General features: G+C 37.7%; 2 protein-coding genes across 12 annotated transcripts; both read right to left on the reverse strand.

Annotated features, from left to right (window-relative positions):
- Window positions 1-23486: 23486 nt before the first annotated feature.
- LOC136208522 (exocyst complex component SEC6-like) lies at window positions 23487-33247 on the reverse strand. Of its 8 annotated transcripts, none has more exons than XM_065999452.1 (14): window positions 32839-33247; window positions 32612-32650; window positions 32451-32514; window positions 32243-32333; window positions 31824-31913; window positions 31645-31724; window positions 30864-30956; window positions 29163-29189; window positions 28037-28144; window positions 27732-27873; window positions 27592-27636; window positions 26059-26114; window positions 24926-25047; window positions 23914-24614 (listed from the first exon to the last, which is right to left on the reverse strand). In XM_065999452.1, exons 5-14 carry the CDS (start codon window positions 31899-31901, stop codon window positions 24610-24612), a joined length of 756 nt encoding a protein of 251 aa, XP_065855524.1. In that variant the 5' UTR covers window positions 31902-31913; window positions 32243-32333; window positions 32451-32514; window positions 32612-32650; window positions 32839-33247; the 3' UTR covers window positions 23914-24609. The 8 variants fall into 8 exon arrangements, 7 of the variants coding, with proteins under 7 accessions (XP_065855529.1, XP_065855525.1, XP_065855524.1 ...); XR_010677190.1 differs by lacking the exon at window positions 23914-24614 and adding an exon at window positions 25150-25968; XM_065999457.1 differs by lacking the exons at window positions 23914-24614; window positions 24926-25047 and adding an exon at window positions 23487-23686.
- A 154-nt stretch (window positions 33248-33401) lies between these two features.
- Window positions 33402-37969, reverse strand: LOC136208524 (uncharacterized). Of its 4 annotated transcripts, XM_065999459.1 has the most exons (8): window positions 37817-37891; window positions 36600-36753; window positions 35894-35997; window positions 35662-35756; window positions 35420-35568; window positions 35276-35324; window positions 34950-35092; window positions 33402-33682 (listed from the first exon to the last, which is right to left on the reverse strand). In XM_065999459.1, the coding sequence occupies exons 4-8, from the start codon at window positions 35708-35710 to the stop codon at window positions 33596-33598; spliced, it is 477 nt and encodes a 158-aa protein (XP_065855531.1). In that variant the 5' UTR covers window positions 35711-35756; window positions 35894-35997; window positions 36600-36753; window positions 37817-37891; the 3' UTR covers window positions 33402-33595. The 4 variants fall into 4 exon arrangements, with proteins under 4 accessions (XP_065855531.1, XP_065855532.1, XP_065855533.1 ...); XM_065999460.1 differs by lacking the exon at window positions 36600-36753 and having other exon boundaries at window positions 37817-37942; XM_065999461.1 differs by lacking the exon at window positions 35894-35997.
- Between the last annotated feature and the right edge of the window lie 34120 nt (window positions 37970-72089).

Below are 72089 nucleotides of genomic sequence, written 5' to 3' on the forward strand. Positions count from 1 at the left end.
ATCATGGATCGTACCATATCTAATAGGGTACGGTTCCTCCTCTCGGATACACCATTGTGTTGTGGTGTATAGGGAGGTGTCCATTGTGAGCATATCCCACATTCAGTTAGATAATTTAGAAAATCATCAGAAAGATAGTCGCCACCTCGATCGGATCGAAGCGTCTTTATTTTCTTTCCTAATTGATTTTCCACTTCATTCTTGAAGCATTTGAACTTGTCAAAAGCTTCTGATTTGTGTCTCATCAAGTAGATGTAACCATATCGAGTATAGTCATCTATGAAGCTTATGAAGTATCTGAATCCTCCTCTTGCTTGGACCGACATAGGACCGCATACATCTGAATGAATGAGTCCTAGAGTGTCTGATACACGCTCACCTTTATTGCTAAAGGGTGTCTTTGTCATTTTACCTTTTAAACATGATTCATATGTTTCCAATGATTCGGAATCGATTGGATCTATAAGCCCATCTGAATGTAGCTTTAGCATGCGTCTCTTGTTTATATGGCCTAAACGACAATGCCACAAGTAAGTTGAATTATCTAGCTTATGTCTTTTGGTATCAATTGCAAAAGCAGGAATTTTGTTATCTAACACATAAATCCCATTTTGTGAAATTCCTGAAAAATAAAAGATCGAATCTTTATAAAAATTGCAACTCTTGTCTTTTATTGAAATATGAAAACCGTCGTCAACAAGACGGCTAATAGAAATAATGTTACGAGACATTTCAGGAACGTATAAACAATTCCTTAATTCTATTACAAGCCCAGAGGGCAAAGGTAAAACATAATCTCCAATTGCGAGGGCGGCAACTCTTGCTCCATTTCCTACTCGCAAGTTTATGCTTCCTTTCTTTAGTTCCTCAGTCTGTTTTAGCTCCTGCATATTTGTACAAATATGAGATCCACATCTGGTATCAAGTACCCAAGATTCAGACTGTGAAACTGTATTTATTTCAATATAAAACATACCAGATATAGAAGCACCGCCTTTTCCCTTCTTGAGGGTGGCTAGATACTCCTTGCAGTTTCTCTTCCAATGCCCGTCTTTACCACAGAAGTGGCACTCTCCTTTGGGCTTCTTCACTTCCTTTCCCTTGGACACAACTTTCTTACCTTTCTTGGGATGTTTAGGATTGGGAAAATTCCCTTTCCTCTTCTTTGATCCCTCAATTACAAGAGCCGGTATGGTATTGTCTTTCTTCATATTGGGCTCAACTGAATTGAGCATATTTGCAAGCTCTTCAAGAGAGGTTTGCAAGTCATTCATCTGATAGTTCATAATGAACTGTGAATAACTTTCTGGGAGGGATTGAAGAATTAAGTCTACACTTAATTCGTTATCCATCGCAAATCCAATACTAGAAAGTTTGGTAATGTAGCCAATCATCTTGACACAATGTGTCATGACTGATGTGCCCTCTTGCATCCTGCAACGATATAGCAACTTGGATATCTCGTAGCATTCGCACCTGGTCTGTTTCCCAAACAGTTCCTTTAGGTGCACGATGATGGAATAGGCATCCATTTCCTCATGTTGCCTTTGTAATTCCGATGTCATCGATGCAAGTATGATGCATCTGGCATGATCTTCATCAGCCTTGTGCTTCTGATAAGCATCTATTTCCTCGATGGGAGCATCATCCTCAGGGACAGGGGGTATCGACCAAATTGGATGACTCGGTGACTCGGGTGACCGGTGAATCGACCGAATCGGTGGTGACTCGTCCGATTCATAAAGCTTCCAAGTCATACCATAGATACGACTCGAATTCTTCATGAATCGAATCGTACGAGTCGACTCGCGACTCGTACGATTCTAACAACTATGGATGCAATAGATTTGAATATATGTATATTTAATAAAATTTTGCGTAATAGCTTGACTTCAACTCTAAAATAGAACATAAAAATATAGATATCACAAAAGAACCTCCCACAGCCACTGAAGATAATCGTGGAACTTAATAATGTATATATATTTTTTTTGAACAAATAATGTATTAACAAACCCGGTTATTTATACAAGAGTGAGCCAAACCCTAACCCTAACCTTAGAGCGTGTAATTACAAATATAACCCTAATATATATAAACCTATCACCCTCCCTCAAGTTGAGCAGGGGTATTACAAATGCTCAACTTGGAACATAATAAACGAAATCTATCTTTAGACAACGGTTTAGTGAGCACATCAGCAAGTTGATCAAGAGTCGGAATGTATTGAACTTGTAATAACCGCTTGGACACACGATCTCGAACAAAAACAAGTCGACCTCTATATGTTTACTGCGGTGATGAAAAATCGGATTCACCGTAAGATAAGTAGCCCAAAAATTGTCACACAACAAGCGAGGAGGCCGAGAAATAGGAAATCCAAGTTCTTGGAGGATAATGTGAAGCCAGCCAATTTCAGATGTGCCAGTAGTGAGAACGACCCAAATACAAAGCATACCCAGTGGTGGATTTAAGATCATCAAAACTCTCAGCCCAATTCACATCAATGAAACCATGAAGAAATAACTGTGACTTGTGATGAAAAAAGATATCATGATTCTTGGAAAATTGTAAGTACTTGAGAATACGTTTTAACACCCTGCCAATGGATATTGGTAGGAGCATCCATGAACTAAGCAAGTTCATTAACTGCAAAGGAAATGTCAGGCCTAGTGAAGGATAAGTATTGGAGGCTACCCAATACACCCCTGTATAGAGTAGGATCTGAAAAAGGTTCGCCCAAACCAGCCTAAAATTTCTATTTGGTGCACATTGGAGTAGAAATTCCTTTACAGCCAGCCATCTAAGCCTTATATAAAAGTTAAGTGATATACTTAGCTTGATTCAACAATAAACCATTTGAGGACTACTGAGCTTCAACACCTAAAAATTACTTCAACTTGTCAAGGTCACGGAGTGCAAAATGTTGCTTTAACTGTTGAATAAGATTTTGCAGCGCTTTGTTATCGGAACCCATAAGAACAATGTCATCCACATAAATTAAACAAAAAATAGTAACGTTGGCAGATCGGTAAAAGAAGAAGTGTCTGATTTGAAGCCATGAAAACCAAGCGACCGTAATGCATCACTAAGACGTTTGTGCCACATACGCGGAGCCTGTTTGAGACCATATAATGATTTCTGGAGCTGGTAGACATAGTGAGGATATTTGGGATCAATGAAGCCAAGAGGTTGTTCCATGTAAACAGTTTTCTCCAAATTACTAACAAGAAATGCATTTGAAACAGCAAGTTGAACAATGGGCCAATTAATACCTGGTTGTTGATTGTAACCCTTTGTTACAAGACGAGCTTTGTAGCGTTCAATAGAACCATCCGGATTCTGCTTAATTCGGAACACCCAACAACACCCAATGATTGGAACCACAAGATCTGGGAACAAGAGTCCAAGTTTTATTATTAAGTAAAGGCAAGTACTCATCTGACATGGCATGGCACCATTCAGGACATTTGGATGTTGTAGGAGGCAAAGTATGGATCAGTGCACGAGGTTGTCTTGGACAAGAGCATCCAGTTTTGGACCAAGTGAGCATTTCATAAGAATTGTTTGTGGAAACAGACAAGGGACAACTGGTAGTGAGGTCAAGGGAGAATGGAGCAACTGTGGTGTCGGAAGGAGATGGACTGGGTACCGCGTCGGGCTGATCGGCAAGGGAAGTGGTTTGGTTTGCTGGACTGGGTGAAGGACAGGATGTCAGGTTAGGACAACAATCAGATATTGAAGAGGACGGTGGAGCTACTGGGACAACCGATGGTAATAAGACAGAAGCTGTGGAAGCTGGAGCTGCTGTATAGGGTGGGTTGGAGCCAAGTGGGGTTGTCGAAGTAGGAAGATGTTGATCTGAACGGGGCTGATATGTAGGTAATTGCGGAAATGACCTCTCAACTTGTGTATAGACTTCCGAACACACCTCACCAAATAACCTCGGACCCGAAAACACTTGCTCGAGATGAAGATTTTGGATGTTAATGGATCAAAACATTAATAACCCTTGTGTAGTTTGCTATAACCAAGAAAGAGGCATGACTTTAAGCGAGTATCAAATTTTGATTTTGCATAAGGACGCAACTAGGGAAAACAGAGTAATCAGGACTATCACCGAATAACAGTTGAAAAGGATTAGCAAATTGCAAATTGGCCATAGGTGTACAATTTATGAGGTAGGTAGCAGTGTCTAAAGCATATGTCCAGAATTTTGGTGGAAGATGAGCACGATTTAAAAGAGCTAGACCATGCTCAACTATGTGTCTGCGTTTGCGTTCAACTGTGCCATTTTTCTTGTGTATAAGGACAAGAAATTCTATGATTAATACCATTCAGACAAAGATAATCAGTTAATTTCATGAGTTCCCCACCCCATCTAATTGAAAACTTTTAATGGAACCGCCAAATTATTTCTCAACAATGGTTTACGAAAAGAACAAAGAGGCTAAAAGGGAAGTAAAGAAGGTCATACGGGATGCTAGAGCAAAGGTGAATCGGGATCTGTATACAAGATTGGATACGAAGGAAGGGGAAAGAGACATATATAGAATTTCTCGGATGAGAGATAGGAAGACGCGAGATCTCAGAAAAGTTAAATGTGTGAAGGATGTGGAATAAAAAGTCCTAGTTGGAGATAAGGATATCAAGGAACGGTGGAGGTCCTATTTTGATAACTTATTTAATGGAGATCGCGGACAAGATGTGGGAGATATAAGTATCCCTCACGATATGGTAAATCGTGAATGCATACGGAGAATTCAAAAGGGTGAAGTCAAAATGGTATTTGGGAGAGAGAGAAATTGAATGGTTCACGACGTTCTTCAACAAAATTTGGAGAAACAATAAGATGCCATCAGAATTGAGGAAAAGTATCCTAATCCCTTTATATAAGAACAAAAGCGATGTCCAGGATTGTGCCAACTATCGAGGAATAAAATTAATGAGTCACACTATGAAACTTTAGGAGCGAGTGATCGAACAAAGGCTAATGAGGACGGTGAAGATCTCGGAAAACCAGTTTGGCTTTATACCGGGAAGATCAACTATGGAAGTTATCCATCTAATGAGACAATTAATGGAGCACTATCGAAATAAGAAGAAAGACTTGCATATGGTTTTTATTGACTTGGAGAAAGCATATGATAAGGTACCAAGGGAAGTACTTTGGTGGGCCTTGATAAGGAAAGACATTTCGCGGAAATATATTGACATCATAAAGGACATGTGTGAGGGAGCATGCACGAGTGTACGTACCAGTGTTGGGAAGACTGAAGAGTTCCCTATTACGATTAGAGTGCATCAAGGTCCTGCATTAAGCCCATTTCTTTTTGCCGTCGTTATGGATGAACTAACGAGTTCACTTCAAGATGGTATACCATGGTGCATGTTGTTTGCAGATGATATTGTGTTGGTTGATGAGACGAAAGAAGGCATGGAGAGGAAGTTGGAACTATGGAGACAAACTTTAGAATCTAGAGGCTTTAAGTTGAGCCGAAGTAAGACGGAATATTTGGAGTGTAAATTTAGCGGCGAAAGGAGTAGGGAGGCAGAGACAATCACCCTAGATGGGAGAGTTGTTCAGGCATCAGATTGCTTCCGGTATTTAGGATCTATTATCCAAACGGATGGAGAAGTAGATGGAGATGTTGCTCATAGGATTAAATCTGGGTGGGCGAAGAGGAAGAGTGCTACGGGTTTCCTTTGTGACCCCGACATGCCTAATAGATTGAAGGGAAAATTCTACCACACGACAATCAGACCAGCATTGTTATATGGTACGGAGTGTTGGACAGTGAAACACTGTCACATTCATAAGATGTCGGTGGCGGAGATGCGTATGTTGAGATGGATGTGTGGTCATACGAGAAAGGATCGGGTGAGTAATGAAATAATTAGGACAAAAGTAGGGGTTACATCTATTGAGAATAAAATGAGGGGAAACCGACTAAGGTGGTTTGGCCATGTAAGACGAAGAGCGCTTGATGCGCCGGTTAGGAGGACTGAAGAGTGGCAAAGGGATGTAAGGGGTAGGGGAAGACCTAAGAAAACTTGGAGGAGGGTGATCGAGAGTGATATGAGTTTATTGGGGATTGAGGAAAATATGGTAGTGGATAGGACAGAGTGGAGGGAGAGAATTTGTGTCGATGACACGACTTGATTTTACGATTTTATATGATGGTTCATGTTAGCCGACCCCGAATCATTTCGGGACTAAGGCTTTGTTGTTGTTGTTGTTGTTGAATGGTTCTAAACTGGATAAAAATGTCGTGAACATCCGTCTTATTTTTTAGAAAATAAATCCAACTGTATTTGGTACAGTGATCAACAAAGACAACATAGTGGCGATATCCATCCATAGAAGTAACAGGTGCAGGACCCCCACACATCAGAACAAATTAAATCAAGTGGAGCAGTAGAAGAATGATCATATAAAGCAAATGGTAATTTGTGACTTTTACTGAGACAGCAAGCAGAACACAAAGAATGTGTATTATTTGAAACAACAATTTTATTTGAAGCAATTAAATGTTTAACAATGGAAAAAGACGCATGTCCTAAGCTATCATACCAAAGAGATAAACTAGCTAATCGAGCGGAACAATTATTTAAAGTCGATAAGCAGAGGGAATATAACTCGTTACTCTGGCCTCGAAGCTGAATCTTCCCTGTTCCCAAATCCTCGATATAAAAACAATCAGAGAAAAATTCAACAGAAACAAGGTTAGAATTGGTTAGAGCGTAAACAGATAATAAGTTATGAGCTAACTGAGGAACATGAAGGATATTACGTAATTGAAAACGAGAAGAATCAGAGGAAAAAACAGAATTACCAACACGAGCAATAGGGAATTTAGAACCATTATTAATTTGCATTTCATTAGGACCCATATATTCAGAATGAAAATTGAGGTTGCCGAGATCAGAGGTGAGGTGATGAGTCGCGCCGAAGTCTATTACCCAAGGTTGATTGCCGTAGGGCTTGTAGTAATATAAGATTGTGGAGAAAAGTTGGTATCACAATTAAACCGAGGAGAAGAGCAATTGCGAGCAATATGACCAAGCCATCTACAATTATGACGAGTTAGATGTTCCCTAGAATGATGTTGAGTTTGATGTCTAGTTGAGTGACCAGATGAATGAGATGCACCCCATTGGGAGCTACCAGTCGAGCATTGTTGTTGTCCAACCGAGAAGGGTTGTTGTCTAGTCGAGAAAAGAGTGTCAATGTCACACCCGACCCTAAACGACCTCAATCGGCATCGGGCGTGAAATAGAAAGATCACAATTAACACTTAAGAGTCTCCAAATTATCCAAATATCATACTTTTCAAGAATTCCTCTTAGATATATTATAAAATAAATCCATATTTCTACTACATTCAAGTCCTAAAATTATTATCCAATACAATCAAATCTCCAAATAAGAGGCAATGTCCTAACTAAAGACAAAACCGATGACTTGATACTTCAACCTTCTCTATCAACCAGTAACTTCTCTTATACCGTGCTCTTTTTCGTCTAAAAACATTAAAACATTTAAAAAAGTGAGACAGAAATCTCAGTAAGCAATTATCAACTACACAAAATACTTATACTCAAAATAACTATATATATTTTAATTTCCAAAATGTATCATATAAAATTCATGTTCTTAAAACTGAACATTTTATAGACTAAACCATAATAAAATACTCAAAATAGTACCTTTAACCAAATATGCAATTTAAAATATCAAGTTTGCTATCATTTCTCAAAATACCACACATAGTCCAAAACGTAAATCACTGTATTAAAACACTTAATATAAAACTCATGTCCAAAATAGCTATATATATTTAGTTGTTTAAAATCTCAACTATACAAAATAAATAGGTTTGAAATTAACCATTTACTCAAATCAACTGTAAATCAATAAATACTCCATAAACCGTATTTCGGTAAATACTTTATTAACTGTATCTCAATAAATATTTCATCAACTGTATATCAATAAATATTTCATAACTGTATATCAATAAATACTTCATAAATCATATCACGATAAATACTTCATAAATCGTATCTCAATAAATACTTCACAAACCGTATCCATCCGAGAGATAATCCCCGTATGTATCAATCCCCACAATATAATAGAATCGAGATATCTCATAATTTGCCTATCCCGCATGGTCTTACTCAATACTTCTTTGCCATACCTGATAGGTCTTTCAACTATGTACACATGCTGTATTTCTCACTAAATACGAACTTTAATTAAAGCCACCTATCCGGATTACTCTTGATGGATACTAAAAACATTATAATTTAATAATATAATTTAAAATCAGAAATATATATATGTAAACATATATATATATATATATATATATATATATATATAAAACTCATAAATCAACATCATAAAGTTTTCTCAATATCTTTACTCAATCAATTTCCAAGATATTAAATCATACTTTATTATTGAAATAAAATCACCAATAAATAATTTCAAAATATATTTATCAATAATAACTTCAATTTCTTAAAACTAAAGACATAAAATCATCATATATATATACTTTATTTCAATAAACCATAATTTCATCAAAGCTACTATTTTAACAATCTTTAATTAAAACTAAAGTTTACTTTGAGAAATAAATTGAAAATCACTTAATATATAGACATATACTTTTGTACATAAAGCAATTTCAATAAAGTTTCTCAAAACTCTTTTCTTTAAATTCTACTCTTCAAAATATCAAATCTTACACAAATATTAATCAAATATACCAAGTTCATCAAAAAAAAAAAAACCCAAATCATGTATACCTTAATATATATTATAGGTTAGAATTAACATGCAAATACATATATAATTACTTTGAACTTAACTTTAAGCTCATGTTAAAAACTAATCCATAGAAACTCCAATTAATCAAATGCATGTCAAAAATCACCACAAAAATTTAATTTTCTGGAAAATATAGAGTTATATATACATATATATACATAAAAACTCAAAAGGGTAGTTGATAATTACTTACTTTAGCACTAATTGAGAAAATTAGCACATTAAACCTCAAATTTGCCCCTCTAATCAGTGTAGGTCGAACCCATGATAGAAATCTCCAAATCAAAATACACCGACCACAATATGTATTGGAATGTCTAGAAGCTACTGTAAAAAAATCAGCTCGATCCGACGGTTCAAACTCTAGATATCAAGGTATGATCAAAGCTTGGTGATTTTGGATTAATGGAGAAGAAAAGAGAGATGAAGATGACCATATGAGCAATGTGAAGCTCGAAAATTACTGCTGAAAATCACTAATATACATGTCTTGTTTTGTGAGATTTGTGTTCCCAATAAGGGAAAATATCCCTTTTGGTCCCTCTAAACTTTAACTTCTTTTAAAACTTACTTTAAACTTTTAAATTTTACACTTAAAGCATGAAATTAACCTCCAAATTATATCCATAATATCCAATTAACTCTCCAATCAATAAATAACTATAATATAAGTTAATATTAGGGTATAATAACTAAAATTAGGGACACGGATGTGACAGTCAATAACCAGAATGAGAGCAGCCACCTCTGTTGGTTCGGCCACGATCGACCACCACGGGATAACTGATGTCCATATGAAGTGTCGAAAGAATGAAGTGTTGTGGGTTGAATAGAATTAGTGACGGTGTCGCTGGCAATCTGACATTCCTCAGACAGTAATAGACCATAAAGATCATTAAATATAATGGATTCCATTTTAGCTTCAATTGCACGAATGAAGGGATGATAAGAATTTCAAAGTCCCATTAGAATTGCATCAATAAGATCATCCTCAGGATGAAAGTGTTAATACGTTGCTAGCTGATCATAGATGGATTTAGCATGAAGCATGTAGGTGGAGATATCATAGGAACCCTCTAGAGACAGCTTGTAACTGAGCACGAAGGTTGCGGATGTGGGATCTGGAACCAGTGGAATAAGTTTTGTCCATGCTTCAAAAGCAGTTGTACATTTGCGATGTGCGGAAGGAGTGATTCAGAGACAAAACTTAGTATCACATTAAGAACTTGTTGATCTCGTTGGTCCCAACTCATAAAATGAGGATTTCACAGATAGCAAATAACGCATGAGCATTCCAAAGAATAGAGTTGGTAGCCGTCAATTTTACGTGGATATTTGGTGTGTGAATAGGTGAATGAGACTGTAACGGAAGAGTGGAAGGAGAATATTGTGTATATGGTAGGATGGACATGGTGGAGGTTGCCGAGAAAGGACTAACAAAGGTATAAGGTGCCATGATAGACGTCAAAGTAGGTAAAGAAGCAGATGCGGAAGCAGATGTTGGAGTGGAGGCGGTAGACATATCAGCAGACGGTAGACGGCAAACGGTAGAATCAAGTGCGGTCTGCAACAAAAACAGAAGCAGCTCGCGGCAGACTACATAATAGTCAGCGGCGAAACAAGTGTGGCAGGTGACAATTGGTAGTAGCGACAGAAACTGTATGGGGAGCGGCAGCTGATTTTAGCACATATGGGATTTAGGCAGGGGCGGAGACAGGGGGCCTGGGGGTGCCCGTGCACCCCCGGCCGCCGGAACCACCCTGAGTAGGGGTGGTTTCCGGCTCTCCTGTCTCCATTATTTAAGGTTGGGGGTGCTGAATTAGCACCCCCAGACTTGAGGCGCCCAGCTTTGGGCTACCTCAAGTCAGCTGTATTTGGCCCAGAATGGGCCTAAACTTAGGCCGAACCTGGGCCAAATTCTTTTGGCCTGTTAAGGACCAAAAAGACATCGTTTTGGTCCTTAACAGGCCAAAAAAATTAAGCGGTGGATAAAAGTAGGGGTTACATCTATTGAGAATAAAATGAGGGAAAACCGACTAAGGTGGTTTGACCATGTAACACGAAGAGTGTTTGATGCTTATTAGGAGGAGTGAAGAGTGGTAAAGGGATGTAATGGTGAGGGGTAGGGGAAGACCTAAGCAAACTTGGAAGAGGGTGATCGAGAGTGATATGAGTTTATTATGGATTGAGGAAAATATGGCAGTGGATAGGACGGAGTGGAGGGAGAGCATTTATGTCGCTGACACGACTTGATTTCACGATTTTATATGATGGTTCATGTTAGCCAACCCCGAACCATTTCGGGACTAAGGATTTGTTGTTGTTGTATTTTACTACAATGTAGTCAAAATTTATGCAGCATCGAACACAAGAATTCGAAGTAGCTGTTAGTTGAGTTACCATTGAGGTGAATAATCAACTATGTATGAATTAATTACTAAGGGAAAGGTTCTATCAGAGTGCTTTCTAATAAATGGAGAAATTTTAATGTGGAACCATAATATAATTGTTCAAGCAGATGTCGTTTGTAAGATGCTTCTCTTATGAACTAATTGATGCTCTTCCAGCAACCAATTACTAATTTTTGTTTGATAGCAAGGCAGCTGCATAGTTTTAGATTTGAATCATTTTGCCTCGTTACCCAAATGCAATTATTGCATGTATCTAAACAACTTCTCTCGATTAGATCCATGTGTTATGCAACTGATTGTGTTTTTCCTTATGTTTTAGAATGGTCTGAAGGACAGGTCACAGAGTACCTAGTTGCAACATGTGGTGACTACTTTACAGATGTCAAGATGTAAGTTAAAAATCATTCATTTTTGGGTCAACTTATCAGTAAGAGTGTGGACACAGACCTGTTAACTAGTTTGTGCACTCTAAACTGAACCCATCCTATTGGTTCAGACTAATTGCTAATCGAAACAAAATCAGTCGGTCCAACTGGGTTGGCGACTTTCATTCTTCAATTCTTTTTCTTTTTGTTTATAACTTCAGTTAATTCAAGTCACGATAATTACCTATTTCATCAAATGATATTTCTTTGTAACCAGAGGCGGAGATAGGGGGCCTGGGGGTGCCCGGGCACCCCCGGCCACCGAAACCACCCTGAGTACGGGTGGTTTTCGGCTCCCCTGTCTCCATTATTTAAGGTTGGGGGTGCTGAATTAGCACCCCCAGACTTGAGGCGCCCAGCTTTGGGCTGCCTCAAGTCATCTGTATTTGGCCCATAATGGGCCTAAACTTAGGCCCATCCTAGGCCAAATTTTTTTGGCCTGTTAAGGACCAAAACGACGTCGTTTTGGTCCTTAACAGGCCAAAAAAAAATTAAGCGATGGATACGATTTAAATGCCAAATTCCTACCCTAACCCTCCTTCACTTTCATTCACTTCGTGGTCCTCCTCTCCTCCTGCTCTCCGCTGCGCTGCGCACATCTTCTTCCTGTCTGCTCCTTTTCTTATTTTATTTTTTTAAACTCTTCAACTCATCTTCTTGAGGTTAGCATTTTCTGTCCCTTTCTCTTTTTCTTTCTTTGTATATTATTTGTTTGTCTCATTTAGTTATTTGTGCTAAATATTTGTTATTTGTTTTTTTTTACCTAGAATTTAAATTAAGTAAAGTATTGTTTTTATTTAGTTATATTTTAAGTGAATTGATTATTTGATTGTGTATTATTTGTAGTTTTTCTTGTTGATATTGATAGTTACAATTAATTGAAATTTTGGTAGTTAAATTTTGATTAGGTCAATTGATAAATTAGGGGTTTTATAAATTGGTCCTCAATTTTTCAATTTACTACATAATATACTTGTTATATACTTGATTTGATTAAATATAATCCTTTTACATATTAGGAGTCTTAAATATGAAGAAATATTTTTCTACGTTAGTACCGAATAAAAATCTGATTGGGTCATCCTCTTCCAATATTAATTTGAGACCAATTGAGCAAGAACGTGATAAAAGAGCGCGTATTGAAGTTAAGTTAGCAATGATGATATAATTGGTGATCCAGGATTGCGTAAACCAATTGATACTTATCATAGTGACATCAGAGATACATTGAGGGGACGGTATGTGGCTAAAGGCCCTTGTCAACCATTTGAGCATAATTTTCCATTTACTCTCATTGGTGGACATAATAGGAAATTTCAAAGTAAATGGTTTGAAAAACATCTGTGGCTAGAGTATAGTGTGTCTAAGGATGTTGCATATTGCTTATGTTGTTATTTGTTTGCCACTGGTAATAAATATGGGGACACTGCCTTTACACAGATGGGTTATACTAATTGGAGAAAAGCTTTAGAAAATTTTATTGACCATGAGGGAGGTCAGAACAGTGCACACAGTTATGCTAAACAAAAGTGGTTGCAATATCAAAATCAAAGGGAGAATATTGATTATGTGTTATCATCGAAATGTTCTACAATTGAGGTTGATTATCGTACTCAATTAACAGCAGTTGCACGTGCCATTCGACATCTGTTGCAAGAAGGTTTGCCTTTTCGGGGACATGATGAGTCTCCAAACTCAATACATCGGGGTCACTTTCTTGAACTTCTCAAGTATACTAGTGACCTTAGTGAAGAGGTAAGGAAGGTAGTGGATTTAAATGCTCCAGGAAATAATCAATTGACTTCTCCCACAATTCAAAGAGAAATTATAGAAGCTTGTGCAAGTGAGACGAGAAAAGTTATCCTCAATGAGATTAGGGATAAATTCTTTACTCTGTTGGTTGATGAGGCTCAAGATTGTTTAGTAAAGGAGAAAATGGATGTGGTTTTGAGATATGTGAATAATCTGGGAGAGGTGATTGAACGTTTTATTGGGGTAGTACATGTTAGTGAAACTACTGTAGAGTGCTTAAAACAAGCTATTGATGATTTCTTTGCGAAGAATGGATTATCAATATCGAGACTAAGAGGTCAAGGTTATGATGGGGCTTCTAATATGCCTGGCGAGCTTCATGGTTTAAAGACACTTATTTTAAATGAAAACAAGCATGCATTTTATATTCATTGTTTTGCTCACCAACTTCAATTAGTTGTTGTGGCTGCTGCAGCACAAAACGGAGCAGTGAGTACCTGTTTTGATTACATTCCTATGATTGTGAATATTATTGGAGCTTCCTGTAAAAGGAAGGATTCTCTTCTGAAACTACATCATGAGAATGTAGTAAACAAAATACAGAACCATGAAATTTCTACAGGAAAGAGCAAGAATCAAGAAATCAATTTAGCTCGACCAGGTGATACACGTCGGGGTTCCCATTATAAAACTTTAGTCCGTCTTTTTGACATGTGGGATTCAATAGAAGAAGTGCTTAAAACTATACATGTGGATGGCTATAATGAGAAAAGTCGAGGGAGTGCTGGGAATGTGCTTGCAAAAATGGTGACATTTGAATTTGTGTTTGTTACAAAACTGATGTTCAATATTTTGGGAATGACAAATGAACTGTCACAAATCCTACAAGTAAAGGGTCAAAATTTAGGAAATGTTATCTGTATGATTCAATTGGTGAAAAAGAACTTGGAAGCATATAGGGAAGACGGTGGGGATAATTTATTGAAAGAAGTCACTGATTTTTGTAATGCACGAGAAATAGACGTACCTAATATGGATGATGTCATTAAATGTCGTGTTAGACGTCTTATTGATGGAGTACAAAAGACGTATTACCACCATTTTCATGCGGACACTTTTTTGAAGGTATTTGATTTCTCTTCATTTATATAAATTATAATGAAATAATATGAATGACATATTTAATCATTTCATGAACTATTTTATTCTAGGTAATTGATGATATTTCTGGAGCATTAGATAAACGTTTCACCGAGGCAAGTTCAGAGCTACTTAGGTGCATAACATGTCTTAATCCTTCTGATTCTTTTGCTACTTTTGATCATGAAAGACTACTTTATTTTGCTGGGTTGTATTCGAAACATTTTTCCTCCTCTGAGTTGATTGAGCTTCACCATCAACTTAAAAACTACATTACTGATGTAAGATTGAATAAAGCATTCTATGGTCTTCGTGATATTGGTGAGCTTGCAAAGAAGTTGGTGAAACACAAATATCACACCACTTATCGTTTGGTGTATCGACCTATCGAGTTAGCATTGGTCTTACCTGTTGCAACAGCTACAGTTGAAAGATGTTTTTCTGCAATGAACATTATCAAGACGGATTTGCGCAACCGAATTGGAGATGATTTGCTTGGAGATTGTTTGATGTGTTATATTGAGAAACAAATTTTCATTAATATTGATCATGAGCTGATTTTGCAAAATTTTCATAATATGAAATCTCGAAGAATATTCTTGCCACCTATTGATAGTTCTGAAGTTGTTAGTAGATCGTTGCCTTCAGCTAATAGGAACTAATTAGCGGTGTATTTTTTAACTACCTTTTATTGGAATTATTAGTATAGCTACTACTTTTTATATCGTTGTTTTTTTTTTACGTTTTTGGTTGGTGTAAAATTGGGCGGCTCGGCTTGGTGTTAAATTGGCCCCCCCAGCCGAGCAGTTCTGTATTCGCCACTGGATTTAGGGTTTAGGTTTTCAGAGAGGCTCTATGAACCATGAAGATAACCGTGAAACTTAATAATGTATTAATAAACACATGTATTTATCTATGAAGCACGAACTCTCCCCCGGGGTCGCTATGGCCGTGTTAGACTTAGGTTCTCGCCGGGACTCGACGATGACATGGGACTCAGCAGTGATACGGATGGGACTCGGCTAATGCTGAAAATATGTAAAGGTTTAGGGGTTTTTTTAAAAACCTATGATTCAATTACAAAATTTGACAAAAAAAACTTAAACTACATCTAATTCTCACATGTGTATCACGATAATAAACGCTTAGCACTTCTTTCTCTTCCTTCTTCGATTTGTTTTGCGATTTACGATTCTTAGCGATTCTCCTGTGATTTCATCTTCTTTCTTGTCGTTATGTTGTCTGATTTCATCTGCACCAAAATCCTTGTGATTTCATCCTTGCTATTAGAGAATGACTTATTTGTGATTTAACAAGTTATATATATATATATATATATATATATATATATATATACATACATATTGTAATTATATAAAATTCATCGTGTCCCGCCGCACCCGTGTCTCATATTTTCTAAAAATGTCGTTTGCCGTGTCCGTACCCGAGTCGGTGCTTCATAGGTTTTATACAAGAGTGAGCCAAACCATAACCCTAAACCTAACCATAGAGTGTATAATTACAAATATAACCCTAATATATATAAACCTATCAGCCACCAGTAAAAAGATGAACTGTCGTGTGTATCTATTCATTGATCTTAATACGAGAGATTATATTTTTGACCACCAATGCTTAGGGATCCTAATCGACATCTACAGTACTGATTACATATATAAAATCTTTAGCCTATTCAACCAGATCATACACTAAGGTGTTGTTTGATAAAACTGAAAATTAAGTGCTGAAAAAATAAGTACTGAATTTTAAATGCTGAATATTATAAGTGCTAAAAGTATTGAATGATATAAATTTTATAAAAATATTAGTTGATAATGTTTAACTTAAAATATTAAGTTAAATATTTTAACTTATCAAAATAAGTGATTTTTAACTTAATTAACTAATTTAAGTGGTGGAGAAACAACTGTTATCAAACGCACTTAAATTAAATAAGTGCTTAATATTTTAATTTAAGCAATTAAATGCTTTATCAAACAAGGCCTTACTCTCAGTTTTTTTGAGTTTAATAAAGCCTACAGACAAATGTGTTATTTTACCTCCATCGGCCACAAAGCTAGAAAATTGAGAAATTTTGCCTTAGGGACCTAGAAGAAACATACAAAGGCAAAATTCATTAAAATTTCCAAGCAATTTCGTGACTTGTGCAGCAAACCTCTACTATTTGTTGTATCTTTAATATTTGAAACAACTTCTGCAAAAGTTGCAAATAGCTTGTTGCTTGCTGACTGCATATAAATTAAGTTAAACAAACCTTACAAGGAAAACATCAAGTTAAAATTTTTTAACTTATATTCTAGATATAATATGGCGATTTTACTGATTTGAATGGATGTATCATGGAAAGTTTAACTGTGTCTACGACATTTTAATAAGTGTTCGGTTGATCACAAAGGATGTGGCTGAAATCTGTCACTTTCTCACTTTTTCTTTTTCTTAAATTTTACATTCTGAGGATCAAGGAAAATGGTAATTCTAAATGAGTCAGGGATATGTTAGTTGCAAATCTGAAAATGGAACTGTACAGGCGGGTAAAAAGTTATTGTTTTTAATTGTTATTTTAATTCTGATAACAGGCTCAAAAAATTTAAGTGGTGGAGAAACAACCGTTATCAAACGCACTTAAATTAAATAAGTGCTTAATATTTTAATTTAAGCAATTAAATGCTTTATCAAACAAGGCCTTACTCTCAGTTTTTTTGAGTTTAATAAAGCCTACAGACAAATGTGTTATTTTACCTCCATCGGCCACAAAGCTAGAAAATTGAGAAATTTTGCCTTAGGGACCTAGAAGAAACATACAAAGGCAAAATTCATTAAAATTTCCAAGCAATTTCGTGACTTGTGCAGCAAACCTCTACTATTTGTTGTATCTTTAATATTTGAAACAACTTATGCAAAAGTTGCAAATAGCTTGTTGCTTGCTGACTGCATATAAATTAAGTTAAACAAACCTTACAAGGAAAACATCAAGTTAAAAAATTTTAACTTATATTCTAGATATAATATGGCGATTTTACTGATTTGAATGGATGTATCATGGAAAGTTTAACTGTGTCTACGACATTTTAATAAGTGTTCGGTTGATCACAAAGGATGTGGCTGAAATCTGTCACTTTCTCACCTTTTCTTTTTCTTAAATTTTACATTCTGAGGATCAAGGAAAATGGTAATTCTAAATGAGGCAGGGATATGTTAGTTGCTAATCTGAAAATGGAACTGTACAGGTGGGTAAAAAGTTATTGTTTTTTAATTGTTATTTTAATTCTGATAACAGGCTCAAAAAATTTAAGTGGTGGAGAAACAACCGTTATCAAACGCACTTAAATTAAATAAGTGCTTAATATTTTAATTTAAGCAATTAAATGCTTTATCAAACAAGGCCTTACTCTCAGTTTTTCTGAGTTTAATAAAGCCTATAGACAAATGTGTTATTTTACCTCCATCGGCCACAAAGCTAGAAAATTGAGAAATTTTGCCTTAGGGACCTAGAAGAAACATACAAAGGAAAAATTCATTAAAATTTCCAAGCAATTTCGTGACTTGTGCAGCAAACCTCTACTATTTGTTGTATCTTTAATATTTGAAACAACTTATGCAAAAGTTGCAAATAGCTTGTTGCTTGCTGACTGCATATAAATTAAGTTAAACAAACCTTACAAGGAAAACATCAAGTTAAAAAATTTTAACTTATATTCTAGATATAATATGGCGATTTTACTGATTTGAATGGATGTATCATGAAAAGTTTAACTGTGTCTACGACATTTTAATAAGTGTTCGGTTGATCACAAAGGATGTGGCTGAAATCTGTCACTTTCTCACCTTTTCTTTTTCTTAAATTTTACATTCTGAGGATCAAGGAAAATGGTAATTCTAAATGAGGCAGGGATATGTTAGTTGCAAATCTGAAAATGGAACTGTACAGGTGGGTAAAAAGTTATTGTTTTTTAATTGTTATTTTAATTCTGATAACAGGCTCAAAAAATTTAAGTGGTGGAGAAACAACTGTTATCAAACGCACTTAAATTAAATAAGTGCTTAATATTTTAATTTAAGCAATTAAATGCTTTATCAAACAAGGCCTTACTCTCAGTTTTTTTGAGTTTAATAAAGCCTACAGACAAATGTGTTATTTTACCTCCATCGGCCACAAAGCTAGAAAATTGAGAAATTTTGCCTTAGGGACCTAGAAGAAACATACAAAGGAAAAATTCATTAAAATTTCCAATCAATTTCGTGACTTGTGCAGCAAACCTCTACTATTTGTTGTATCTTTAATATTTGAAACAACTTATGCAAAAGTTGCAAATAGCTTGTTGCTTGCTGACTGCATATAAATTAAGTTAAACAAACCTTACAAGGAAAACATCAAGTTAAAAATTTTTATCTTATATTCTAGATATAATATGGCGATTTTACTGATTTGAATGGATGTATCATGGAAAGTTTAACTGTGTCTACGACATTTTAATAAGTGTTCGGTTGATCACAAAGGATGTGGCTGAAATCTGTCACTTTCTCACCTTTTCTTTTTCTTAAATTTTACATTCTGAGGATCAAGGAAAATGGTAATTCTAAATGAGGCAGGGATATGTTAGTTGCAAATCTGAAAATGGAACTGTACAGGCGGGTAAAAAGTTATTGTTTTTAATTGTTATTTTAATTCTGATAACAGGCTCAAAAAATTTAAGTGGTGGAGAAACAACCGTTATCAAACGCACTTAAATTAAATAAGTGCTTAATATTTTAATTTAAGCAATTAAATGTTTTATCAAACAAGGCCTTACTCTCAGTTTTTTTGAGTTTAATAAAGCCTACAGACAAATGTGTTATTTTACCTCCATCGGCCACAAAGCTAGAAAATTGAGAAATTTTGCCTTAGGGACCTAGAAGAAACATACAAAGGCAAAATTCATTAAAATTTCCAAGCAATTTCGTGACTTGTGCAGCAAACCTCTACTATTTGTTGTATCTTTAATATTTGAAACAACTTCTGCAAAAGTTGCAAATAGCTTGTTGCTTGCTGACTGCATATAAATTAAGTTAAACAAACCTTACAAGGAAAACATCAAGTTAAAAAAATTTATCTTATATTCTAGATATAATATGGCGATTTTACTGATTTGAATGGATGTATCATGGAAAGTTTAACTGTGTCTACGACATTTTAATAAGTGTTCGGTTGATCACAAAGGATGTGGCTGAAATCTGTCACTTTCTCACCTTTTCTTTTTCTTAAATTTTACATTATGAGGATCAAGGAAAATGGTAATTCTAAATGAGGCAGGGATATGTTAGTTGCAAATCTGAAAATGGAACTGTACAGGCGGGTAAAAAGTTATTGTTTTTTAATTGTTATTTTAATTCTGATAACAGGCTCAAAAAATTTAAGTGGTGGAGAAACAACCGTTATCAAACGCACTTAAATTAAATAAGTGCTTAATATTTTAAATTAAGCAATTAAATGCTTTATCAAACAAGGCCTTACTCTCAGTTTTTCTGAGTTTAATAAAGCCTACAGACAAATGTGTTATTTTACCTCCATCGGCCACAAAGCTAGAAAATTGAGAAATTTTGCCTTAGGGACCTAGAAGAAACATACAAAGGCAAAATTCATTAAAATTTCCAAGCAATTTCGTGACTTGTGCAGCAAACCTCTACTATTTGTTGTATCTTTAATATTTGAAACAACTTCTGCAAAAGTTGCAAATAGCTTGTTGCTTGCTGACTGCATATAAATTAAGTTAAACAAACCTTACAAGGAAAACATCAAGTTAAAATTTTTTATCTTATATTCTAGATATAATATGGCGATTTTACTGATTTGAATGGATGTATCATGGAAAGTTTAACTGTGTCTACGACATTTTAATAAGTGTTCGGTTGATCACAAAGGATGTGGCTGAAATTTGTCACTTTCTCACCTTTTCTTTTTCTTAAATTTTACATTCTGAGGATCAAGGAAAATGGTAATTCTAAATGATGCAGGGATATGTTAGTTGCAAATCTGAAAATGGAACTGTACAGGCGGGTAAAAAGTTATTGTTTTTTAATTGTTATTTTAATTCTGATAACAGGCTCAAAAAATTTAAGTGGTGGAGAAACAACTGTTATCAAACGCACTTAAATTAAATAAGTGCTTAATATTTTAATTTAAGCAATTAAATGCTTTATCAAACAAGGCCTTACTCTCAGTTTTTTTGAGTTTAATAAAGCCTACAGACAAATGTGTTATTTTACCTCCATCGGCCACAAAGCTAGAAAATTGAGAAATTTTGCCTTAGGGACCTAGAAGAAACATACAAAGGCAAAATTCATTAAAATTTCCAAGCAATTTCGTGACTTGTGCAGCAAACCTCTACTATTTGTTGTATCTTTAATATTTGAAACAACTTCTGCAAAAGTTGCAAATAGCTTGTTGCTTGCTAACTGCATATAAATTAAGTTAAACAAACCTTACAAGGAAAACATCAAGTTAAAAAATTTTATCTTATATTCTAGATATAATATGGCGATTTTACTGATTTGAATGGATGTATCATGGAAAGTTTAACTGTGTCTACGACATTTTAATAAGTGTTCGGTTGATCACAAAGGATGTGGCTGAAATCTGTCACTTTCTCACCTTTTCTTTTTCTTAAATTTTACATTCTGAGGATCAAGGAAAATGGTAATTCTAAATGAGGCAGGGATATGTTAGTTGCAAATCTGAAAATGGAACTGTACAGGCGGGTAAAAAGTTATTGTTTTTAATTGTTATTTTAATTCTGATAACAGGCTCAAAAAATTTAAGTGGTGGAGAAACAACCGTTATCAAACGCACTTAAATTAAATAAGTGCTTAATATTTTAATTTAAGCAATTAAATGTTTTATCAAACAAGGCCTTACTCTCAGTTTTTTTGAGTTTAATAAAGCCTACAGACAAATGTGTTATTTTACCTCCATCGGCCACAAAGCTAGAAAATTGAGAAATTTTGCCTTAGGGACCTAGAAGAAACATACAAAGGCAAAATTCATTAAAATTTCCAAGCAATTTCGTGACTTGTGCAGCAAACCTCTACTATTTGTTGTATCTTTAATATTTGAAACAACTTCTGCAAAAGTTGCAAATAGCTTGTTGCTTGCTGACTGCATATAAATTAAGTTAAACAAACCTTACAAGGAAAACATCAAGTTAAAAAAATTTATCTTATATTCTAGATATAATATGGCGATTTTACTGATTTGAATGGATGTATCATGGAAAGTTTAACTGTGTCTACGACATTTTAATAAGTGTTCGGTTGATCACAAAGGATGTGGCTGAAATCTGTCACTTTCTCACCTTTTCTTTTTCTTAAATTTTACATTATGAGGATCAAGGAAAATGGTAATTCTAAATGAGGCAGGGATATGTTAGTTGCAAATCTGAAAATGGAACTGTACAGGCGGGTAAAAAGTTATTGTTTTTTAATTGTTATTTTAATTCTGATAACAGGCTCAAAAAATTTAAGTGGTGGAGAAACAACCGTTATCAAACGCACTTAAATTAAATAAGTGCTTAATATTTTAAATTAAGCAATTAAATGCTTTATCAAACAAGGCCTTACTCTCAGTTTTTCTGAGTTTAATAAAGCCTACAGACAAATGTGTTATTTTACCTCCATCGGCCACAAAGCTAGAAAATTGAGAAATTTTGCCTTAGGGACCTAGAAGAAACATACAAAGGCAAAATTCATTAAAATTTCCAAGCAATTTCGTGACTTGTGCAGCAAACCTCTACTATTTGTTGTATCTTTAATATTTGAAACAACTTCTGCAAAAGTTGCAAATAGCTTGTTGCTTGCTGACTGCATATAAATTAAGTTAAACAAACCTTACAAGGAAAACATCAAGTTAAAATTTTTTATCTTATATTCTAGATATAATATGGCGATTTTACTGATTTGAATGGATGTATCATGGAAAGTTTAACTGTGTCTACGACATTTTAATAAGTGTTCGGTTGATCACAAAGGATGTGGCTGAAATTTGTCACTTTCTCACCTTTTCTTTTTCTTAAATTTTACATTCTGAGGATCAAGGAAAATGGTAATTCTAAATGATGCAGGGATATGTTAGTTGCAAATCTGAAAATGGAACTGTACAGGCGGGTAAAAAGTTATTGTTTTTTAATTGTTATTTTAATTCTGATAACAGGCTCAAAAAATTTAAGTGGTGGAGAAACAACTGTTATCAAACGCACTTAAATTAAATAAGTGCTTAATATTTTAATTTAAGCAATTAAATGCTTTATCAAACAAGGCCTTACTCTCAGTTTTTTTGAGTTTAATAAAGCCTACAGACAAATGTGTTATTTTACCTCCATCGGCCACAAAGCTAGAAAATTGAGAAATTTTGCCTTAGGGACCTAGAAGAAACATACAAAGGCAAAATTCATTAAAATTTCCAAGCAATTTCGTGACTTGTGCAGCAAACCTCTACTATTTGTTGTATCTTTAATATTTGAAACAACTTCTGCAAAAGTTGCAAATAGCTTGTTGCTTGCTGACTGCATATAAATTAAGTTAAACAAACCTTACAAGGAAAACATCAAGTTAAAAAATTTTATCTTATATTCTAGATATAATATGGCGATTTTACTGATTTGAATGGATGTATCATGGAAAGTTTAACTGTGTCTACGACATTTTAATAAGTGTTCGGTTGATCACAAAGGATGTGGCTGAAATCTGTCACTTTCTCACCTTTTCTTTTTCTTAAATTTTACATTCTGAGGATCAAGGAAAATGGTAATTCTAAATGAGGCAGTGATATGTTAGTTGCAAATCTGACAATGGAACTGTACAGGTTGGGTAAAAAGTTATTGTTTTTTAATTGTTATTTTAATTCTGATAACAGGCTCAAAAAATTTAAGTGGTGGAGAAACAACCGTTATCAAACGCACTTAAATTAAATAAGTGCTTAATATTTTAATTTAAGCAATTAAATGTTTTATCAAACAAGGCCTTACTCTCAGTTTTTCTGAGTTTAATAAAGCATACAGACAAATGTGTTATTTTACCTCCATCGGCCACAAAGCTAGAAAATTGAGAAATTTTGCCTTAGGGACCTAGAAGAAACATACAAAGGAAAAATTCATTAAAATTTCCAAGCAATTTCGTGACTTGTGCAGCAAACCTCTACTATTTGTTGTATCTTTAATATTTGAAACAACTTCTGCAAAAGTTGCAAATAGCTTGTTGCTTGCTGACTGCATATAAATTAAGTTAAACAAACCTTACAAGGAAAACATCAAGTTAAAAAATTTTATCTTATATTCTAGATATAATATGGCGATTTTACTGATTTGAATGGATGTATCATGAAAAGTTTAACTGTGTCTACGACATTTTAATAAGTGTTCGGTTGATCACAAAGGATGTGGCTGAAATCTGTCACTTTCTCACCTTTTCTTTTTCTTAAATTTTACATTCTGAGGATCAAGGAAAATAGTAATTCTAAATGAGGCAGGAATCTGTTAGTTGCAAATCTGAAAATGGAACTGTACATGTGGGTAAAAAGTTATTGTTTTTTAATTGTTATTTTAATTCTGATAACAGGCTCAAAAAATTTCAAAATAAAAAATTGTTTCTTGCTATTTCAACATATTTAGGGTAAATTACATACGTGGGGTACAACATTTATCCCAAATTAAACTTTGGTGTACAACCAAAATTTTGTCACACTAAACCGTACGAACTTCAGGTGACCTCCCACTAAAGTGTATAGCCGGTTTTTGTGACCGGTCAATGCTGGTCAACTATGCCACGTCAGCATTTTTCATTGTAGAATTAAAAAAAGTAGGACCCATTTTTTATGGAATGACTAATATAACCTTATTCTTTATAAATTTACTAAAATACCCCCATCTTCCTTCAACCCCTCTTTCCCATTTCTCTGTCACTCCTTTCTCTCTCTACCATTTCTCTCTCTTCATCTTCTCTCTCACTCCTCTCTACCGTTAACAAGTTGGTGAAGCTAGAATCAAAACTGTTATTCTGAAGAACACAAATCAAAATAAGCACAAATTAAACACCTATCCATATAGGTATTTGGGCATCAAAAGTTCGAGTTTCAACAGTGTTTTTTTTTTTTTGAAATTTTAAGATTACCAAATACTCCTTAACCATTCAGAATTTGTACACTTAATAACAGTTTCACAAGTATGAAATGAACCTAAATAAAGTACAATTTGACTTTCATTGATGCAGATCAGTTGTAATTCAATAGTCAACCCATCAATTTTGGTTCAATCCATACACCAATTCAAATTCAATTAGAAAGATAAAAAAGAAAACATTGTTAATACCTTCCAGGAGCCAACCGTAGCTGCGTGGAGAGACGTAGAGCATCGAATTCATCAATGTCGAAGCAGTAGCCATGTGATATGGCATCATTGATTCGACACAGAAGCTCGTTTCTACAGTTCGCCTTTCATCAGTGAAACAAAACGCAATCTTAGAAACTTAATTCCAATAACAAAATAATAATTGAAAAAGACGTTGATGTATATAAGGGGAAATGTAGTGCGACCTGAAAATTGGTTGAGAGAGAGGCTTGTTCGCGGGAGCGCGAAAGGGAGAAGCCGGTGAGGGTTTGGGTTTTGAGGCGAAGCGTGCGGCGGTTTTGGATTAAAGTTACAGAGAAGAGAAGAGGATTCTGGAATTTGAGAACAGACTCAGCTATATGCCTAATACTGTTCATGGAGATGCGTTTGCTCATCAGCCTCATGTTGAGACTCCGTCGGAGTGGATCCTAAGGCTCACTGATTGTTTTAGCCTTTTCACTTTCTCCTTGTTATAGCTTTTTCCTACTTTCTCCTTGTTAGTAGAGAGAGAGAGGAATGGCAGAGAGAGGAGTGAGAGAGAAAATGTAGAGAGAGAAATGGTAGAGAGAGAGGAGTGAGAGAGAAGATGTAGAGATAGAAATGGGAAAGAAGGGTTGAAGGAAGAAGATGAGGGTATTTTAGTAAATTTATAAAGAATAAGATTATATTAGTCATTCCATAAAAAATAGGTCCCACTTTTTTTAATTCTATAATGAAAATTGCTGATGTGGCATAGTTGACTAGCGTTGACCGGTCATAAAAACCGGCTGTACACTTTAGTGGGAGGTCACCTGAAGTTCGTACGGTTTAGTGTGACAAAATTTTGGTTGTACACCAAAGTATGATTTGAGGTAAAGGTTGTACACCACGTATGTAATTTACTCCATATTTTGCCTTAATTTATACACATTCACCATTAATTGGATATATTTGTACCAAAAATAAAGTTCTGACACATTGACAAACTAAATAAAATGGCAGCTCAACTGCAAATTTGAAATCTGGGGCTATTAAAAGTACTTGGCCTAATAAAAAAGAATAAACAATAAATCAAGATTGGCTGAAATCAATCACATAAATGCACAAAAGGAAGCAAATTAGGCATAGAGGCAAACCTTGGGGGAAAACATGGAGCCACATAATCATATATATCTCCAAGTTCTTCTCCAATCTATAAACCACAAGGAGAAAAACGCATTAATAGACCTCAGAAATTTGAAAGAATCCAGAGCACACTAACAGTAGATTATACGATTGGATCGGTTACATGTAAAGCAAATGCCATAAAGAACCACCATAAAATCGCATGAAAATGGTTAAACCATAGAATAGAGACCAAAACCTAAGAAGCAAGCAAGAAAACTAGATTTGATGCTACACATGCGATGTTGCATTCTCAGTTCCAATAAAATCAAGAAAGGACATGCATATTAGGAGAGAGATGAAGCAGCCAATGTTTATCAGAAGGAACCAGAAATGCATGCATGTACAGTAAAAAAAAATCTTATTTCAGCATTTTTCATAGAGAATAATGCACAAATTTCCAAAACATTAAGACAAATTCAACAGTGTAGTAGTGAAAAAATATCAAGGAAACTGCTTCATCTTGATAGTTGATGCAATGAGACAATGATCAAAGTTGTCAATCTTCTCGAGTGAAAATAATTGCTTAGGTTGATTGCAATAGTGGAAGATATTCATCCATGATTAGAGGTCAGTCTATTTAAGTTATAACATGTTGTATTCTATAAGAATGGATGTACCCTAAAAATCCAAAAACCTTTTACAATTGAAGCACATATTTTGAGTATGTCAACATGAACATTTCTTATTGCTTTCTTGGAGTTTTCGACACAAGTTAATAGCTCAGGATGGAAAAGAAAATGATAATGGAAAATTACTGGACTGCTGATATTGGCCCTAAAACCTGTTCTAGGGGGATTTGTGGCTGGAAGTGAATGTCGAGAATAAGGTAGTTGGTGCGCTGGCAATAGAAGCAGCAGTTAGTTATGGGAATATTGTTATAGGCTACTTACGAATAGGGAAGGTTATCTGAGTATGTTGATGGCAGCAGTGAGTCAGTCTTGAATTTTCTATAGTGTCAGGCTAAATGGCTCTTCATTTAGGTGGAGAGGCACCAAGTCTTGTGGGGATAAAATCATATTGATCTTGTTCTTTTCAGTAATTTCTTTATTTTCCAATGTATTGCAGTTTTCTTACCTCAATCTTTGTCTGTTACAGAAAGACCATTTGATTTAGGTGTTTTCTATCACTCGTCATTCATATTATGTTCAAATGGAGTGTACAAATTTATATTCACTCAAGCTTTATTTCAATTAGATAATATTTCATAAAATACCAAGTATATATTTGTTAGAATTCAAATCTGTAGTCTGCAACCGAGAAAACCAGTTGGCAATGCTAACTGTTGAAATTATATGAAACACCTGCCTTTCCAATTGGTTTTTCACACTGTAACAGTCTTCAATGACTTTAGAACAAAATAATAACCACAAATACAGGAAACCTCCTGGAATTTCATGAAAACTTTGTCAAAGTAAGAACATACAAATTGCACCAGAAACACCAAAACCAAGCCCATGGATCAATATTTAAGTTGCATAAATCTAGATATAAGTAATACTTACCGTGTGTGCTTCTTCTAAAGCAGCTTTGAGATCCTCAAATACAAACTGGTAGACAAATCACCATTAAAAAAGCAGTATTAAACAAATCTTAAATATTTCCATGTAAGAGATAAACTTAGAAACAAAACAAAATAAAACACCTCTGTCAATAGCCTATTAAACCGTTCTTCAACTGATTTCCTGATTTGCTCATAGCATTTATCCCTATACCCCTTTCCCTGCGCCTTCAATTTCTGTTGTGTAAGGTTTTTGGAAGAAGCCATTGAAGATGTAGACTTTTTGCTGCCAAAAGGAAACGGTTAAACAAGATATAAAGCTGCTTCCTTCAAAAGGAAAGTAGAAAACAGCTAGGAAATGGAAAAGAATAATGCAAATACAAAATCAGTGATAATGAAATGCACTGGAAATTATGTCAAGACAAATGAAATAGCTAAAACATAGTTACTTGGCAGATCTACGAGGGTTTGCTACTGTTGCCATTGCACCCCCGCCCTCAGCCTCGGCTGCCTCCTCGGCAAGTTGCTCATCAAGAATCTCTTGCATTTCAACCACCCTAAGGCAGAAAGGGAAAAAGAAATCAGATGAATAGTTTTTCTTTCTTTTTCTTGTGTAGAACTTAGGTGAATGTGCATGTAATAGATTATCAGACTTAATTTTCATTTTAGTTACTAAACTTTAACCAAGATCTCAGACTAATTATTTAGGCTTAATACCTTCACCCAGCCCCCTCACCTTGTCCTTTTTTTTTCACTTTTCCCCCTCAACTTAGGGGACAACCTATTAATCCCTTTTAACTCAACAAATGTAACACTTTTGCATCCCGATGTGAACCCTTACTTCATTGCTTTGAAACAGACATATAAACCTAAAGGGCACGAAGTGTCACATTTGGTGAGTTGAGGGAGCTAATAGGAAGCACAAGGTGAGTTGAGGGGGCTAATCAACTCCATGTAGGCACATCTAATATTTAAAAATTACATCTAATAGAAAAAAATAGAATTGTCTCAATAATGATGAGTACTATAAAAACTAAAATACAAAATTGTATCTCAAAAAGAATACAGTGCGGAAAAAATTTAATTATCAAAATACATTTGTTTCTTAAACAGTGATAGTAATTCTTGATATCCCTAATTCGCTAAAATTCCAGATCCCTTCTATGTCATCATACATGATAAAGTCTAACATTTAACAAGCACTATGTGGTCATCGGAATCTAGAAGATTACTACATGATACAGTTTTCAGTTTAGCACTTCAACACCAAAGAGACAAAGAAGTAGTTTTTCCGCTATTTCCATTGACCTAAGAATCATATTTAATTTCAATGGACAAATGTGCAAGTATAATCATATTTAGAATCAAAGAGGTATAATTTCAGTGGCACTAGGGGAAAAAAAGATAAAAATGAAAAATGACTCATGTATGTAAGTAAACAAAAGAAATTATCTTTTAATTGTCTAAGCACTGCAACATGAACATTTTTACTTTCCTCTTAAAAATGAGTTTCCTACAGTAGTTCGCTGCCTCTCATAAATAGAGCAGAGGCAAAATAGTTTGTCAGCCGCATACCTTATAGCACGAACCAGGGTTTGTGGGCTGCAACAGCAGAGCAGATAGAGATGTATTAGAGTTCAGCATAGTACTAATCCCAAGGCAAGTATGCATAAATCTTTATATCAATCCAAACTCCAGTATATATAGACTCATTTATGCATAATCTAATATTAGACCATGAAAGGATAGGAAAACTGCAAAATTTAACAATGGTTCACACAAGTTATTTTGCAGAAGGTAGACTTAACCAAACTGTACAAGTGTTCTCAAAAAATCAGAGCAAGGATTTTCAAGGCAAAGTAATTCTTGCATCATAAACAAGAATTAGTATCAAGAAATTTCATTTGTGTTACTCGGCAACAATAAAGTTGCTAATGAATAAAATATACATTAATAAGTATTACAACATTGTTAGAGAAAAAAGCAACAAGCAAACAACAATTTCCCTGCCGTGACCCTCAAATGCAGGGATTTTCCCTTTACATGAAACATCCAAGTAATGTAGGTAGACTGAATCAGAAAAAATGCTCTATGACTAAATATGACCCGAGAACTAAAAAATCAATTCATGCAGAAACAAAAGAATTTGAAATATTAGACCAAAATTGTATATTCCAAACTCAAATATATATATAGACCATAGTTGTTAAATCGAGATTCGACTCGTGACTCGAAATCTCATTTTGTGAATCAGGACTCGTGAATTGAATCGAGTCGAATCGTAAGATTCAGATCAAATTCAAAATGCTATAAAAAATAAAATATTAACCATATTTAACTTTAAATATTAGTCCAAAAATGCAATTTTAATATCTCAATAGAAATTACATCAAGTTATAAAAAAAGTAGAGACAGACAAAACATAGAAAATAGAGAGTAGAAAAAGATAATAACAAATAAATAGAAAAGAAGAGAGAAGGTTTTGGAATTTGTAAAGTGAAGAGTCATCTAATTGAAACTAATTGTATTTCATAACTTCTTTACGTTTTTTGTTTTTGTAAAGTGAATAGTCTTCTATTGTACGTTTTTGAGTTATTAAAAAATGATTTTTTTTTTCAATGGTGGTCTAAATCGACCAAATCGGATGACTCGGTGACTCGGGTGACTCGGTGAATCGACCGAATCGGTGGTGACTCGTCCGATTCATGAAGCTTCCGAGTCGTACCATAGATACGACTCGAATTCTTCATGAATCGAATTGTACGAGTCGACTCGCGGCTCGTATGATTCTAACAACTATGATATAGACTGATTTATGCATAATTTAATATTACACCATGAAAGGATAGCAAAACTGCAAAATTTAACAATGGTTCACACAAGTTATTTGCAGAAGGTAGACTTAACCAAACTGTGCAAGTGTTCTCAAAAAACCAGAACAAGGATTTTCAAGGCAAAGTAATTCTTGCATCATAAACAAGAATTAGTATCAAGAATTTTCATTTGGCAACAATAAAGTTGCTAATGAATAAAATATACATTAATAAGTATTATAACATTGTTAAAGAAAAAAGCAACAAGCAAACAACAATTTCCCTACCCTGTCCCTCAAATGCAGGGATTTTCCCTTTACATGAAACATCCAAGTAATGTAGATAGACTGGATCAGAAAAAACGCTCTATGGCTAAATATGACCCCGAGAACTAAAAATTCAAATCATGCAGAAAGAAAACAATTTGAAATATTGGCTTTTCAACAGATAGTAATCAATATACCTCTCTTTTGAAAGTTTATAGAAGCTGTTGATATGTTCCCATAATGTCTTCTCAAACGTTTCCCAAGTTCGGTCTACATCTTCAAAATATTCTCTGGGCATTATAGAGGCGTTTCTTTAAATCTCAAACTACAAAATGAATTACAATAAACAAGAGGGGGCAAAAAGGTAAATTCTGAATGCTTCACCTCCACAATTATCACTGTTACTATGTTAAAAAAAAAAATTGACCCACTTTCATCGTGACGATAGTTGAGTACGTTCTATAAACTGAAAATCAGAGGCAAAAACGACGAAAATACAACTGTTTTCTTATAACAAAAACAGGCATCAAAGAAAATGGAATTTAAAGCAAGAACATAAATAAAAAGAGACAATAAGTTAATTCGTTCAAGCACATTAAAATTGTCTGCTAACAAAGAAAAAACAAAGTGAAGAAGTGGGGATGAAACACAAGCATAGGGAAATTGACCACTAAATAAACCATAATTTTTAGTTTGCTAGGGCACTACGATTTTTTCATAAATAGACTGCATAAATATATAAGATATTATTAGATGAATGGCATCATCAAATACCAAGCTCCTAGAGACAATGAAGATGTTGTCATTACAGAGATGCAAATATTCAATCATCTTTCGTATCAGATTTACTACATTATCAGCTCCACTTATTACAGTAGATAGTGCAAGGAAAAGGACATCAATTTACAGCTAATACAAATAATTCCTTCTTTCATACTGTATATTTGCCGGCAACATGTTTCGAAAGAAAACACAAACCTTAATCTTCCAACTTCTTCCTTATGAGAACTCGCAGCTGCTAATGCAAATCTTCGCTTCCCATCAAGGGCAGTTAACCTCTATGAATATACATGGACATATAGGGTGTAAATAAACATGTCCTATGCACAATAATTACTGATCTAATACTCAACATGATAAACATTTATCAGCTTTACCTCATAAGTATTAACGATCTCCAAATCATCACTCAAAGAATTCCGTGCCTCAGCTGCTTCAACAGAGATTGACATCATACCCTCAATATCCTAAAGAAAATCCAGACAATAACACAAGAATAAGCATGCATAGAACAAATTGTTAGTAATACTGATAGAAGCTGAAGCTTTAGGAATAGGAAATTACACAGCAAAATAACATGACCAATAACCTCCTATTCTAGTAGAACAGTGTCAATCACTCCTTATAAGATTTGTAACGTGATTGGTGGTAGTAGCCTTACAGGCAGAAGTTTGAAAGCAGCAAAAGTTAACATATGTACTCATTGCCTTTCATCTTTTTTCCCCATCATATTTGTCATTACGTATTATGTGTAACTGAAAACTTAAGCGATTAAAGAATGAACAACATGATGTACCTTCAATGTTGTATTTAGATTATTCCTTGCATTGCTAAGAAGTTTTATCTGATCATGGTTTTCAATCAAGGTTTGACATTCTTGGCATAGCCTGGAGCACAAGCAAATAGCAAGCAACTTCATATGAATGTAACAAGCATTATAGCTCAATGCTTCATCTTGGAGTTCTAGCAAACAACATGCTGTTCAATGGCAATAAAATTCTCACGGAGTTCGTTTATTGTCTTCTGGGACGAGCCAAGTGCTGCCAACCCTTTTTGTGCTTGTTCAACCTGCAAACAAAAGCAGTCCGGGTTAAGGCATCAGAATAATCATCAAATCTGGATTTTTCTTTTTCCAGATTTTTTAGCACATTAGCCCATTATTTACCTGCTCTGCTACCATTGTACTGAGTTGCGCATCATTTGCCTGCAAACAGAATACAAAACAAGAGTATTATTGTAGCTTAATTGCTTATAATGCTGTGGAAATTTGTAAATTCCTCAAAAGATTCGTTGTCTCACTAGGGGTGAGCTACTTGTAATTGAAGCTCACCTCATGAAAGAAATTAAAAAAGAAAAATCCAAAATACAAAATTACGAGTAATTGAAGCTCACCTCACGGACGGCGGCTTCCTTGGCATCGATGCCAAGATCCTCGACCATAATTTTGGTAGAAAGAGTAAAATCTGAAAATGTTAGCTAAAACATTCATATATTCAAAGAAGACCAGCGGCAAAAATCAATAATTGAGGAAATCCGCGCGAAGAAAGTGTACGGGTAGTCCCGTTAGGGTCGGGTAGTGTTAGGTACCCGCGGGTAGAGTACCCGTTGCCATCCCTAGGTAATGGAGATGGGAGATATAAAAGGTAATAGCATTTTAGTTTATATTCTATAAATTTAATACAAATTAATTATTTTCTTAATATATATAATTTAGTAAAATATGACAATTATTTGGAGTTAAATGTTAAAAACTTTAATGGAGAGAATTCACTGAAAAACTTTATCTTCTCGGTAGTATGTTGTGATGGGAACAAAAATACCTAACAATGTTAAAGTTTCCGTGACAATATCAACCAAAAGCTGTAATCTATCAGATTGCCCACTTGAATGGAAGATTCATATTCATATAGTATTGTTGAAAACCGTGCCAGTAATACTATACAATACAACCCTCCTTCAAAAGCTCAAATTTATTAGAAAATCTGTAAAGAGGTGTATGACTTCTCATAGAATAAACAACACAAACTCAAATGCCAGAAATCAACTACTAGAATAAATAACAGATCTCACAACAAGACTGACTGTTGAACCCTCAAGGCAGCACACCACACCACAACAATTTCTCAACATTCAATCTAGATCAAGGTTGTCAATCTGCGCGGATTCCACCCATAAATGTTCTAGGGTCCGGACAGTTCCCCGTAAACTGAGCCTGTGAGAAGTCAAACCCAGGATTCTGCACAAACCATTATCCAAAACCATCAGATTTCTTCTTCTGCTTCAGCAACCATTTTTATTCAACCATGTTTTTGCAATTATAATACAGTACACCACACTTCAACATGAAATGCTGTACTCAAAATCAACATACTGAATCCCAATATATTCACAAGAAGCATCTCAGAATGAAAAATCCTAATCTTATTTTCCCAAACCAATAATATCAAGTAACACATGATATAATGACAGTAACATGAGTAAGTTGAAGCTAACGAAATCTAGGTGCCCACGAAACAAACGTCGTCCTAACTGATAGTTGGATATAGCAGAACTCAAAAATACAAAATTGAAAGATCTTTTAGATACCAAAACCAAACTGATTAGTGTTTATGTAACAACATGAGCTCCTCCTCATTATCCTGTCCCTGTAGAAAGCATAGCATCCAAACACTAGGAACTGGGTCGTTACAACTATTTTAGAATATTTTCATTCTGTAAATGCTGCAACTGGGTAAGCAGCACTTCACTTAAACAGACTGCAATCCAATTTTATTGGATAACAAACAAACTCCTAAACATTGCAGTATTGCACTCATTTAACGAGCTACTTGGACATCCTTCATTGAAACTGCTAGTTCAAGTCCCAGGAGTTTAGTAATGCTAATCATTTTGCATAGCATTACGTATTGCACATAAAGGGATCATTTTGAGGTGTATTACTTTGTTTATAGTAGTTTAGTCCCTAGCAATTGAAGTTCTCACAAAAAAATAGAAAAGACGAATCCCTAATTTTACACTATTTGAAATACTCAACTAAGCTATGCCATAACACCAAACTAGTTGGAGTTTACCATATGCCATACGGACCAATTCCTCCATTTCACTGATTTGAATTTACTTTGACTAATTTCAAATTTCATAATATACAGAACGTCTTCCTTGACACTGTACACATATTCATCATGATAACAATGGCCCTCGAGACTGGTCCAAAATGTAACACTCTAAAGTTTTAATCCATAAGCGATAAGCATAAAAGCACTTCATTTAAAATATATGATAAGGAACTGCTTGCAGAAAAAAAAGATAAAAACAAAATTTGAAGCTACTTAAGGCAATTGGTCATAAATAAACCATGCTACTTAAGGATAACATGGCTACGGATTACTGTAAACTCTCATCCACAAGTCAAATGCAGCATTCACAGCAAGCATACACAATTTAAAGTTAAAACATCTAATGATCTACTTTGTAGCACAGTGGGGGAAGTAATTGTTAATCACCTCTTCCTGAAATCTCTGAAGCATGAGACGCTTCTGTTCAAGATCAGTGGAGTAAGGGTCCAATTGACCCTGCCCCAAAATTGGAGAAGCCCATGTCTGACCCTTGTCCCTTTTTTGCATAGTTATGTGCAATATATCATCCTCTGCTACCACAATGGAATCCGAAGAGCTTAATTTGATTGGCCATTTCTAATTTCCACATTATAGTACAAAAACATAATATTTTTACACTAGGAATAGCTTAAACACAAGAATACAATCAGCAAGCTTAAAAAGACTAACTCCTTCAAAAGGATATATGAAAATCAAACAGTTAAATAAAATACCTAACGTCCAAAAAGAAGAATCGGTCTTCACTGGGCTGGAGAGGTCATGCTGAAATCCGGGAAAAGAAATTTGCACCCATATTATATTATCAATAAAAAAAATTGGAGTGAAAATATACAAGGAAATGTTAAGAGAAAACTGACATCGAGATAAGGAGGGTTTCCTTTGATGCCAACTTCAACATGTTTGGATTGAATCTTACAATAGAACTGCTTTGGATGAACATTTGGGGGTAAATTAATGTACATATTTACCTCTTCTAGGGTTTGATCCCATTCAAATACAGTCTGGCCTAAAAACAGCAGAAAAAGAAAACAAAGTTAAGATCAAATCCACCAGAGAGAAGAGACGCACCCAGAAGGGAAAAGGAAAGCCAGATAGAGACCGTTGTGGACGAAACTGTGGCGCTTCTCTGGAGCCAATTTCTCAGACATCGTACACTTTCTTCGCGCGGATTTTGGTGCTAGCTAGTCTTCGATTCTGTTTTTTTTTTTTTATCAAAATCCAAATAATACTATGGCAAAGTAATCGTGATAGCAAATCATCTCTAATTTTTTCTCCTTCAATCCTTAATTCATGTGTAATTTGATTATTACGACCTAGTTCGACGCATATACCTCACAAACCAAAATACCGCTATAGAAATGACTTGTGCACATGCTAGATGATGTATGTGTTGCAAATTCTCAAAGTCTTCATCGTCAATATTTTGACGACTCATCTAACAACAAAACAGAAATTTCATTTAATATCCAACTATTAAAACGAAATATCCAAATATTAAAACCAAACAAAACAGAAATTTCCAACTATCCATTTAATCATGCATAAATGAATATGATAAAGGCAACCATTTTTATAGACCAATGTTCCTTTTTATGACTTTTTCCAGTAATTGTTAACAAAAACACCATAAGATTCCTATTTTTCTGGTTCCTATATCTCTTCTACATGAATAAAACTCAATTCAAGGTAGTTACTAGAATATGACTATTGTACACTTGTGAAGTAGCTTTACCGGTTGGTTCTCTAACTATAGGAAGAAGTGCAGTAATCTAAAAATTGTTCTTTGTTTTCGCTCTGGCAGTTCATTTGTGGAGTTCATCAATACCTGGGGTAAGAGTTAATCATATTATATGATAAGGAAGTGGGCATTTATTTTATGTCTCTAAGCATGTTTTGTGTTGCCTAGTCTAGTTACAGTTGGCTCTAGAGTACTTGAAGCAAGTGTATGACAACCCTCCTGTTTATATTCATGAAAGCTAAAAGCAAAAGAGAATTGAGAAGGAAGTGAAAGTTTATGTCTTCCGAGTCCAGCCATACCTGTAACACCATTAGCAAGACCTTGAAGCACAGAGGTTAAAGAACAAGTGAACATTCAATTTAGGAAGAGAGACAAGTGGACCAGGATTGGAACCATTAGTTGATTGAATAGATGCAACATCGAAACCAAGCTGAGCACTAACAAGTACACTTCCTTTGTATGGATTATCAGCAAAAAAAAACAACAATTATTGTTGATGCAGCCGTATCAAGATGGACATTAGGGGGTGTTGCAATGCATAGGGTTATAGGTGGAAAAAATGTAATCTTGCTCACAATCAACCCATAGAATTAGGCCACCAAGATCGAGAGTTAATTTGAGTGGGACTAGAGGGGTGCTTTGTTTTATTAGAGTTATATATTGTTTGGTGGATGGGTCTTTTGATATGGGGAGAACAAGTGCTTTGGGTTTGAAAGATTTTGATTTTGCAGCTATGGAATATAGAGAAAGCAACAAGATAAGAGCAGTGAAGAAGAAATTAAAGCAGTAGTAATTAATGGGAGAATGCATGTATAATTAATTTCTCCATATTTGATAAATATGTGAAAGTTGCAGAGAAAGTATGTGAAAAGCTAGTTGAAGATGATGGAATTATTTGATAAATATAGGCCTAATACACAAATAACCCCTGAACTTGTCCAAATGTTGCAACTGCCCCCCTCCAACTTTCAATTGTAACAACTTACCCCTCAAACTTGTCCAATTGTAAAATACAACCCCAAATTGATGGCATGGACTGCAATTGACAAATTCTGCAACGCTCGTGGAGTATGATAATCAGATCTTTGGCGTGATACGAATCCGGGAAAACTTTTTTATGGTTGCTTCAAATAAGGGGTAAAAAAATTCACATGTTTTACAATTGGACAAGTTTAAGGGGTAAGTTGTTACAATTGAAAGTTGAGGAGGCAGTTGCAACATTTGGACAAGTTCAGAGGGGGTTATTTGTGTATTAGGCCATAAATATATGAACAGCTAGTTGAAGAGGATGGAATCTATGGGATTTGTTCTAGTTTCTAGAGAAAGTATAACAACTTGATATGTAAAATGATTTTCTCAACACAGAGCAACAAAATCTGGAATCGAAAAATGATTTTCTCAACACAGAGCAACGAGATGATTTTCTCAACGAATTGAAGAGCAAACAAAGAGCAACAAAATCGAAAAATTTTAGCACAAAATCTGGAATTGAATGAATAGTTACTCATACTCGTACCTGGATTGAAGATTAAAACCGAAGAAACCTCGTGGAGTCTGCCGTTTCTGCTTCTGTTCTATTTATTCTTCGTTCAGTGTATCGATTAGCTCAGAGTTTTTTCATACGGATGAAATAAAGAGCGAGGGTAATTTTGTCACAGGAAAATATTTAACCCTCCTTCCCCCAAATCGGAGTGTAAAGAAAATTGGGTAATATTCATCCTCATCTAGGGTTGGGCACAGTTCGGTCCAAGTCGGGGATTCATGAATTTCCAGTATTGAATTGAAATTCGGAGATTAATAAAAGGAAATCTACAGGATTGGATTGAAAGAATAAATCTCCAGAATTGAATTGCCCCAAAATTTCAGTGCAGTCCAGTTCGGGGATTCGGAGGTTCGGTTCCGGTCCAATCCAATATAATTTTTCAGTGATTCGGATAAATATCTAATAGTTTAAGTCCTAAAAAATAAATTAAAAATTTAATTTACAAGATAATAAAATATAAAATTTTATTATCTTACATAACTTGAAATAAATGATATTTTTTTAGGAAGTAAACAACATTCATAGTTTAGAAAGGTGGTAGGCAAAGATAGCTGCATTTCTATAGGTTCAGTTCATCAATGTCGGTATCGCAGTCACAGATTGATTGATGTTGTCCTCCCGTGGAAGATTAAGCAAAACTTTTTTAGCTATAAGACCCCATAATACCCGATTGAACAAGAGGTGATGAGATGGGAAAGGTGTGAGTGACTGTCTAGAAAATTTTCCATGGCTGAAAAACCAAGTGAAGAAAATTTTTCTAATTGATTTTCCATGAGAGGAAGCTTCTGTGAATTAATTAAGAACTATATCTAATACCTTAACATATAAAACTTCAAATATAACACAGAACATATAAAACTTCAAATCTACACAATGTACACAACATAGAGTTTAGAAATTGAAATATAAAAGTTCAAAGTTTAGAAAACTTACCAGAGTTTAGATCGGTAAAAGGTGGAGGTGGCGGTGTGCAAGGTGGAGGTGGCAGCGTGTGAGGTGGTAGCAGTGGTGTGCGAGGTGGTAGCGGCGATGGAGTGCAGTAGCGGTGATGGAGGAGATAGAACCCTAGAAAAAAAATCGAAGCAGAGAGAATGGGTAAAAGAAGCACGAGATTCTATTTTATAAAATGTTTAAAAATTTTAATATTTAAAACTTCTAATATTTGTTACTTAATTAAATGGTTAACAAGAAGTAGAATTGGTTCAGATGGTTAAGGCGATTAACAATGTTTCATTTGCTTAGATGTTCGATTCTCCATGTCTTACATTTTAGGTAAATATTTTTTATTTCATTTTATAAACGAGAATCAGGATAATCTTTATGACTATATAATAATGTTATACCTTATTAATAAATTATAAATTTATATTATTGTAATTAGTTTACCAAACCTTACAAAATATATAACTATATATTATATAATATTTCTCTTTATATAAAGTTAATGTATGAAATATAAATTTATTATTGCTAAACTTTCGGTTATTTCAATCCAATCCAATCCAATCCGGTTATCGGTCCGGTCCTGGATAAATTTCGGTCCAGTTCTTTGACGAAAAGTCAACGGTCCAATCCAGTTCGGTTCTCCAAAAAAAGTCAACGGTCTGGTCCAATTCCAGAGTTTTTTCCTCGGATATTCGGTCCGGTCTAGTATCTCCAGGATCCACGCCCAGCCCTACCCTCATCTACCTTACTCTTCAATTCATCCTCAAATCAAATAAAGTAATTCTAATTTATTTACTTTACCTTACTTTAACCCACATCCAAACATAGTGTTAGACAGTGTGGGCATGGAACGGAACCGGAATTAGAATAAAGGGTTAAGTTGTAAAAATATCCCTGACATTTTAGGTCAGGAGCAATTTTACCTTTAACGTTTAAAATGGTGCAATTTTACCTCTAACGTTGATAAATTTGGTCAATTTTAGACACTATTATAAAACACAGATATTTTTATTCATTATTCTGCACCAATCGCATAATAATTCGTTCTAAAAAAAGGATTTCATGTTTTTTATAATTTAATAATAGAATTTGAAATTAATATTTATAAATTCGGTGTATTTTTTGATTTTTTTTGTGTAATCCATACAAAAAGACAGTATATTTTTTATTTTTTTTCACATCCCAACGAATGTTTGTGGTTTGTTACTGATAAAATGACACACGTATGAAGTGTAGATAACAAGATTCATGACCGAGAAGACAGATTGATGAATTATTTCTCAAATTGACCTAATTTATTAACGTTAGGGGTAAAATTTCACCATTTTAGACGTTAGGGATAAAATTGCTCATAACCCAAAACGTTAGGGGTATTTTTGCACCTTAACCCTTAATAAATAATTGATGAAATTACATATAAATTGAGATTTTAATTTTTACTTACAATTCTTTTCTTATGTTTATTTCTGTTTTATTCTTGTACATAGGAAATGAGTCTCAATTTTTTACTGCAAATTTTGAAGTTGTTTTCTTTCACTCATAGAACTATACAATTTACTTCATCAACCCAAATGATGAATAAAAAATGAAGATATCTATTCAATTCATTTCACTTTCTTCCCAAAAAGAAAGGAATAGCGAGAAAGTTCTGTTTCAACGAATCGCACGTAGAGTTAATCCGTCACATAATAATTTATTAAAGAGATGGCGAAGGAGAGAGACCGGGAGAGAGAGTGGGCTAGGGTTCGGGAGAGGTCGGTGGAGAGGACGGCAGGAGGCGGATTGGTCGTCGGAGGGGGTCGATTCTGGGCAGATAGATGGGATCGGCTGGCGGGGAAGGGGTTAGGAGGAAACCTAGGGCTGGATGGGGAGAATGAGGGAGGAGGAAGGGGTGCGGAGGATTCTAGAGGGGGGGAATTGGCGGATCGGGAGGGGAAGGGGAGCGCTGGCGATCGGAACTGGCGGGGGGCGAGGGACGGCAGGAGGCTTCGGGATGTCAGGCGACTGGCGGAGAGGCTTCCCTTGTGGCAGGGGCTGGTGGCAATGGCGAAGGAAATAGGGTTAGGGCAGGAGATTTTGCGGCTGTCCAGGGGGTTTATGGGGCAGCGGCCGTTGTTGGAAATAACCCAGATTTGACCTTGGCCGGTGGGGGAACTCATGTGGTGGGGGATGCGATGAGAGCCGAGACCATATCTGCCGTGAATTTGATCTCTAATCCAGTTGATGATGCGATGAACAAAAAACCTTATGTGCAAGGTTTGGGGAAAAACTCATGGAAAGATACTGTGATGGGAGTGGTTGAGGAGGAACTTGTGCTAAATGAAGAAGTGTTAGAGGATGATTCGGAGGAGGTCTATTCTGAGTCTGATGAAGAGGATGGAGATCAGGATGATCTGTTATGTCATGTGATACGGCTTTCCTCAGCTGATAAGCGTGCCCTCAGATCTAAATGGAAGTTATCTTTAATAGTGACAGTGCTTGGGAAAAGGATTAGTTTCAACTATTTCGCTCAGAGAATCCAGGCGCAGTGGGCTAAAAAAGGGAAAGTCAGCATCACTGACCTAGAAAACGACTATTATGTTATTAAATTTACTAGGGCGGAGGATTTTAATGCTGTTATTAATGGTGGTCCATATATTATTTCTAATCATGTTCTAGCATTAAGGCTATGGGTCCCTAACTTTAATCCTCATGATTGTTCAGTAAATAGGATTCTCACTTGGTGGGATAGTTGGTAAAGTTCACCATGTGGATAAAACCACCATTGGGGCGGTTAGAGGTAAGTTTGCTAGAGTTTGTATTGATATCGATCTAGCTAAGCCTCTGTTGTCTAAATTCTGTGTTCAGAATACTGTTTACTTCATTGAGTATGAAGGTATTCATAATATTTGCTATGAGTGTGGTATGTTTGGTCATACTTATGAAGGTTGTCCTAGGAGGCAAAAGGTGGTTGAAGAGGTGGTTGAGGCCGATAAAGTAAGAGAAGAGGGTATTCATGGTGATGGGAGGAACTTTGGCCCCTGGATGGTGGCTAAGAGGTCGGGTAGACAAAGGACTCGTGCGACTGTTGTTCAGAATCGTCCCCCTGACATTAGTAAGGCCATTGTTATCCACCAGATCAATCCTGAAATTAAGGAGAGGCCCCCTAACAAAGAAGTTGGCTCTGGTGGTGATAAGTGTTGGTCCCGTATAATTAGTTCCAAGGGGGGGTTAGGAACTAATGTAACTTTTTCGCTTAATTATGCTGACTTAATTTAATTCTTTAAATTACTTTACTCAGTTTTGGTCAGCAAGGCCGAGCAAGATGTAAGACAGCTTTAGTCAGAGGCTGACTAGAACCGTTTTACTTGTGAGTTGGCAATTAACACTTAAGGTCAGCTTCCAACTCAGCACTCTGATTACTCAGTGTCAGCTTATACAATTTATATCCCGAGTAATTTAAGCAAGCAACACATACATATATATATTGGGAGAAAGAGTTAGAAATTACTCAGCAGACTTATCCTGGTTCGGCCTCACCGCTTACGTCCAGTCCCCATAATCCTTTCGGGCTTTTTCAATCCAATACTGAGCTCTTTAAAGGTAGAGCACAAACCGTTTACAAGGAGTTGAGTATGCAAGAGTACCTTCCTCTATTCGTCTACTCAACCCCTACTGAGCGCTATAACCAAACACCCAGATTTTCTCTACCGCTGAGTACGAAAACCGAGTACTCAGCACCACTCTCTCAATCTTTACAATTGATACAGACTTGTTCTTTCTAGATGAAGAACACTTTAGATGAATACAAATTCAATCTAGACTTTTACACAGAAATAGGATTTGGGTGTAAGAATTTGCTTTTTCTTGTTTGTATGTGCTTGTATGTATGCTTTTTCTTTTTGTACTTCGGCAAAAGATCCAAGAGATGAACTTGTCCTTTTATAGTGAAATCTGATGCCTTAATCATTTGAATTCGGATCTATCCGTTGAATTCAAACGGTCTTCTTGCGTCATTCACTGGTCAGCATACAGTTTTGCAGGCCAATCCTATCGTCTGATTTTAGCAGGCGTCAGGCTTGTCTTCTTCTGCCAGGTTCGTCTTCTAGCGCCAGTTTTGTCTTTTAGCCAAATGCCAGTTGACCGATGCATCTCGAAACTGTCTTCTTGCGTAATTTCAAAGCTTCTGAATTGGCGCAGATCTCTGTCGGAACTTGTCTTTTAGTTAACGGATCATTGGCGCTGTCTTGGTGAACACTCAGCTTGACGTAATAGACGTTGCCTTCGATCTTTATCTTTGACGGGGCTGAGTTCAGTTCTACTCAGCTTCTTCGGTCAGCTTCGTCTTCAAGCGTTTTGTCTTGAAGAAGACTTTTCTTCTATGATGCTGAATTATACTTCTACTCAGCTTGTGCTGTGTCTCATGCTGACTTCGTTCTGTCTAACTTTTCATTTCTGTTCTCATTTATAAATATACTCAACATTGAACAAACACATTAGTACAATTAAACCAAAGCACTTAAATTTAATTGTCTTAATCATGGATTAACTTAAATAATTTTGTCAAATCAAAATCATGTGGAAAGGTGTTTCAACAAACTCCCCCATTTTGATGTTGGCAAAAATATTTAATTATGGAACTCAGCATTAGAGTTTCCCATGATTTATTTATCTTTTATTCTTCTGAAGTTACTCCCGCGTAAGGGTTGCATCTATTGACTCAATTTAACTCTAAACCTTCTAAGATTTAATCGAGTGAAATTAAGACATGCCTTTACTGACTTAGTTCAATTGTAGGCTTTCCAAGATCTAATTCAGATGAGCCTAGGTCAGCTTTCAGAAGATGATCAATACTTGGAACATATAGTTATTTCTCAGTGTTGCACATAGGTATCAGAGTTATCATATAGGTATCAGAGTTATGTGTGGTGAGTATATTTTACTTGTATTTTCCTTATGTTCACAAGATTTACTTTGTTCAATGATTAGTTAAGTATGACAGATCAGCATATAAGCATAATAAGTAAGCATCGCATATAGATAAGTCGGTTCGGATAAAAAAGATGCTTGTATAGATAGTCAGCATAACAAAATAGAACATGCCAAATATAAAGTTACAAGTCTAAGACTATTTCTAATCTATCTCTTTATGTTGACTTGAACTTGGTGGGATTTGCCTTTGGCAGTTCTTTGTTGCTGACTTGGATTACTTGGGTCAGCAGAAGTTGAACTAGGCTTCTGCTGAGTTCCGGCGGCAGGCTTAGTTATCGCCCCTTGTTTCTGCTGAGTTCCAACAGCTTGCTTTGGCCGTTCTTTCTCCCCCGTTTTTCCAGCATCATGAGATGGATGGGAAGGAGCATAGAAAATTCCTTGTTGAACAGCACGAGTTAGTTTGGATGAGTACAGTTGCAGTTGACTCGTACTATCCCGTAGACCTTTAAAAACCTCCATACTATCTGCCATACTTGAAGCGGGAATTTTAATATTGGCACTAAGCATACTGAGCATATACTCTTGAGATTTCCCGATCCAAGTGATTGATTCTGTCATTCGGGCATAGGATTGATGATACATCCTGAGCAGGGCAGTGTCATATGATAGACATTGAACATTAGTGTGCCAGACCTGCGCAAGGGTGGCTTGAGTGTATTGCAGAATCTCATTGGTTTTCACTTGATCAGTGTCCATTTCCTCTTTACTCAGGTTGGGTAGACGAATGGCTTCACCAATCTGTTCGATGGAACACTAAGAGGAGGAGGTGATTAGTTCACGAGCTCCGGTCAGCTCAGAGGTCAGCTGGGAGAAGTATTGATTGACCTCAGCAGAGGTTGCATATGTTGAGTTCGCAGCTGATAAGGTATTGAGTTGACCTTGGATGGAGTTCATGTGGTTTACCATCATCAGCTGGAGTTCAGCCAACTTTACTATTGATTCTTGCTTGGGCTGCTGAGAAGCAAAAGATGTCATGACACTCATCAAGTCTTTGAGACCCTTGATTTCAGTCAAAAGTTGAGTGACAGAGGAGATTTGTGTTGGCTCAACATGAACAGACCCAGCAGCATCAGCCTGAGTTTGATGAATGTCCTGAAGTAGTGCTTGAGCTGAGTCGATAATCTTTCTGCCAGACTCAGAAGCATTTAAGTAAGCATAGGATTCATCGGTTTATGGTTCAGAGGCCGGAATCTTGTCAGCACCGGATGGAGGAGGTGTTTGATGCTGAGAAGTGAGGTGCCAGCGTGGTCAGCAGCTGCACTTTTAGCCAGGTCAGCATCAGGAGCTGACTGGTTATCATTCTGTGTTGAAGAATTAGGAAGAGGTGGATCAGCAGAGTTATTGACCTGCTCATTATCAGCCTAAAATTGAGTGGAATGTGAAGGTTGAGGTAATTCAGAGCTGACTTGAGCAGGAGTTTCCTTTGCTAGCTCATTTGGTTGAGCAGCATGGACTTCGAGCACTTGCTCGGCAGAAATGGGACCCTGAGGAGCTTTGGGATCGGCTTGTTCCTCAGCTTGAGAAATAGAGGCTTGTTTTTCCTTGAGTTGTTCCGGAGTAGGTTCAGTGACAGTAGAGAAGAATTGAAACTGAAGCTTGGTGAGGTCAATGATTGGATCCCTTAGTGGAGACTCATCCAATATATCAATGAATTTTGGTTTCAGAGCCTTATGATTGAGCCGCTTGCCTGTGTTGTCCTTGTTTGTTTGAGGAGAGGGATCAGCAGCAATGGAGTTAAGGGACTCAGAGGCGGAGATAGGACCAAGGTCAGCATCAAGGCCTTCCATAACCTTGTCCTTCACTGGTTTCTCAGTTTGATTCTCAGTTTGCTCAGCAGTAACTGTCACACTCGGCTTAGCAGAACCTGTATTATCGGCTTGAAACTGACCTCCAATATCACCCAGTTCTTCCTCCTGGTCAGTAGGAGTCTTCTCAAGGTCAATGTCTTGACTCTGTACGAAGTGGGAGTTAGAAGTAACCACGAAGTCAAGTGGGTTAGCTTCGATCGGTGTCAACCCAGAGGTTTTCTTCCTCTTTAGAGGCATTTCAGGGGTTTCCTCACTTTCTTCCTCAGGCTCAGTTTGCCTTTTCTGTTTCTCCGCTGACTTAGGTTCCCCTTGAGCTTGCTCAACAGCAGCTCTCTTTGCACTGAGACAATCTGAATCTTCTTCGGAGCTGTGTTAATATCTTTGGAGGAGGATTGGTCAGCTTTTCTCTTTTTATCCTGTCTGGTGTGGTCAGCGGGTTCTTTGACACCCATCACTGTCTTTCCTTTCTTGGTCAGCTCATCCTATGCAGCTTCAACCATATTATCCTCTTCTTCATTTTCCTCAGTAGGTGCTTCTTTAACCATAGCCCCCTTTCCTTTCTTGGACTTGATGGGTTGGTCGTAAGCTAGCCCAAACAGCAGTGATGCTGTGATTTCTGTACCCCAAGTCTCAATTTCTTTGACCGTGCTTACTTGGTGGTCTTGAAGAATTTTTTTGATGAGGGAGCCCATCCTGAGTTTCCCGGTACTCCGTTGGAATGCGCCGATAAGAAAGACGGGCATGTTGAGTGGTTGGTAGGTCAGCATGTGCCAGATGAAGCACTGCTCAAAGTTGGAAGCTGAGGAGAATGCATTGATCTTAGGGAATAGGAAGTTGGTCAGGATGTAATGAGCCATTTTCTGAGACTGGCCCATGCAAGTGCTGGCTATTTCCCCTTTGTGGTCTTTTGGTTTGCAGAACTCAATAGGGTAGTCAATTTTAGAGTAGTCGTTCATGGTTCTGAGTTCTGAACCTTTGGCCGTCAGTTTCAGCAGAGTTGCGAGATAGGATGGAGTGATTGTGATGTCTTTGTCTTTGACCTTGGTCACTAAATGGTCAACATTATCCTCGTTAACCCTGAGATTTGCGTAAAATTCTCTTACCAACTGCGGGTAAGTGGTACCGGGGAGAGAGAATAGCTCGGTCTAGCCATTCTTGGATATCCACTCACAAAAGGGTTTCTCAGCCTCCACGAACCCTTTAGAGAACCAACGGCAACGGACAACCTCACACTTCTGTACGTTTTTGTAAACGGGGAGGAATACCTTCTCTTTAGGTTGCTTATTCTTCTTCTTTTTCTTTTCCTTTGATGGTGTTGCTTGGTCAGCTTTGGGGTTTTTGATCGGAGTGCTAACCTTAGATTGGTCATGCTGACCATGTCCTTGAGACTCAGTTGAAGTCTCTTCATAGTCCTGCTCAGCAGGAGACGAAAGGTTTTCATCGGAGCGATTGTCGTCGTAATCGGCACCGGAGATGTTTTGAGAATCGTTAGACATGATTCTTTGAGAGATTTTGAGAGGATTTGGGATTTGAGAGAGAGAGAGAGATTGAATGCCAACGATTTCAGATGTAAAGAGTGATTAGTGGGAATTCGTCCACTATTTATAGAAGTGTCGAGTTGATCTGATAGGTCGGAATGGCGGTTCGATCTCGAGATGATCAATCGACAGTTATCTCTAGCATTTATGACACATTCGGTGCATGTGTTTTTCTAATTATTACGCTTTCGTCATCCTAAGTGGCTATTTAACGCATGTGCTAGCATTTATTGTGCAACTGGTTTCACTCAGTATCTAGAATACTACACGTTTTTTACTTTCTGAGTGCACAGTTTTACGTAGAAGATGTATTTGTATGCTTAGTAACTCAGCTTATGATAACCACTCAGTATGTATGTCTACTCAGCATAATGTGATTTTATGTAATTCATATTAGCTCAGCATGCAATAGTTACTAATTAAGCACAAATTCACTCAGCATGATAATCACTCAACATTCAATTAAACATAGAATTTTATTGAAGAGGATTAGACATACCGATAGCTTCCCTTAGTATGTTAAATTGCTCACGAGCTAGAGGCTTCGTAAAAATATCCGCAAGCTGTTCATCGGTTGGTACGTAGGTCAGCTTGATCTCACCTTTGAGTACTGATGCGTGTAAAGTCTAGGGGTAGAGTTTCTTACGACGACTAAATGTGTATTGCGGTGAATGTGCTATGAATATGGATGTGATCTTTTTAAATGTTCTAACTCCACTAGACACTACGACTACTTAGGGGCAAGTGTACCCCGTCGTATCAAGTAATAATCCGGTTAAGACCGGGTATCGAATCCACGGGATTTATAATTACAAGTATTAGACGACTCGGTTTCGTATGTTATTTAAGTGGTGATTACTTTGGGGTAAAGTAAGACACAACTACACACTATTCCTAACTATTGGCGACACAGATTCGCATAGCTAAAACTCTATGAAGCAAGGTGTGTATGATAAGTTATAACCACGATGAATAACGACTCTAAATGTATACGGATAATGGTTTACTCTTGCAAAGACGACCAAGTGTAGTGAGACCGACCCGTGAAGTACTTAGACTACGTGATTCCTAGTCAAGGCGTGTCTAATGCGGGGGAGCTAGAAATTAGGGCCCGTAAGTTCCGTGGCTTGTCAATTCCTACGGTTTCCGGTTTGTCACTTCCGGTAAGGCAACACCTATATAATTCCCTAAAGATAGCCCGGATGGCGGCGGTAATCACGTGCTCCTATACAATAATCAATTATCAATATCAAAACAAGCAATAAACATTAACACGTAAAGGGAAATAGAGATTATAAGCCGTAAATTATAAATATGGAAAGTGTTTAGATGAAATACAACCAAGCCTAGTACATAGGAAGAGTACAAGCTAATTAGCAAGTAAAAAGGGAGAATCCGCCCTTGGAACTAGCTAACCGGACTCAAAGCCGTCTCCTAGGTCGTGGAGGTGGAACTCTCAAGCTTGGTGACGAATGATGGAGCGGAACTTTGATGGAACGCCGGAACAACCGAACAAGCTCTCGAGGGGGAGAGTTTAACTACAAAATCTGAATCTAAATTACAAGGAAAGAAAAGAGTATAGTATTGCTCTCTAGTATGTAATTGGTATCAAATGAAGTTCAAGAGCTATCTATTTATAGACATCAAACAAGTGCAAGTTTGTAATTTCACAAAGCACAAGCATGGAGCAACATTATTTGGTGCAGAAATCCCATGATACGCCCTGCGTGTTTTGGTCTATGCCCGCGTAAATGCCCATTCCGTCAGAAATCTTCTGCATGTGGACCAATTCGTTGTCTTGTTGACTCAAGTACGCCCTGCGTAGAGGATTATACGCCCCGCGTGTTTGAGTCTCTGGAATTTTATTGCCTGAATTGGTGCCCTTACGCCCCGCGTAAAAGAGTCTCTGATCTTTTATGTTGAAGAACTGCCTTTTTACGCCCCGCGTAGGTATAGTTGACTTTGGGAGATAGTGCAGTCTGACTTTCAGGATTAGGCCAATTATTACCGACATATGTCATACGCCCCGCGTAGTGTGTCATACGCCCCGCGTATGCTGAGTCAGTTCCACATGGTGCCTGCGGATAAGGCAATTATTTCTGGCACTATGTTTCACGCCCCGCGTACACGATAATACGCCCCGCGTATTGAGTGGATTTTTGCTCCTTTCTCGTACCTGAAATACAAATCTTGAGAGCCGAGTTAGCTTGACGTTTTTATTTCCTAAACTAATAAAAAACGAGGAAAATAAACTAAAAGTACGAGATTTATTTTTATTTCTTTATTTTATAAAAAATACTTTATTTTTGTAATTAAACTTATTTATTTTACCCAAAATCGTCCCGTAAATCACGCTAAAAGATAGGGGTAAAATACCCCTATCAAACCTCCTCGGACTTTAAAGTTTTACTTGTCCTCAAGTAAAAGAAATCGAAAGACAAGGGATTGAGAAAATTAAGAAACAAAGCACAGGTTGGTTTTGCCAAGTGCGTGATTTCAAAGTTATGGTTTTGTGCAAAGGTTTCGGTAAGTACCTACGCAAACAATTGAGTACGAAACTTGTTTGAAACCTCCATGATCAAGCTTTAATAGGCAATATTAACGGGGGTTGATTATCTTTTGAGAACCCGATAGTACCTCACCAAGGGATTTCGCTCTTACGCTCAATTTTAGATGGGTCGGTGTTTTAGCGCTCTTCTTTGCACTTACTCGAGATCATATTGAATTTGCATTTTCATCCGGGTTTTTCCTCCTAAAATATGGTTAGGCAATATTAAAAATGAACCCGGAGGGGGGTTGTAATGTGGGTGGCTTCTTTAGTGGTTAGTGTAAAGGAACTCGAGTTCAAAAATACCGTTTTGTGATTGCACCGTATCATTGCTTATTTCGGCCTTGGCGAATTTTACAAGACGTACTTCAAAATTGCTCGGGTGGAGCTTTGAGAATGCCTCATTATTTTTATTGTATCCTTTGTTTTCATAGAGGCACAAAAACAATATTTTGAGAGCTTATGATGCACTTTTGCTAAGGCCGTGACTCATTTCGGGTAACTTGGGTGCAACTTGGTTATGTCAGTATTTGAACAAGAGGAAAAAGGGTTAATTGGTAAAAGGGTATTAACAAAAGAAAAGTTTGTTAATAGGCTCGAGGGGGTTTCCTAATGTTTAATGAAAACGAGAAAAACAAATTAAGAAAAATTAGCTTAAGTGGGTTCGGTTTATCATTTATTGCCTTTTTACCAAAAATAAGTGTACTTAACCCGGTATTGGATGCAAATTCTATGAGTCGAGTGAAGTCAAAACTCTCGAAAAATTGTGAAAGAATTAGAGTTCTCGTACGAACTCTTTTAGGCTCAAAAATACCTCACAAAGATTCGGGTTTAAATTGTGCACTATCAAGTCTTCGCTAAATTCTCAACTATCCTGTCTTTATTGCCTTTTCAAAGTTCATTATGGAGATAACATTTGGGTCAAGACTCAATGCCTTAGTTTAGTACTAACCTAAGCTTTGCACAAATTCCCTAATTTCAAAACCAAGACTAAAATTTCTTCATCGAATCATTCCTTTATGTTCCAACACTTTTATTTTTGATGGCAAATAACGTAACTTTAATTAATTTCTGAAGGGGGGATAGCATGTCGGGAAAATTTAAAAGAGTCAATAAATTAGTTTAATTATTTTGTAGTTTATTTTATTTTTATTTTTTTGTTTTTGGTAGTGCAAAACAAACGTTAAGTGCGGGGTTGCACGTCCCTCCGCGTTATTTAAAATGACGCCTATTCCAAGGGCGTCGCAAAAAGAAATGAAAACAAAAACAAAAACGAAAATAAAGTGAGAAAAGGAAAAGAAAAAGAAGACCCTTAGTGGTCAGGGGTTACGCGAGGCGTGCCCAGAGGGGCGCCCTGCGTAACCAGTACGTTTTGTGGTGTTTTTGGGCAGAGACTCAACTACGCGGGGCGCAAGAAAGAGGCGCCCCGCGTGTTTGAGTTTCTGAACCATTTTTAAACATAAAAACGAAGGGACGCGGGGCGTGCCATGGGGTACGCCCTGCATGGCTTTATTACAAGCAGCAAAAATAAACGAAAAACAACACGAAACATAAACGGAAAGTACTAATATATTAAAAATTAAAAAAGATAGTACATGAAACATCAAAACAACAAAACAAAGGAAAATGAAAACAAAAGAAAATGAAAACATAAAGAAAATGGAACTATGGTTGAGATGGGGGTGGAGTGCTATGGAGGTTGAAGTATGAGGCGAAGGAAGCGGTGAGAGCATCGAAACGAGTGTCGATATGGGCCCGGTCCTCCCGTTGTTGTGCTTTGAGGGAGTCGAAACGGGTGTTGAGGGTGGCAAATTGGGAGTCATAATGGACCCGGTCCCGGCGTTGGTTATCCTCCAAGATATCCAATCGAGCATAAATGGCATTAAAGTCGTGGTTGGGTGGAGGACTGAAATTGAGACCCAAGCTTGAATCCGAATCCGGACCCCCTTCCTCGTTGGCATGAGCCGCCCCCGAAGTCTCTCCCGGGCCCGAAGTGGAATTGTTAAGGGACTTAAAAGCATTTTTCTCCACGGGCCTCGGCAAAAGGCTGGGGAGGCGAGCAAGGGTAGCCTCGCCAAGAGCGGAAGTGGCGAAAAGAGTGACTAGATGGCCCAGCCCGATCTTACCCCGCTTCCGGGTGGAAATGTGGTGGAGTTGGACGGCCACAAGATAAGAGAGGTCATAGGCACAGTTGTTGACACAATAATATAGTGCTAGAAGCTCGTCCTTGTTAACCTTTGTGGATTCCGTCTTTCCCGAAAAGTAGACGGAGATGAAGCGGTGGAGAAGTTGGAGGATTGGATCACGAATGAGAGAGGGGCGGAGCTTGGAGACGTCATAATCCTCGGACCCGGTGATGGAGGTCCAAAAATCACGAGCGGAAACCTCCTCGGGCCAATGAGAAATACCGTTTTCCGCTTGCTTGGTGAAGTGAGTGCGGAGCCACGGGGTATCAATAGTGAAGGGGTGGTTATGAAGGCGGAAATTGAAGAGGGCAGCACCGGGGACATTGTTAGAGGTGAGGGTGGTGTAGAACTCTAAAACTAAGGAGGGGTAAATGCGGTGTCTTGCTAGAAAATGATCGTACCAAGAGAGAGCACGGAGGCGCTCTACGAAGGCCTCGCCAAGACCGAAACGGTCAAGGGTGTTCCGCTCTATGTATGAAAGTTCAATAAAGTGGGCAGTGGACAGTGTCTAGTAGTGCTCGGCCTCCCCCTCGGTTAGGAGATGAAAAGGGGCCCGGTGTAGGCGGGTAAGAGGTGGAGTTCCCTCCCGTGGAGGTGATTGTTGGTTTTGTGCGGAACGGGAAGAACGGGCCCGTGTGGACCGTGGGGGACGTATATCGGTGGCTCTCTTGCGTGCCATGGCGATAGTTAGGAATGGAGAGGGATTGAGAGAAGGTGGGAGAAGGTTGGGGTAAAGTTGAGATAACAGTGAGGGAAGAAGAAGGAAAAAAAGAGATATATATAGGGGAGAAGTGGGGAATCCAAGCAAAGCTCGGATTCCCAGAGGGGTACGCGGGGCGTGAAGGGGCCACGCCACGCGTATCCCTCCTCCTGATGTTATTTGATGAAAAATCGGTGAGATACGCGCGGCGTAAGTAGGGTTACGCCACGCGTATCGGGTCTCCTGCCCCCTTTTATGTCAAAAAAGGGCGAGGACGCGGGGCGTAAATGGGGTTACGCCCCGCGTAAACGGACGGAAGAAGAAGGATCTTTGTGGGTTTTTTTTTTGGATTTATGAGTGTTTAATGATTTTTAATTATTTTATGATTTTTATGTTCTATTTATGGGTAATTAAGGTGGTGGTTAATGACAGTTTATTGTGGAGGGAATGTGGAAATTTGAATTTGAAAAGATGAGAATTGATTGGGTGGGAGAGGAGGTGGAGTGTGGAAGTGGGAAAGTTGTATAGGGAAGAGGAGTGATGGGAAGTTGGAGAGAGAGAAGGTTGTCATAGGGAGTTGTGATTCACAACTCCCCGAGGATACGCGCGGCGTACTCTAGGGTACGCCCCGCGTGTCCTACACATGGCATTTATTAAAAAGAGTTCGTTTTTTTTGTTTTTGTTTTTTTTGTTTTTGTTTTTTTTGTTTTTGTTTTTTTTATATGGAAAGCGTACGCGGGGCGTAAATTTAGGTACGCCGCGCGTGTTGTGTCCTTTATTAAGTAAAAAGGGCAGACACACAACTACGCGGGGCGCAATGGGTTGTACGCCCCGCGTATTTCAAGATTTTGGATTAATGTGGGATTTGTTTTTCTTTTGATTTTATGAAAATAAAAGAAAATGGGAAACAATAAAATAAAGCAAAAGATGAAGATGAAAATAAAATCACAATAATGCAAAATAAAGAGAAAGGAATAACATTTATAATACATATAGACAAATGGTTCGAGGGACTCAAACCGATGCTACGTTTTGAGTCGAAGTAGCTCGACTTTCTTGTATGGCGGCTTATTGCAAGATGTCCATGTTGGAGCTTGACGGGTCCGAACTCCTATTGTTGAGGAGCGTTATCGCTTGCCCGGATTCCCTATTCTTACCCCGCGGATTTTGTTCAGTGTTTGCCGGGAGGGTTCCTAGTGGCCTTTCTTGTTGTTGACGGTTCAGGTGGGCCACCTGGCGGCTAAGATCCCTACAAAACACTTCGCTATCGGAAAGACGGGTTAATATGTCCTTCAACAAGGACGTGACCGATTGGTCATGTACATTGTTGGAAGGCGGAGCGTTTCGATTACCGGGCACGGCTTGTGATTGCCCGAGCCCGTTTTCCCAAAATTCTTGCTCAAAGCCGGATGGGGGCCTCAACACGTTATTATTGTTGCCATATGATAAGTTCGGGTGTTGATACCGAGGCCTCCATCCGCTATTATTATTATTATTGTGGTGAGAATAGGAGTTCAGATGGGAATTATACCTTTGGTTACCTCCTATATAACTTACGTTTTCGGCATCGCCGGCGAAGGGGCTACCGATTTGGCAATTAAACGCATCATGGTCTCCACCACAGTGAGTGCACATCATGACCTGTACACTTTTATTAAGGCTTAATTGGGCGATCAACGAGTCAAGCTTCTTGTTTATTTCAGCTATGGAGCTTTTCGGAGCCTCTTTCTCCACAGCGAATGTCTGGTGTCGCGATGGGCCAGCAAGCCGATCCTCTTGCCATTGCACACTTTTCCTTGCGAGCTCATGAATGAGCTCGTAGGCCTCACTAGCTGACTTTCGAAATAGATCCCCACCTGCAGCGGAATCAACAGTCGCACGGTTAGTGGGAGTTAACCCGTGGTAAAAAGTGCTTACCAAGTCGTGCTTTGGGATGTCATGGTGGGGGCAGTTTTGGAGCAACTTCCGGAACCTAGCCCAAGCTGCGTGAAGGGCCTCGCATTCCAACTGCCTGAAGGATGTGATATCGGTCCGTAACTTGACTGTTTTGGACGGTGGAAAATAGTAGGAGAGGAACTCCTTTTCAAGCTCTTCCCATGACGTGATGGATCCCGCCTCCAATGAATGTAGCCACTCCAGCGCATGTCCTGTCAATGAAAAAGGAAACAATTTCAGTCTCACAGCCTCAACGGGAACACCATTTTGCCGAGAGGTATCGGCACACATAAGGAATTTATCCAAATGTTCGTTAGGGTTTTCGTGGAGTTCCCCTCCGAATTGACCGCATTGTTGTATCAGTTGGATCATTCCGGTCTTGATCTCGTATGTGTTGGCCGGAATTGTGGGAGCGACAATGCCGTTACGATTTTGGGGACGATGCGGCGCAAGGATCTCCATCATCGAACGCGTATCATTGGCCCTGCGGATGTTGTTCACGTGTGGCCTTGGGTTTCCGTTGGGTTGGTTGACCTCGGCGTTGGGGTTTGCCATTCTCTCTTTTCGAATCCTACAAAGAGTACGTTCAATTTCGAGATCAATAGGTACAAGAGAATCACTTTTAGATCGGGTGTGCATAAAGTAAAACAAGTATATAAGAATTATCAACAAAAAATAATAATGTTAGCAAACGTATATATAAACAATTTATACAAAAAGAATGCTTAAACTAACAATGAAACGTTTTTGCCTAATATTGTAGGAAATTATAAATCCCCGGCAACGGCGCCAAAAACTTGATGCGTGTAAAGTCTAGGGGTAGAGTTTCTTACGACGACTAAATGTGTATTGCGGTGAATGTGCTATGAATATGGATGTGATCTTTTTAAATGTTCTAACTCCACTAGACACTACGACTACTTAGGGGCAAGTGTACCCCGTCGTATCAAGTAAGAATCCGGTTAAGACCGGGTATCGAATCCACGGGATTTATAATTACAAGTATTAGACGACTCGGTTTCGTATGTTATTTAAGCGGTGATTACTTTGGGGTAAAGTAAGACACAACTACACACTATTCCTAACTATTGGCGACACAGATTCGCGTAGCTAAAACTCTATGAAGCGGGGTGTGTATGATAAGTTATAACCACGATGAATAACGACTCTAAATGTATACGGATAATGGTTTACTCTTGCAAAGACGACCAAGTGTAGTGAGACCGACCCGTGAAGTACTTAGACTACGTGATTCCTAGTCAAGGCGTGTCTAATGCGGGGGAGCTAGAAATTAGGGCCCGAAAGTTCCGTGGCTTGTCAATTCCTACGGTTTCCGGTTTGTCACTTCCGGTAAGGCAACACCTATATAATTCCCTAAAGATAGCCCGGATGGCGGCGGTAATCGCGTGCTCCTACACAATAATCAATTATCAATATCAAAACAAGCAATAAACATTAACACGTAAAGGGAAATAGAGATTATAAGCCGTAAATTATAAATATGGAAAGTGTTTAGATGAAATACAACCAAGCCTAGTACATAGGAAGAGTACAAGCTAATTAGCAAGTAAAAAGGGAGAATCCGCCCTTGGAACTAGCTAACCGGACTCAAAGCCGTCTCCTAGGTCGTGGAGGTGGAACTCTCAAGCTTGGTGACGAATGATGGAGCGGAACTTTGATGGAACGCCGGAACAACCGAACAAGCTCTCGAGGGGGAGAGTTTAACTACAAAATCTGAATCTAAATTACAAGGAAAGAAAAGAGTATAGTATAGCTCTCTAGTATGTAATTGGTATCAAATGAAGTTCAAGAGCTATCTATTTATAGACATCAAGCAAGGGCAAGTTTGTAATTTCACAAAGCACAAGCATGGAGCAACATTATTTGGTGCAGAAATCCCATGATACGCCCCGCGTAAATGCCCATTCCGTCAGAAATCTTCTGCATATGGACCAATTCGTTGTCTTGTTGACTCAAGTACGCCCTGCGTAGAGGATTATACGCCCCGCGTGTTTGAGTCTCTGGAATTTTATTGCCTGAATTGGTGCCCTTACGCCGTGCGTAGCTGAAGTACGCCCCGCGTAAAAGAGTCTCTGATCTTTTATGTTGAAGAACTGCCTTTTTACGCCCCGCGTAAAAGAGTCTCTGATCTTTTATGTTGAAGAACTGCCTTTTTACGCCCCGCGTAGGTATAGTTGACTCTGGGAGACAGTGCAGTCTGACTTTCAGGATTAGGCCAATTATTGCCGACATGTGTCATACGCCCCGCGTAGTGTGTCATACGCCCCGCGTATGCTGAGTCAGTTCCACATGGTGCCTGCGGATAAGGCAATTATTTCTGGCACTATGTTTCACGCCCCGTGTACAGGATAATACGCCCCGCGTATTGAGTGGATTTTTGCTCCTTTCTCGTACTTGAAATACAAATCTTGAGAGCCGAGTTAGCTTGACGTTTTTATTTCCTAAACTAATAAAAAACGAGGAAAATAAACTAAAAGTACGAGATTTATTTTTATTTCTTTATTTTATCAAAAACACTTTATTTTTGTAATTAAACTTATTTATTTTACCCGAAATCGTCCCATAAATCACGCTAAAAGATAGGGGTAAAATACCCCTATCAAGTACATGGTCTCTAATGAAGTGATGTCGAATGCTGACATGCTTCATCCTGCTGTGTTGGATTGGATTTTTGGATAGGTCAATGGCACTCTTGTTGTCACAATCGATTCGATTGTTTCAGTTTGTACTCCATAATCCTCCAGCTGTTGCTTAATCTATAGGACCTGGGCCACACAACTTCCAGCAGCAATGTACTCAGCTTCAGTTGTTGACAGGGCCACTGACGATTGCTTCTTGCTGAACCAAGATACTAGACAGCTTCCAAGGAAGTGACAACCTCCTGAAGTACTCTTACGCTCTAGCTTATCTCATCCATAGTCAGCGTCAGTGTATCCAATGAGTGTGAAGTCATTTGTATTTGGATACCATAAACCTGCATTAATTGAGCTTTGCAAATATCTGAAAATTCTTTTCACAACTATATAGTAAGATTCTCTGGGGTCAGCTTGGTATCTTGCACAATAACATGCTGAGTACTGAATGTCAGGCCTACTAGCAGTTAGATAGAGTAGAGAGCCAATCATACCTCGATATAACTTGTTGTCTACTGACTTACCTTTCTCATCAGCGCAAAGCACAGTGTCAGTACCCATTGGGGTAGATATGGGCTTACATTCTTCCATATCGAATTTCTTCAATATTTCTTTGGCATACTTAGACTGACTAATGAAGATGTCGTTCTTCCCTTGCTTAATTTGAAGTCCAAGGAAGAAGTTGAGTTCGCCCATCATTGACATCTCGAACTCAGTTTGCATCTGTTTACTAAATTCTTTGCACATTGATTCATTAGTAGCACCAAAGATAATATCATCTACGTAGATTTGTGCCAATATGGTATCTTTACCCTTTTTCTTAATGAATAAGGTTGTGTCAGCTTTACCTCTGACATAGTTTCTGATCAGCAGGAAACTGGTCAACCTTTCGTACCAAGCACGTGGTGCTTGTTTCAGGCCGTACAGGGCCTTCTTGAGTTTATAAACGTGGTTTGGAAATTTTGGATCTTCAAACCCTAGAGGCTGACTAACATATACCTCTTCGTTTATAAATCCATTAAGAAATGCACTTTTGACATCCATTTGATATAGTTTGAAGTTCATGAAGCTAGCATATGCACATAATATTCGTATAGCCTCTAACCTAGCAACGGGAGCAAAGGTCTCACCGTAATCAATGCCTTCTTGCTGACTATAGCCTTCAGCTACAAGTCGGGCTTTGTTCCTGACTACATTGCCTTGCTCGTCTAGCTTATTTCTAAAGACCCACTTAGTCCCTATGGTCTTTTGATTCCTAGGTTTTGGTACTAAATCCCATACCTCATTTCTTTTGAATTAATCAAGCTCTTCTTGCATAGCATTGATCCAGAATTCTTCGTGCTCAGCTTCGGTGAAATTCTTTGGTTCATGGACTGAGACGAACGCAACATTGCTAAGATATCTCCTGAGTTGATTTCTTGTCATCAGGTTGTTCTCAGCAGCATCAAGAATGGACTTCTCCGAGTGTCCTCTTGGAATTTTGATCTCTTTGCGTAATGTTGAGTTGTCAGGAGCAGGTGTTTCAACAATCTCTGCAGTTTTAGATTGGTCAGCAAAGGTAATTTCAGGTTCGTTTTTACCTTTGGTCAGTCCGAGTGGTAATGACTCAGCGGCTCCATTTTGGTCAGCGGAAGCTGAGCCTGGGTCATCTTCGGCAGACTGACTTGACTTTCCTGCAGGGTCAGTTTCATCGAACTCGATATGGACAAACTCTTCTACGACTTGAGTTCGTTTATTGAACACTCTATATGCTTTACTGTTAGTTGAGTACCCTATAAAGATCGCTTCGTCAGCTTTAGAATCAAATTTGGCAAGGTTGTCTTTCGTATTGAGTATAAAGCATTTACAACCAAAAGCACGAAAGTATTCAATGTTGGGCTTTCGTCCTTTCCAAAGTTCATAGGGGTTTTTCTTAAGAATAGGTCTAACTAAAGCCCTATTGAGTATATAACATGCTGTGTTGACAGCTTTACCCCAGAAATACTTTGGAAGCCTATTCTCACTCAGCATTGTCCTAGCTATTTCAACTAATGTTCTGTTCTTCCTCTCAAGTACCCCATTTTGTTGAGGAGTTCTAGGAGCAAAAAAATTGTGGTCAATGCCACTGACTTCACAGAATTCATCAAACTGTTGATTTTTGAATTCTCCGCCATTATCACTACGGATATGAGCTAATTTTAAATCTCTGTCATTTTCAAGTTTTCTGATCAGTGTTGAGAACATCTCAAAAGCTTCATCCTTGCTACTCAGTAAGATGACCCAAGTATATCGAGAGAAATCATCTGCAATGACCAAGGAAAATCTCTTACCACCCAAGCTGAGTGGCTGGACAGGTCCGAAAAGATCCAAGTGTAGTAATTCCAATGGACGCTTGGTTGAGACAATATTTTTACTTAGAAAAGCCTTTTTGGTTTGTTTACCTTACTGATATGCATTGCATAATTGATCTTTCTCAAATCTAAGTTTGGGCAAACCCTCAACTAATTGCTTTCTTGCTAATTTGGCAAGGAGGTCCACGCTTACATGACCAAGTCTCATATGCCATAGCTAGGAGTTATCTTCCTTTGACACTAAGCATATGTTTTTCGAAAAATTCTTTTCTAAACTCAACATGTAAACATTGTCAACACGAGGGGCATTTAAAATTAAATCATTTGTTTTTCCCTCGAGTATCCGACACTCAGTTGCATCAAATACAACCTTTCTACCGCTATCACACAGTTGAGCCACGCTCAATAGGTTATATTTGAGACCCCTGACTAAGGAGACTGACTCAATAGTAGGGTTTCCTCCGATAGTACCTGAACCTATTATCTTACCCTTTTGTTGTCTCCGAAGCTTACACTTCCACCTCGTTTACGTTCAAGTGTGATGAATTGAGTTTCATCACCAGTCATGTGCCTCGAGCATGCGTTGTCAATATACCAAAGCTTTGACTTCTCTGTGCACCTCAAGCTCACCTCATTGGAGTGTTCCTCTTGGTCAGAGTCATCTGAGAGGTCAGCTTGCTCAGATCGGCCTTGGTCAGCAGATTCGTTCGCCATAAAACATATGTTTGTAGACTCCGTGGCATCAGCTTCTGACGAGGTTGACTCATCACTGTCGCTCCATGTTGCCACCATTGCTTTTCTGCTGCCTTTCTTTTCTTTCTTTAAAGTGGGACATCTTGATTTAATATGCCCAGTTTGATGGCATTCAAAGCATGTGACAGGCTTCGAGCTATCCTTTTTGTATCTGCTGTCGCTGGGCTTGACTTTGTATTTATCGCTTCTTCTGAATGGCCTTTTGCCGTTCTTGTCGTTCTTTCTGAACAGCTTCTTTATCTTTCTTGTGAACATGGCCATCTCCTCATCATCTGATGAGTCAGCTTCTGTTGAGTCAGCTTTCATGACAAGAGATTTTTGCTTCTTGTCCACTGACTTCTCTTTAGCTTCAAAATTCTTCATTGAAATTTCGTGGGTCAGCAGAGATCCTATGAGCTCATCATATTTATATATGGTCAGGTCTTGAGCTTCTTCCACAGCTGTCTTCTTAGCTTGCCAGCTCTTGGGTAGACTTCTCAAGATTTTCTTCACCTGCTCTTCTTCTATGAAGTTCTTGCCGAGTCTTTTCATCTCATTTATGATGTTGGTGAATCTAGCGTTCATTTCTGAGATGTCTTCATTGTCATTCATCTCGAACAGCTCGTATAGTCTCATGTGTTGGTTCACCTTTGATTTCTTGACCTTGCTGGTACATTCATAGGCCACTTCCAGCTTCTTCCATATTTCCTGTGCTGACTCACAACCTGAAATTTTATTGTACTCTGCAGCATCTAACGCACAGTGAAGCATATTGATAGCCAAAGCATTATTTTGTAGTTTTCTAAGGTCATCTTCTGACCACCCAGTTTCACTCTTAACAACTTTCTTGTTGTTTACCATTTTGTAAGGCACAAACGGGCCTTGAACTATTGCAAGCTACGCACTCATGTTTGTAGCTTGAATAAAAAATTTCATCATGTTCTTCCAAAATGTATAATTTGATCCGAAGAACAAGGGAGGCCGACTAATAGATAATCCCTCAGGGAGTATCTGTGTTGTTTGATTTCCAGGAAGGAAACGAGTGCTGTTCTCAGCTATTTACAGGGATCAACTTAAGATAGTTTTATCTTTGAGTAGTGAGCTACTAAGCTCTGATACCACTTGTTGGTCCCGTGTAATTAGTTCCAAGGGGGGGGGGGGGGGGGTTAGGAACTAATGTAACTTTTTCGCTTAATTATGCTGACTTAATTTAATTCTTTAAATTACTTTACTCAGTTTTGGTCAGCAAGGCCGAGCAAGATGTAAGACGGCTTTAGTCAGAGGCTGACTAGAACCGTTTTACTTGTGAGTTGGGAATTAACACTTAAGGTCAGCTTCCAACTCAGCACTCTGATTACTCAGTGTCAGCTTATACAATTTATATCCTGAGTAATTTAAGCAAGCAACATATACATATATATATTGAGAGAAAGAGTTAGAAATTACTCAGCAGACTTATCCTGGTTCGACCTCACCGCCTACATCCAGTCCCCAGAATCCTTCCGGGCTTTTTCAATCCAATACTGAGCTCTTTAAAGGTAGAGCACAAACCGTTTACAGGCAGTTGAGTATGCAAGAGTACCTTCCTCTATTCGTCTACTCAACCCATACTGAGCGCTATAACCAAACACCAAGATTTTCTCTACCACTAAGTATGAAAACCGAGTACTCAGCACCACTCTCTCAATCTTTACAATTGATACAGACTTGTTCTTTCTAGATGAAGAACACTTCAGATGAATACAAATTCAATCTATACTTTTACACAGAAATAGGATTTGGGTGTAAGAATTTGCTTTTTCTTGTTTGTATGTGCTTGTATGTATGCTTTTTCTTTTTATACTTCGGCAAAAGATCCAAGAGATGAACTTGTCCTTTTATAGTGAAATCTGATGCCTCAATCATTTGAATTCGGATCTATCCGTTGAATTCAAACGGTCTTCTTGCATCATTCACTGGTCAGCATACAGTTTTGTAGGCCAATCCTGTCGTCTGATTTTAGCAGGCGTCAGACTTGTCTTCTTCTGCCAGGTTCGTCTTCTAGTGCCAGTTTCGTCTTTTAGCCAAATGCCAGTTGACCCATGCATCTCAAAACTGTCTCCTTGTGTAATTCCAAAGCTTCTGAATTGGCACAGATCTCTGTCGGATCTTGTCTTTTAGTTAATGGATCATTGGCGCTGTCCTGATGAACACTCAGCTTGACGTAATAGATGTTGCCTTCGATCTTTGTCTTTGACGGGGCCGAGTTCAGTTCTACTCAGCTTCTTCGGTCAGCTTCGTCTTCAAGCGTTTTGTCTTAAAGAAGACTTTTCTTCTATGATGCTGAGTTATACTTCTACTCAGCTTGTGTCGTGTCTCATACTGACTTCATTCTGTCTAACTTTTCATTTCTGTTCTCATTTATAAATATACTCAACATTGAACAAACACATTAGTACAATTAAACCAAAGCACTTAAATTTAATTGTCTTAATCATGGATTAACTTAAATAATTTTGTCAAATCAAAATCATGTGGAAAGGTATTTCAACAATAAGGTCCTCGATTTTGGGTCTAGATTTAGGGTTCTTTCTATTGAGGATGCATATGATTCTCACCAATCAAATGAGCATTTGGAACTGAGCATGCCAGGGTTAGAATCAGCTGAGCCGGTGGCTAATAATGTGGAGGCTATTAACCCTCTGTTTGAGTCCAGAGTTGAGGCCCTAGGTGGTTCATAGACTAATTCCCCAATTGGGAAAAAGAAGTATAATAAGGTTAGTATCCCGAATAACTGTGTTGAGAATAAAAATGGAAATGCTATGGGTGTTAATAAAATGAGTATGAAAAAACCTAAGGGTATTCAGAAAAACAACCAAAGTTCCTTGGAATTTTTGGATAAAAGGGGGCCTGCTGGTACCTCTTCAAGGCTCTTAGGAGCCCCTAATAAGTACATGGTTTAGGGTTTTGGGCCTGTGGTCAGTAGCCTTTCTTTTTGATGGATTTGTTTGTGTGGAATGTTAGAGGTGCGGCTAGCAAGGCTACCCGTATCTATGTTAAAGATTTAATTAAACAATTTAATCCTTCTTGTTATGCTTTATTGGAAACCAAGATCAGTGGTATTAAAGCAGATGAGGTGGTTAAGAAGTTTAGAAATTGGAATTGTGTCAGATCGGAGGCTACTGGCCGGGCTGGTGATTTGGCTCTTTTGGAAGCTAGATCGTGTTCAGATTGACATTGTTAGTATGGATAATCAATTTATTCACAGTAAGGTTACTTTTCCTGGTAATAAATCCTTCTTTATCACTTTTGTTTATGCTGATCCTATTATGGCTAACCGCAAAAGGTTGTGGGAGGTTCTGTATACTATGAGTACGAGTATAGAGGATGCTTGGTTTGTGGCTGGTGATTTTAATGATATTGCCCTTATGAGCGATCAAAGAGGGGGTGGGAACCACTATGTGAACCGATGTCTCAATCACAAGCAGAGTATGGATTTGTGTGGGCTTTCAGATCTTGGTGCCGCTGGTCATAAGTTTACTTGGAAACCTAATAGTACTTTTGTTCGTTTGGACAAAGTGTATGCTAATGTTGCGGCTATCTGTAGATTTGTTGAGGTGACTGTCTTAAATCTCCCTTTCCGTCACGCTGATCACTGTCCTATTTTAGTCAAGTTGGTTAAAGGTCATCGCCCTAAAGGGGACAGACCTTTTAGATACCAGGTGGCCTAGGAATCTCACCCTGAGTTTAAAAACTTTGTTCAGAATAATTGGCAGCCTCATTCTAATGTGTTACTTGCTGCAGAGGGGTTTAGAAGGAATGTGGTGGGTTGGAATAAACAAATCTTTGGCCATATTATCAGAAGAAAGAATAAACTGTTAAGCAGAATTGAAGGCATTCAACGTAATTTGGAGATTAGTTTTGATCATAGTTTGAATGGTCTTCTTAGAACTCTCCAGAAGGAATTGGAAGCTGTGCTAAGGCAGGAAGAGTTACTTTGGTTCCAGAAATTTAGGAAGGCTTGGATTAAAGATGGAGATCGTAATACCAGGTTTTTCCATCTTTCTACTATTATCAGAAGGCAGAGAAATCGGATTGATGCTATTAAAGATTTGAATGGTGATTGGGTTTATGAGGATGAGGATATTCATCACTTAGCCCTTAGTTTTTATAAAGATTTATTCAAAGAGGAGAATGTGGATCCGGATAAAGCTCTTTCTAGTACTACGTTTCCCAGTTTGGGGGAGGATATGATTCTGGAAGCTTTCCACCCTATTGACCAGAAAGAGATTGATCAGGCTTTCTCTAGTATTGGAGCTACTAAAGCTCTTAGGGTTGATGGCATTCCTACTGGTTTTTATCATAAACATTGGGAGACTGTGAAGGAAGGTATTTATAGTTTTATTAAAGGAGTGTTTAGGGGTTCTGAGGATATTAGGCTTGTGAATAAAACTCTTGTGTTCCTGATTCCGAAAGTGGTGAAACCTTCTTATTTCTTACAAATGAGGCCTATTAGTCTTTGTAATGTGTTGTACAAAGCTATTACCAAAATTGTGGCAAATAGACTCCGGTGCATTCTTCCAGATATAATTAGTCAGAACCAAGGCAGTTTTGTTCTTGGAAGACAAATGATGGATAATGTTGTTATTGCCCAGGAGATGGTTCACTTTATGAAAATAAAAAAGGGTAAGAGGGGTATTGTGGCTCTTAAGCTGGATCTGGAAAAAGCTTATGACCGCCTTAACTGGAGTTTTCTTCTCGATAGTCTAGAGAGAGCTGGTATTCCGGATAATTAGAGGAGATTAATCGAGGTCTGCATTTCTTCTTATATTTTTCAGGTTTTGATTAATGGAGATATGTCGGAGGAGTTTACTCATTCCCGGGGCATCCGTCAAGGAGATCCTATGAGCCCTTTTTTATTTGTCATTGTTATGGAACGGTTGACTCACATGATCCAAAAGGTTGTTGATAATGGGACTTTTCATCCGGTGTCCATCAATAAATTCTGTCCCTCGATTACTCATTTGTTCTTCGCTGATGATATTATGATCTTTGTGGAAGGGAATGAGGAGCAAATTGGTGTGGTTATGGATATCCTTAACTGTTTCTGCGATGCTTCTGGTCAAAAGCTCAATATCCAAAAATCTCAGATGTTGTGCTCTAAAAACTTGAGTAAGAGAGTCTGTAAAAAGATGAGCGATATTTCTGGTATTCCTTTGACCAATTCGTTGGGTAAGTATCTGGGGGTTCCCCTCCATAGTGATAGAGTCTCCAAAGCCTCCTTTAAAGAGACTCTTGATAAAACTTCTAGTAAATGTGCCATTTGGAAAGCTAAAACTCTGTCTCTAGCGGGCCGTCTGACTCTGATTCAGTCTGTCAATTGTGCGGTTCCTAATCATATTATGCAAGCTTGTAGACTGCCTGAGCCTCTTCTTAATGATCTTGATAAAATTAATCGGCGGTTTCTTTGGGGGAACTAAGAAGAGAGTAAAAAGATCCACATTGTTCCTTGGAGGGAGGTTTGTCAACCTAAAAATATGGGAGGCCTGGGGATAAGACAAGCTAAAGACAATAACAAAGTGTTATTAATGAAACTTCTTTGAAGGATGTGGCAACTTCCTTCTTCTCTTTGGGTTTGTTTATTATGTGGGAAGTATAAAAAAGATAGGATTTTTGGAGGTCCCAAAGAGAGAGTTATCAATTGTTCTTTTCTTTGGAAAGGCCTTAGTTCTGTGTTTTCAGAGTTTTGCTTTAGGATAGGTTGGGCTATGGGCAATGGGAAGTCAATCAGTTTCTGGAATGACATATGGATTGGTGAGAAATCTTTATTAGAGGTTTGCAACTCCCCGCCGCCTGTTAATATACGTCATTGGAGGATTGCTGATGTGGTTGATTCTGAGGGGGATTGGATCTGGTCAAAGTTTGATTCTTATTTCAGTTTGGATACACTCCTGAGAATTAGAGGGGTTAAGATAAGTACCAAGGAGGAAGATAGAGATAGTCATTGTTGGGCGTTGACAAATAATGGGGCTTATACCTATAAATCTGCCTTTGAGGCCTTTAGTCAAAATGTGGAGGCTCCTCACTCTGAAGTTTGGAAGATCATTTGGGCCCTGAAAGTTCCTTACCGAATTAGAAGCTTCTTGTGGCTTGGTGTTTGACGGGGCCTCAGCGGCGTTCAGTTCCGCTGAGGCCGACTAAGGGATAAGTGTACCCCATCGTTATCAAGTAATAAATCTGGAAAGTCCAGGTATCGAATCCACAGGACTTATTTGCCACAAGTATCGAGCTACTTGGTCTCAGGTGTTATCTAGGCTGTGTGGGTTTTGAGTTTGTTTGTTTAAGGTAATCTACTCCTAGTTGAATTATGCTACTCCTAGCTAAGTTATCTAATTCTAATTAAGTTATTCTACTCCTAATTAAGTTAAACTACTCCTAATTAAGTTAAACTACTCCTAGGTGATCTTTCACTAATGCAATTCCCCGAAGGAACATGGTATGAACGATAATAATGAAGTTAGGTTATTAGGTCAATAGATTAAAAACCTAATCTAAGTCACTTTTATTCAAGGCGTTTAACCCTACTTACCCTCCTGAAGTTTCTAGTGCGTGATTCCCTTGTAAGGCCGAAACTAGGTCTAAGGCTCAGCAATTTGGGCTTAATCAACTAAGAGGTCGTCAATCTCCTAGGCTCTGACTAGGTCAGATTCAGCTCGCAATATGTGCCTACTAGATTTTGGGGCTTTTGAATGAGTTAAACCAATTGAATAAAGTGTAAGACAAAGATTAAATAAATGAATCATAGAACAAAATAAGAGTTAAAATATTATTAAAGGCGAAGAACAATGTCACGGGATACAATTAGCCTGGATTCATAAACTGTATCAAAGGGTACAAACATGGTAAGATAAAAGGTGATAAGAAAATCCCTTTTAGGGAACCTGTCTACCATGCAGCCGGCCTCCTAGGTCTTAAGGACGGACCTTGAATAATCCTCGGTGGAGATGCGGAGCTTCGGAGCTTCTTCAATGGAGGTTGGAGAAGATGGAAGAGGTGGAGAGGATTTCTCAAGGGGAGAGCTAAGAAAATTACAATAATGAAAGATATCTAATTTACAATTGGAAAATCTTATTTATAGACGCGGTTCGGGCCCTCTTTCTGACCTAAGTCGTGTCCTTTTACAGGTGGGAAGTCGTGGAGTCAACGTGTCTTTATGGGGCCGGGAATCAGTCTTTTTGACTGATTCCCGTAGGCTAGCTCGCCGAGCTGGGCGAGCCAGCTCGCCCGAGCAGGACCCTGAGGGCCTGCTTGGCGAGCTGGCCTACAAAGGCCAGTTCGTCGAGCGGCAATACCCGGAACGCCCGTGCGCATTTGCCGAATTTCCCCTAAACGCGTTTTTCACCCGAATTCATTCCTGCACATGTACGAAACTCCAAACAACATTAGTCCAAGGGCTAAATTGACCTGCCAATCGCTCATTTTAAGTAAAACTCCATTTGGTGCGACTTTTGGCGGATCAATTAGCTATAAAAGATAATGGAAATCTGACGTACATGTTATTTTGGCCATATTTGCCTGAAATTACCAGAAAACGAGCCTAAACAACGAAAAGTTAATAAAACATTTCCAATTTCTAACTAACTCACACAAAGGCATATAAATGCGAGAATTGCTCGCTTATTCACGAAATAACGCTAAAAACCGTCCTAAAACCGTACCCAAAGATAGGGGTTTTTGACCCCTATCAAACCTCCTCACACTTAAAACTTTACTTGTCCCCAAGTAAACTAAAAACTAAACCCGCAATCATAAGCAAGCTAGAAAACCTCCTGGTTTGACTAGGTGCTTGACACAATTTCGAGCATCTGTAATTACATGCATTCGGAAATACAAAGTAGAGACACGATATCCAAAAGCCGCATTTTAATTATCACAGGTCATATTTTTAAGAGAAAGAACACATGTTCAATTTAAACGAGCTTAAGGGGATAGCTAAGTAAAACACCTCACCATAGGTAGTTCACTCAATTCACACAATTTTGGTGGCTAAGGTGTTTACTCTCGGCTTATGTTCTTGCTTAGGATTACGTTGATTTTGCACGTTCATCCGAGTTCCTCTACTATGCTATATGAATCCGATGATATCAAAAACAGCCTCGAATTGGGGTTGTAATGTGGTTAGAGGGTTAAAGGTACAACAAGGGTTAGGAGTTCTAGCGCTAGAAAAACAAAGTTTAAAATGGCTTTAGCAAATTGGGAAGTGATTGAGCTTTTTATTCATATACATTTTTTTCTGAGACGTTCTAGTTTTAAGATTTGGGAGATGTGGTTCTCCTTCTTTTGTTCGTCTCTTTTCTTTTCTTTTTTGTTTTTCCTTTTTCTCTCTTTTTTTTGGATAGTAACGCTCAGTCACTTCTTAGCCTTTTGGCTTGCTACTATGATGCCATAAACAAAGATAAAGTGCTAGAAGAAAACCAAAGGCTCAATGTGAGCTTTGCAAAAACTCGGGTTAAGTAACAAACCAAGTGATGGTTTGCAAAAATTGGGTTACAACGAAAGAAAAATCTACAAACTATAAAAATACAGGCTCAAAGGGGCTTCCTAGAGTAGATGAAAAAGAGAAAATAAGGTAAAGAAAAAGGTTAATTCTAATGAGGCTGATTCATCGTTTAACATCTCAAATCATCGCATGTAGGTTCAACTCAGTATTAGGTGCAAAATCTGTAATCTTTCCACAAGTCAAAGCATTCACACAAAAATGTCAAGAAAAAGAGCTTTTTGATGTTCACTCTTAGGCTCAAATTCAACTCACAATTCTTTGGTTTCAATTTTGTGCTTACTAGTTCTCCCCAAACTCAAGTTTAATATCACATGCCTTCAATTCTTAAGTTATCTACCTAAGTAATGATTTTAGCATTTCTTCAAAAGTAGGGTCTAAATGCAAACTTTAGCTCATGCTTTTACATATACAAGGATTGTGTCCTACACCTAAACTAGTTGTCATGCAATTTTAGATTCGGTTCTCAGCCCTCAAGGACAAATAATGAAGTTTAGATTCGAAGGAGGTTCACGGTTTTAGGCCCTAAACATGCAAAAACATAAATAAAACCCGAAAGCGTTTAAACTAAACTAGACACGACGCCATAAAAATTTAAAAATTATACAAATTTTTGTAAGTTTGTCTACCCCTCCTCCTCACACTTAAAATATGCAATAAGTTCCAACATTGCATCTAAAACCATCAAGCGCATGTGCAAAAAGTTAGGGTGGAGAAGACAACTAACTGATTTTATCGCAATCGCCAAAAACTTGATGATTTGCGGTGCCAATTTTTTTTTATTTTTTTTTCCAGCTCCGTTCGGGAAAAAAATCCCGAATTGTTGCTTATCTCGGCCGAGCAGCTCGGCGAGCTGGGCGGCAGTGCTCAGCTCGCCCGAGCTGGGGTGCCCAGCGGGCTGGGCGGCAGTGCCTAGCTCACCGAGCTGGGCCGCCCGGGGCAAAATTACGCCCTTTTTTTTTACCCAAGCACTGAAAAATAAAAACGTAAAAGAACTAAACCAACCTAAAAGTATATCTATAAAATTTATTAAAAAGTAAAAACCTGAAAAGTTGTATTCAAACTTGGGTTGCCTCCCAAGAAGCGCTACTTTTATAGTCGGTTAGCTCGACATAGAGTTCCTTCCTAAGTATAAGCTTTTATCCGCGTTAGGAACTCGAATTCCTTAACAAATAATCCGTACCTACAAAACGGATTAGGAGCCTCAAATGAGTTAAATAAAAATAAGAGGCTAAATTTAAACAGATTATGAAAACGTTTGGTTTGCTCCCTTTTGGATTCTCTTGGTAGGTCGAAGAGAATGAAAACTTCTGAACAAGGAGTAAATCCAAACTTTTCTAACTTTTGAGGAAAAGGTAGTTGATATACACAAGCTTCGATTTGATCACTTATTTCTATCACATGACTTATGATTTTAGGTTTTGAACCGGGGTTGCTTACCGCTTCCGGTTCCTCACTTACCTTGAGTGATGCATGTGAAGTGGGCTTGGTTCTACCTCTTTGTCATTCCTCAAGGAGATGGCTTGAGCTGATTCCCTTTGTGGGATTTCTATGTTTTCCTTTATGCCTGGGAGAGCATCTCGGGATTGCTCTTGCATCTCATAGTTTATTTGAGCCAATTGGTTGCTCAAGTCCTTGCAAACCTCCTCGTTGATTGTAAGTCGGGCTGATATTCCTTTCAAAAGGGACAACACCTCATCTCGTGAGCTAGAGGGTTGTGGAGGAACTTGGCTTGCTTGTTCGTAAGGGAACATTCCCAATTCGTTTTCCCTATGCTCATTAACAAACCTATTTGGAGGCCTCAACATGTTAGGGTTCCCGTAGGATAGATTTGAGTGTTGAGGTCTCCTCCAATCACTACCATAAAAGCTGTAAGAATTGGGGTTAGAATTATACCTTTGGTGATTACCCATAAAACCTACACTTTCATTGGTGTTGAGGCTCAGTTTCGTCATCAAGATATCCATTTTCTTATTTAACTCGGCCATGGAGGGATTGGGAGCCTCATTCTCCAGGGCATGAATGTATTGTCTTGATGGGATAGTAAACTTTTGAGCTTGCCACTCGACTCTTTCTTGCCAATTCATTGATTAGAGAATGTTGAGAAAAAGTGAAGTTCTAGCACAAAAGTTGATAAGTAAAAGTATATAGTTATGAACAAATACAAAAGATATGAACAAGTATAGAAGTTATAAAGAATTATATATGAACAGGTATGAACGATATAAACAAAGGATATTCACAAAAGAATGCCTAAACTAACAAATCAACCTTTGGTTCGATATAAATCCCCGGCAACGGCGCCAAAAACTTGACGGGGCCTCAGCGGCGTTCGGTTCCGCTAAGGCCGACTAAGGGATAAGTGTACCCCGTCGTTATCAAGTAATAAATCTGGAAAGTCCAGGTATCGAATCCACAGGACTTATTTACCACAAGTATCGAGCTACTTGGTCTCAGGTGTTATCTAGGCTGTGTGGGTTTTGAGTTTGTTTGTTTAAGTTAATCTACTCCTAGTTGAATTATGCTACTCCTAGCTAAGTTATCTAATTCTAATTAAGTTATTCTACTCCTAATTAAGTTAAACTACTCCTAGGTGATCTTTCACTAATGCAATTCCCCGAAGGAACATGGTATGAACGATAATAATGAAGTTAGGTTATTAGGTTAATAGATTAAAAACCTAATCTAAGTCACTTGTATTCAAGGCGTTTAACCCTACTTACCCTCCTGAAGTTTCTAGTGCATGATTCCCTTGTAAGGCCGAAACTAGGTCTAAGGCTCAGCAATTTGGGCTTAATCAACTAAGAGGTCGTCAATCTCCTAGGCTCTGACTAGGTCAGATTCAGCTCGCAATATGTGCCTACTAGATTTTGGGGCTTTTGAATGAGTTAAACCAATTGAATAAAGCGTAAGACAAAGATTAAATAAATGAATCATAGAACAAAATAAGAGCTAAAATATTATTAAAGGCGAAGAACAATGTCACGGGATACAATTAGCCTGGATTCATAAACTGTATCAAAGGGTACAAACATGGTAAGATAAAAGGTGATAAGAAAATCCCTTTTAGGGAACCTGTCTACCCTGCAGCCGGCCTCCTAGGTCTTAAGGACGGACCTTGAATAATCCTCGGTGGAGATGCGGAGCTTCGGAGCTTCTTCAATGGAGGTTGGAGAAGATGGAAGAGGTGGAGAGGATTTCTCAAGGGGGAAAGCTAAGAAAATTACAATAATGAAAGATATCTAATTTACAATTGGAAAATCTTATTTATAGACGCGGTTCGAGCCCTCTTTCTGACCTAAGTCGTGTCCTTTTGTAGGTGGGAAGTCGTGGAGTCAACGTGTCTTTGTGGGGTCGGGAATC

The sequence above is a fragment of the Euphorbia lathyris genome, chromosome 10 (assembly GCF_963576675.1).
Source record: "Euphorbia lathyris chromosome 10, ddEupLath1.1, whole genome shotgun sequence".
Lineage (NCBI taxonomy): Eukaryota > Viridiplantae > Streptophyta > Magnoliopsida > Malpighiales > Euphorbiaceae > Euphorbia > Euphorbia lathyris.

Excerpts from the sequence above, each read along its gene's own strand:
- LOC136208524 (XM_065999458.1), bottom strand. The coding sequence starts at position 35,710 with ATGTCTGAGAAATTGGCTCCAGAGAAGCGCCACAGTTTCGTCCACAAC. Across the intron at positions 35,569-35,661 it reads CCACAGTTTCGTCCACAACG|GCCAGACTGTATTTGAATGG; the intron begins GTCTCTATCTGG and ends TGCTGTTTTTAG. Across the intron at positions 35,325-35,419 it reads GAAACCCTCCTTATCTCGAT|CATGACCTCTCCAGCCCAGT; the intron begins GTCAGTTTTCTC and ends CCCGGATTTCAG.
- LOC136208522 (XM_065999451.1), bottom strand. The coding sequence starts at position 31,901 with ATGATGTCAATCTCTGTTGAAGCAGCTGAGGCACGGAATTCTTTGAGT. Across the intron at positions 31,725-31,823 it reads AGATCGTTAATACTTATGAG|AGGTTAACTGCCCTTGATGG; the intron begins GTAAAGCTGATA and ends GTATATTCATAG. Across the intron at positions 27,637-27,731 it reads TTAATAGGCTATTGACAGAG|TTTGTATTTGAGGATCTCAA; the intron begins GTGTTTTATTTT and ends TTTGTCTACCAG.